This window comes from Herpailurus yagouaroundi, unplaced genomic scaffold (assembly GCF_014898765.1).
Source record: "Herpailurus yagouaroundi ecotype Mexico unplaced genomic scaffold, PumYag 253, whole genome shotgun sequence".
In the NCBI taxonomy this organism is placed as follows: Eukaryota; Metazoa; Chordata; class Mammalia; order Carnivora; family Felidae; genus Herpailurus; species Herpailurus yagouaroundi.
This window is the reverse complement of record NW_024412470.1, coordinates 7,500,156-7,572,244: the sequence shown is the minus strand read 5'-3', so window position 1 is coordinate 7,572,244 and position 72,089 is coordinate 7,500,156.

The following is a 72,089-nucleotide window of genomic DNA, read 5'->3' as shown; positions in this document are numbered from 1 at the left end:
GCGCTCACCCACACACGTCTTCTATGAACATATTTACAGATATACACACACTCACACATATTCTCACTCACATGTGTGTTCACCCACACCTACACTCATGGTCACGCACACACATATAGACCCAAACACTCTCATCCAAACATCCACAAGCCCTCACATGCCCTTCCGTGTGCATATACTAACCCTACACCTGTGCACACACACTCACATGCATGGACACACACTTATCACTCACACTTACGTACGCATCCCAAGTAGGAAAACAGGAAATACGAGAACATTTTTCTGCATCCCCAGTCATACCTGGCATTGCACTGGTTATCAAGTAAAAGGAAAAGCAAAAAAAAACAAAGAAACGCAACACATTTGAAGCCAGAAGAAAAAAATGTTTAAATGATTGACTCCTTTCTGGATAAAGTAATTTTTGAAAGAGCACACACTGGTTCATTTATTGTCCACCAAAACTTTGTTAGAAATTTCCAAAACTGGACAACATCGATCCAAAGCAAATATCAGAAGTCAAAATGAAATGCACGCCAGCCTGGCTGTTGCTCTAGGTAAACTGTCCAAAACAGAAACGGCATGACCTTGAGACTGGCCTTCCCATTCCTACATCCTGAAGGAAGACATCCATGCCTAGAGAAATCCAACAGCACTGGGGCAGGGAGCATGTCTGGACTATCCCTCTGTATCCCTAGTCCTAGCAGAGCACCTGACTCTCTGTGTTCTTAGTTGGGATATAAATGTAGGAGTGGATATGAGTGCACGAGCAAGTGTGTGCTCGAGAAGCACTAGCCAAAGAAGAGAATGTGGCCCAAAGTCACTCCAGCCAAGAGGGCACACTTGAACTCAATCCTAGCCTGTCGTTAACGTATATCTTCTCTGCAGTACAACCATTGCCATTTGACGCTGACAACCAAAGGTAGACTATAGACAAGTCCCAGGGTCAAATGTCCCTGCAGTACGGTCCAGAACTCTGCTGTTGTCCTCACAAACACCAGCTCTAACTCCACCCCCCACCCCACGTACATAATTCCGGGTTGGGGTCACTCTCGGTTCGGGCAATCTGGGGAGTGCACCAGCCATTCCTGTAGGCGTGGTTGTGTTTTCTTAATATAAGTACTTTTTTTTTTTTACACATTTAAGCTACAAATTCCAGTTTCTGACATCTTAAAGTATCACTTATTAGACTTTTAAACCATCTTTTTAACTCTTTTTATATACTTTACTTAGATTTTTCTTTAGAAACACAGAGATACTTTTTTTGGGGGGGTATCCCAAGACCTAAACATTTGGGTAGAGATTTCTTGAAGGCATATTCTCTTTTTGAAGAATATATTCTCCTTTCAGAGCCAGAGACTACTCAGTGTCTTTATCAGGAAGTGAATGATTGCGCAGAATCGGCTGTTATTTCAGTGACCGTTGACAGAGAGGCTGGAAACTCCCTCGCTTGTTTGTTCTAGAGTCTTCCTTCCACTCAGCCCGACGAAAAACGGGACGAACTGTTTTGTAACCGTCCAGCGCCGTTCCTACCTGCTCACGATGGCTCTTGTCGTGGAACAGGAGGGATCTGACCTTGCGGAACGATTTCTCTCCCATTCGCACTGAGGAAGAGTTTGGGCTTGATTCCGCACACGCAAATGGCTCCCGGCTCTTAAAATTAGAAAGGAACCTTGAATGATCTATATCCCAATGGAGGCCCAGAACACGCCCCTGCTGTGTTTTGTGTCCCCTGAAGCAAGCGGCCTTGCCTGTGTTCAGTCTGTGAGTGACCAGGATAAGCTTTATCCCAAAGGAGGACTTTTGCCCACAAATAAGCCCTACAGTGACTGCCCTGACCGCTCTGGCCATTATTTCGAGCTTTTGGTAGAAATGGAGTGGACTCCACCCAAGAGTTCCACAAAAGCGGCTGTCAACAACACAAGGTCCCTTGCGCGCTTTGTGGCTGGAGGTGGGGCTGGCGTTTCTCTTGTCTGCCCTCGCCTGTCCCCACCCCGAACCCTGCCACGGGACACCACAGGCTTTGCCTGGCTGCCGTGCAGTTACCTGGTCTGTGTCTATACCCCCGCGGACCTTGAGCTCATGAAGGTGAGATGAGGCCTTATCCGGGGAGTCGTTCCACAAATGTTGCTGAGTACAAAGCTGGGACCAGACACTATGGCAGAGACTGCACTAAGACCAGAGCTGCTCAGACGGGCCTTTGCCTTCAGCAAATAGCCCGTCAGAGTTCAGGGTCTCGAGTGCCAGGACGCAGGGTGCAGGGTACTCTCGGGATGGCCGAGGATGTACCCACAGTGGGTGCTTCCTGGAGGTGGTGACATCTAATTCAAGTCTTCCAAGACGTGCATGAGCTAGGCCCGGCTCCCTGCATGCCTGAGGAAGGAAGGGTAGGACAAAGGGGGAAGGAGAAGCCAGTGGAAAGAAGGAAAGACAACCCTGAAGATGCAGGGCCGCCTGGTCCCAGGCCCATGCCCCCCCGCGAATCCCTGAGCACCTGCGAACGAGGCCAAGTCACCAGCCCCAGAGAGGGGGCCCTGCCCTGGCTGGCTCCCGGCCAGTTCCGTCTCTGCGCCCAGCTCTGTCTCCACCAATCGGCATTCCGTGTCATTATTGATGGCTTTTAGAAAGTGTCCTCTCTCTTTTCCACCCTTTCTTTTAACCCCAACAGCTTCCAGAAGACTTGCCAGAAGCAGGCTTTGCAGGGCCAGCTGAGACAGGGGCGGCTGGCGGCCGGGAGCGTGGCCGGCGCCGCGGTCCCCGCAGGTGCGGTCCTGCCTCCACGTGATCTTGGCGCCGCGCGCAAAGCGCTGTCACGACTCGGTGGCCGAGGTGATTAATTAGCGGCGTGGCTGTGCGGGGACGCGTGCTGGCCTCCGCCCCGGCCCCCACGACAGCAGGGGTCAATACGTGGTGTCACTCCTTTCCCTCTCGCTCCCTCCAAAGCCTAATTGGCTGTGACACGTGGGCCAGCTGTTGTGAGAGGCGGCGCGCGGCGGGCGTCTCGAGGACAGAGGCAGGTGACGCGCTTGGGCCGAACGTGCGCGCTCGCAGCCGGCGACCACAGCTTTGTTCCTCCGCGGCTGGGCCCGCTGGAGGCTGTGGGCGTTAGCATCCTGCTTCTTCCTCGTCGCCTTCCTCCTCCTGGTCGCAGCCGGGAGGCCGGCGCTGAGAAGAGGGGTTCATGGGGGACATCAGGAATCGCCCTTGGCCCCAGCAACGGGAACTGTCCTCCTGGACTGAAGCTATTGTGGGAGGAGGGGGAAGAAGGAAGAGACAGTTTGGGAGATCGGGAGGGGGAGACACTGGGGTTGGGAGGGGGTCTGTACCTCCAGGAAGCCACTTGAGCACGAGAGAGAGAGAGAGAGAGAGAGAGAGAGAGAGAGAGGCGCTCCAGGACAGGGGCACAGCCCAGCTTGTGGGGAAGGTGCAAAGGGCTCTGCAGGTTGTGGGACACACGTCATTCCAGAAGGAACACACTTTTCTTTAAAGAACGGCTTCCTCCCTGCCCCCAGGGGTGTCCCCACACCCACTGTGACGGTGACTTTCTAACGAAAGGATCAGGGCGGCTGCCTGTCCCTGAGGAGGGAGCGGAGGGGAGAGACCTCGCCTGTAGGGCACCCTACGGGGTGCCAGGAAGGGGGTGACACTTGCCCCTGGAGTGGGGGCGAGCTCCTGGGCCTCTCTGGATCCTGCTCCTCGGAGCTGAGCTAGCTGGGGAATCCGAATGGTTGGTTCGCTTGTCTTATTCACTCAACAACCTTCACGGAACCCGCCTCTGCTGGGCACCCGGGGCAGAGCCGGGGCAACGCGGCGAGGCTGGAAACAAGACAGGGGTAGCCTGTCCCAACCAGGTGGGGAGGTGGCAGGGAGAGCCAGGCACAGGTGGCCTCCGGGCTCCCGTCCCAGGCTGGAGGCAGGAGAAACCCAGGGGGACTTCCCGGACTGAGTGTTGGAGGCCACAGGCGTTAGGCGCTTTCCCAAGCTTACGCCTGGGCAGGCCCGTGTCGCCAGTGCTGGGGCACCCCAGCAATCCTCTGCCCCCCACTTCTCATCTGCAGCAAGGCCAGAAGCAGAAAGCCCCGCTGGTCAGACGGAGGAGGCTTTTCCCCTGCAAGTAAACGGGCTGAACCCTTTTCCAGGCCGAGGGCCGCCTGCACCCACAAGGGGGAGGTCGGAGGGGGTGAGTGAAGGGGCCCGAGGTGTCCCGGCCGTGGGCACTAAGAGCCTCCTTTGGGAGGGAGGGCAGCGCAGCCCCTGTGCCTGCACAGTCTGAGCAGCTGTGACCCCCCTGCAGTCCCTGCCTGTCACCCTGCTGCTCGTTAGCCCCCCGCCAGGCTGCCGCTCGGGCAGATGAGGAAGTGTGGCTGTGTCCTTGGCTCCAGGACCACCCCAGAGTCACCTTGTCCATTCGTCCTGAGTCTTCCGGCCGTCGGGGGAAGACACAGGGGTGGAGAAAGTAGGACCTCGGCCTGATCCTCGGCTCCCGGGCGCCCAGCATTCTGACTTCCCCGCGGTAGGAGCACACATCACCAGGCCCTGCTGTGCCCAGCACCTGTCCCTGCGTGCCTGGCTCAGGGAGGGTCATTGCCTGCGTGCGGGGTGGGGGGGGGGGCAGGAGGGGCGTGTCTCCTTGATGAGGAGCAAGGGTGCTCCTTCCGTTAAGCGGGACGGACGAGATCAGTGTGACAAGGAACAGAGCTGCGCAGCCAGACATTCGCTCAGCCTCCCGTGTGCTCCTAAGCAGAGCCGCCCGGACCACCGGGAGGGGGGTCCCTACAGCCTGCTGGACTGTGACATTGCAGAAGAGCACGCGGTGGGAACAGGACAGAGGGCCAGAGGAGGGGGGCTGGAGTCCGTGTGGGAGGGGCTGTGACAGGGAGGGTGCCCCGGATGGTGGGACCGGGGGATCCAGGACAGCCGGCTGCTCAGGGGGGGCTTTTCCTGACCTGCCGCGCCTCCACTCCCAGTGCTCTTCTGTTCTCACTAACCAGGGCCACCCAGGGCTTCGCAGGGCTGGGACTGGCCTCACTACGCCTCCGTGTGACCGTCACAGGGACTTTCCTCCACTCCCTCGGCCGCAACCGGCTCTCTTATAGAAGGAGTTTTCATTTCACCACAGAACAAGTGTTTTTTTCTTTTAAGGCTTGTGGTCAACCTGTTTGTCTTGGGAACGTTGCATCCAGACAGCCCAGGTTGCTTCTGAAACACCGAGGGGAAATAGTCAGTCATGGTCTGTGTCCAAGTCTGCATGATCAGGAAATAGGCTTTACCGATTTCCCGTCACCCCAGCCCTGGTATCGACACCACCCCAGACTGACGTTTTGACATAACGAGCTAAGCGGTAGTTTTGGTCTCCGAAGGGCTTGGGCATCTCACGTCCCGGGCTCAGGATGCTCGTGGCTTCCCCCTGTCCTGCCAAGTGCAGAGCCCAGCATCCTGCGAAGGTGCCGGTGGAATAGCACAGCTTTCTCTGAGCCCTCAAGGTCACCCAGTGAAAGTGTGAGGACAGCGCATCAAAGGGGCATCAGGTGCCACTTTGTGAAAGAGAAGGCGGTACCTGGCGCTCGGGTGGAGTCGGGGTCTCCCACTACCTGGCAAGGTCAGCGCCTCGCCTTGCCGCTCCGAGCCGTGCTGGTCGCTGGAGGCAGCGGTCTGTCTGGGTACATCTTTTTATTCACTCCAGTTTGCCTGCCTGCCTTTCCGAATTTGGCACTTGGCTGGCTCTTGTGGCCCTCCGAGGCAGATTTTTCTAGAATGTGTTCGGTGAAAATCTAGATCCTTAGGACCCTTAATGTAAAATAATAATAACAATAATAGTAGTAGTATATAGCCGAGCGGGTTCTAATTCTACAGTCGTGCGAGTTTGGGAAATGGGACTACCGTATTCGTCTCCCACATTGACCCATTCGACGTTCTGAGAAGTCCTGCCACGAGGAAAACCTGTTTAATTTTACTTGATGTATGTAACTGCCCCAATTTATTTTATCACAGAAGCCCCCTTTGTACCTAACACCTATTAGCGTCTCACGGAACTTGGGTTTTCTAGAATGCACTTGAAGTAAATGTTGCTGGATTAAAGGATCCTCAGTGATAGCGTGAGGTGTATGACTTCCGCAGGCGACTCGTGGAGAAGCAAAGCCTTCTTGAACCAGAGGAATAATTCCTTCATGACAACCAGTGGGGAGGCAGATGGTGCCTCTGAAATCACATCACATGGGTGACCTCCTACTCTATGTGGCCAACCAACACAGAGAGCTCCGGGAAGCACGGGGTTGTATAACATTGGGCATCTCTTCAAAACTCAAAAGCATACCTCTTTAGTGACAGGAGGCAGAAGGTCGAAGCACATCCCCTCGAATAATACTTACCTCATGCAGTTTATTTAGGGGGAAAAAATCCATGTGCACACAGGAAAAGGCAATCAAGCAGAGGGAGACAGGAGAGACCCCTTCCTTTTAATCCAGATTGCTCTCCAGCATGTACCTTTTTAACCAAAGCGAACGCTGTGCGTGAACAAAAAGAGGTAGGAAATAGTTGTTAAATGAACGGTGCACATCAGTTCTTCCATCTCGCTGCTGAAAATGAAATAGTGAGATCACATTGCATCAAAAGATTGTTTTGCATCCGTTCTTTCATTTAACAAGGACTTACTGGGTACGTCCGAGTGCAAGATACTCACGCACCAAGAAGAAAGAGGGTCGAGGCGGAGAAGGGGTCCGTTTTGCCCTCAAGGAGTTAGTACATTGCAGGGGAGTTAACACACAGACTCTGAAAGCAGAGTCATGGGATCACTGGGCTTTAAACAGAAGGCCCCTTCCAGGCTGTACAGTCCCAACCCATCATGTGGACACCTGAGGAAACTGAGGCTGAAAGAGATTGAGGGATGCAATTAGGGCCACACACCTTTGTGGTGGCAGCTAAAGCGAATGCGTTGTCCTCCTGAGCTCAGCGAGACTCTTCCTTCTGTTCCAGCAAGAGCTTGGCAGAGCCCCAAAGAGCAGTGAAAGTGCTAGGGGTGGGGGTGCAGAGGACAGGCCCCTGAGAAAGGAAGCATTTAGGCCAGGACTTTAAAAATGTGTAGGATTGCAACAGCCTGGGGACGGCGTTGAGGATGGGAAGGGGTTCCAGGGGGATGGAACAGCCAACAAAGATTTAGAAATGAAAAGGTACAGAGTGGGTTTGGATAAAAGAGTCCGGTTCTTGGTCAGATGCTCGGTAGAGAGAGAATATTGCCACAGAATCGACCCTGAAAAACAGGGGAGAGTCAAGACCGTGGACGGCCCAAAGACTCAGACCACGGGCCGGCTTGGGTCAGCGTGATGTGGTCTGAGCCAAGCACGGGAGCTTTGGAGGCCGTTACGTTGTCCAGGCCGCAGGCGGAAGGTGAGGGTGAGAGCAGCGTAGCCAGGAACAGGGATAGATGGCAGAGCTATAGGATATATATCAGGGGAAGCATCTGGAGTGAGAGCACCCTGAAGGAAGCACGTCCAGACCAGGAGTGATAATCACCAGGGGGTGGTCCCCGGAGTAGAGGACCCGGGTGATGATGTCTGCTTTCCATCAAAACTTTTATCAGGGGGGCGCTGGGGTGGCTCAGTGGGTTAAGCGACTGACTTGGGCTCAGGTCATGATCTCATGGTTAGTGATTTTGAGCCCCGTGTTGGGCTCTGTGCTGACAGCTCGGAGCCTGGAGCCCGCTTCGGATTCTGTGCCTCCCTCTCTCTCTGCCCCTCTCCAGCTCACATTCTGTCACTCTGTCTCTCTCAAAAGTAAATAATAAAAACATTAAAAAAAAAACCCTTTTATTAGTAAGTTAGATTTCACCACTGTGTCTCTCATAATGGCTATAGTCTTGTGCTCAGTAAGGGACGATTGTTATTAACCACATGGAAAGGAACACTGGGTATTGACTTGCTCTGCCCATGGGAAGCATCACAGTGAGGGCTTCACGTTTTCTCTCTTGAATTCATATTCTTTCTCTTCAAATCGAACAGGTGTCTATGCACACACACTAAGCTGCTGAGAAATGTTTCATACTGTGGAACATCTTGGTGCTCAAACCACATCTGATCAATACTTCCATTTTATGCAACTTTTTTTTTTGGCATATTTTACAACACCGTTTTGCCCGGAAGCAGGGAGATTTGCAAATGAATGTTGCAGTCGTCCAAACTGAGCGTTTGGATCATCTCGTGTTTGAATATAAACAAATAACCTGAGTTGAATGAGCTGAATCTCGACGCTCCCAAATATTCAGCCATTTGTCACTGTAAGGTCCAGGTGTTCATGTATTTTTACCTGGCGTACGAAACAGATATCTGGTATTATGATGACCCGGGCTCAGAACTGGGGGTCGCGGTTTAGGTCCTGAGCTGGGTGCTCCCCACCGCATCCCTTCTTGTGATGCCCGCCTTTCCTGCGCTGTGCTGTTCCAGACGAGCACACACACTCTCTCCCAGAGAGGTCTTCATCCGAATGCCAGCAAGGCTGTGAAAACACCTTCCTTCCCCGGGACCACGGGGTCCGCCGCCACGTCTGGGACTGGGAAGGAGAGCTGAAGGACCCAGCCTTATGTTCAAAGCAGAAAATCAACAAGCTCGTTCTCACAAATTAAGGATAAATGAAAGGAGGGCGAAAGCAAAGCAGGGGGAAAGAAGGAAATAAGGAGACAAGGAGAAAAGAAGGAGAGGGGTGCGGAATCTGTCCGCTCTGTGCTGCAAAGAACCGGGGAAACACATACCCTGTCCCGGCTGTTTGCGGGAATAAAGCGATCACGTGTGTATATCACAGTAGTAATTAAAACCTCTCAGTCAGATGCTATAGAGAGATTAGTTGTCACATTGTGTTAAAGGAATCCTTGCCTTATTCCCTAGAAGGGGACGGACTGCCTGCCGTCCTGTCATCTGTTCCTGTGCTAGAGTAACCCTCAGCCAGAATGCCTCACTGGCAGATTCTGTGCGCAGAGCCTTTGCAGTGGGGAGGGTTCTGTCTGCTAAAGAAGAGAAAAAATGGGCCTCATCTAGGTGCCCAGCGACCCCAACCTTGAGCCCCAACAGCCGTGCAGTTGACTTCAGCTAAGACCCTACAAGCTACTTAGAGACACTCACTTTTCCAGTCTTCCTTTTCAAGAAGGTGAGGCAGAAAGTTCAAGAGGTGACCAGGAAGGACACGCAATGGGGTGACGGGGTGACATCGCAGGAGACACTGCGTCCGGGACTCTGGACACTGGGCTTCCAGCCCTCCGCTCTGCCAGGCGCTGTGAGACCTTGGCGGAGTCCCTTCACTTCCCGGGCTACAAATGGGACCCAACGGTTCCAAGACAGCTCTAGTTCCATTCTTCTAACTGAGCAGAATCGATTGTGTGGTCACTAAGTTGCGAGAAGAGCAGTGAGGTCCTTGGACAGGTGCTCATTGCCAAATAACCAGTTGCTTCCTTCGATATTCTGTCGGCCCAACAAAAAAGAAAGCCCAGCCAAACCGGCTTTTGGACTGATCTGATTGCTTTTTTGGCTGAATTTATGAGCCAAATAGTTGGTCACTAAAGAATGCACACGGACTACCTGAATCATCTCCCTGGCACCTGTCCTAATCGTGCACATCTTCCACTGGGGGTGATTCTTTAACATTCATTGTGAGCACATCCTCCGTGTATCGTATTTGTACAGTGCCTTTATCGGAAAGCCGACCGGGGGGCAAGAAACTTGCCTGCAGTACCATTAAGAGAGCAAAAAGACAGCTCACACAATGGGAGAACATGTTTGCAAATCATGTACCTGATAAGGGGTTTCTATCTGAAATATAGGTGAGGAACTTGAACAACTCAGCAATCAGAAGGCAAGTAATCTAAGTTTAAAAATGGGCAGAGCGTCTAAATGGAGATTACTCCAAAGACAGACACATGAAAACGTGCCTTAAACATCGGGAGCTGCCAGGGAAATGCACATATCAAAACCACAAGGAATTACCTTTACGCCCACTCGGATGGCTATAATCAAAAAGACAAGACACTAGCAAGACTTGATGAGGACATGGAGAATAAGGACCCGGAGGACTGGAGCCCTTGGACACTGCTGCAGGGGTGGGAAATGCTGTGGTTGCTCTGGAAAATACTCCAGCAACACCCCAAAAGGTCCAACAGGGTTACCCTATGACCCAGTGATTCTGCTCCTTGCTATATTTCTGTTAGAAAGAAGAACATGTGTCCACATACAGACAGGTGCAGGCATGTCCAGAGCATTATGATTCATAATATGCAAAAAGTGAAAACAGTCCACGTGTGCACCAATATTGAATGGATAAAGAGAATGGGGCGTATCCATGCCATGGATATTATTCAGTAATAAAAAGGAATAAAGTGCTGATACATAAGCAGCACAGATGATCCTTCAAAGTCCTATGCTGAGCAAAAGGTGCCAGACATAAAAGGGCATATATTGTATGACTCCATATATGTGAAATGTCCAGAACAGGCAAGTTCATAGAGGCAGGGAGTAGGCTAGTGGGTGCCTGTGGCTGGGGGGCAGGAACAGGGGACGGAGGAGTGGCTGCTGGAGGGCATGGGTCTTTGAGGAGCAGCGATGAAAATGCTTTAAAATGGATCGTAAGGGCGCCTGGGTGGCTCAGTAGGTTAAGCGTCCGACTTGGGATCAGGTCACAATCTCATGGTTCATGGACTCGAGCCCCACATCAGGTTCTGTGCCGACAGCACGGAGCCTGATTGGGATTCTCCCCTCCCTCTCTCTCTACCCCTGCCCTGCTCGTGCGCTCTTGCTCTCTCTCTCTCAATACAAATAAATAAACTTTAAAGAATAAATAAATAGATACATACCTACAATGGATTGTAGCAATGGTCGTACAACTCTGTGAGTACACTGAAAACCATTGAACTATACATTTTAAATCGGTGAATTGTGTGGTATGTTTATTTCAATAAAGCTGCTTTTTTTTTTTAACGTTTATTAATTTTTGAGACAGAGAGAGACAGAGCATGAATGAGGGAGGGTCAGAGAGAGGGAGACACAGAATCTGAAACAAGCTCCAGGCTCTGAGCTGTCAGCACAGAGCCTGACGCGGGGCTCGAACTCACGGACCGTGAGATCATGACCTGAGCCGAAGTCGGCCGCTCAACCGACTGAGCCACCCAGGCGCCCCAAAAGCTGCTTTTTAAAAAAGAAAAGAAAAGAAAAGAAAATTGTTCTCTTTACCTTCTCATGCCTCAGAACCTCACCCAGCACCTTGCCCCTCAAAAATGCTAATCTGTACAAATTGGATTGATGATGGCAATAACAATAAAAATTCTACTTCCTTTAGGTTCGAACTTCGCTTCCAGGAAGTGGCTACCCCGTAGGAGAAAAATAAAAAGTTGAGTCCAACCGCTGAGGTGTTATAGGTGCACATGATACGAGTAGTCTCCGTCTACACAGTTCAGTACAAATCCCACAACCCTGTGGTGATGCAGGCTGGCTCAGCGTGCACACTTCACGGTGGGAAGGTGGACTGTGGTGTCCCTCCAGGATCAGTGGTTTTCTTGACCCTTCACTGTCCTCCTGCCAACTCATCACCTGTAAAACTGACTTCCCTGTAATTCAAGGTGTGATCCTAACACATGTTCAGAAACTAGATCCCATCTGGTGACTAGATGTGATTAGACTCCATAGCTACAAATTATGGCTGGGGGCGGGGGGCGGGGGCGGGGGAAGAGGGCTAACGGTTCCAAACCATCTGGTTTTCCTTTCTTCGACAGGAATCAAGCTTCAGAGGGCTGCCTAGCAGCTAGGTGTGGCCGTACGATTAAGTTCCAGCCAGTCGAAGGGAAGTGATGTATGCCACTTCCGGGGAACCTTAAAAAGATTGGGCACATGCTGTCCTGCCCCTCCTTTTTAAAATTCTGTTTGAGAGAGGTGAGCCCTGGAACAAACATCTTTGCCCACAGAGAAATGACAGCTTTTAAGGGGGCATTGCTATCTATCTCATTTCTATCTAATTGAAGCCAGTGGGCTTTTCGGGTCTCTTTGTTGTAACCACTCAGACCGTACTCTAACTAGCAGAATTAGAATAATAAATGTGCACATGACCGATGAGTAAACCGAATGCTAGTTTGTCATTCCCGCTATGCATACCTCCCCAAATGGGAATATATAATTCGTTCTACCAAGCATACTCTTCTGATTGAATATCATGGGAAACTGAATCAGAAGCTCTGTTATCAGACACATTAGGACTGGTAGTTGTTTGTTAATCTAAATGAGTTGGTTAAAGTGGGAGATCATTGTAAATGATACAAACGTGTAGTAAACATTGTATTTTAATATATATGGAATACTTCCTGGAAGTCTCCTAAAAAGAAAAGGGTGGGCTCTTCATCATGAGGCTGGATGGTTGGAGCTCCAGGAGCTATATTGAACCTTGAGGATATGGTCACTTTCCAAGGACAGTGGAGCAGAAAACTGGAAGGAGCCTGGATCTCCAGCAATCTCTTGAAATTATCGTTGGAATCTGGACTGCTCGTCCCCAGACTTCTGTTCCATGAATGATACCGTGGGCATCAGTCTACACGTTTTATGGAAGGAATGGAAAGTATTGGTCAACCCCATACGTCGATTAAGGGGTAATCAATTAAGAGCATTTACAAAGTAATCAGAGTCTGGAATGAGCAGAGGTTTAGAACAAAGCTACTTAGACATCGTTACAAGACACATCATTTGAGTTACAGAAAGGCATTAGTGTCTTTATCCCACGGCGAGTATATCTCTTTTGTGACTAGAACCACTGGCTGTATCATTTCCTAATTCCTCTGGTGGTACTAAAAATTGTTGACAATTTTTAAATTTCCAATTCCCCTTTTTTAAGGTACTCAAAGTCCAATGTAGACTATGAGGTAACGTACAATAAAATGGAAGAGTTTGAAGTTTAACTAGTTTTTTTAGTCTCAAATAATTCTGGGGACATTTCCTATATACTGGCTATAGCCGTAGCCTTGGTTTCAACAGCCAATACCCAAAACTGGCTGAAATAGAGTTATTGCAAAAGAATATGCCATCGACTCTGCTTGCCCATGGTCATTGCCAAAGTGGAGTGTATGTAGCTTACACAGGGTCATGTTGGAAGGGATCTGAAGTGCATTATCGGACCCCCGCATTACTTTTCAAGGAAAGTTCCACCCGAGCTACTCTGGGACATCGTATAGAATCATTTTGAAAGATGTGCCAGGAAAGGTGAGCAAATGATTAAATAGCTAAATGAGTGCTTATCTGCATTATCCTTTAAAATAATGTAAAATAAGAAATGAAACTGAAGTCATGGAAATAATACAATAATTTTGAAGTAAAATAGTCTCTATTATTTACACGTATCCCTTCGTAAACTCAGAAGATACTTACCAAGGGCTTCTGATTTACTATATTAAGAGCAGGATGTGGCCGTGACCACTACCTGATCACCGGAGGGTGGTGTCCCCTTTCCGTGGTTTACATTTGTTGCCGGGAAGTGGCTCCCAGCCGGGACTCCGTGCCCCAGCTCCCGTGCATCTGATTGACCGGTCCCAGCCCCTGCGATGTAAGTGATGTGTTGCTTCCGAGCCAAGGTTGTTAATATCCAGAGTGCCTTCTCCACCTCTCTTCCCTTCCACGTTGACTTTGGACACTCACTTGGAGATGGTGGCATCACAGGATGCAAAGAGCCTGAGTCCCCAGGTCACCACTTGGAAAACCTCCCAACAAGAACTACCCAGCCGGGAACACTGGGATGGATTTTTCATGTTGTTAACTCACTGAGTTTTGGGGGTGTTTTGCCACAGCAATTAAACTGCCTTGACTAATACTGAACACATAGGATTGGGAATTAGAAAATCCTCCTTCATAGAGGCAACCAGTCCCCTTATTATGATCTTATTCTATTGTTATGTAACTTGGTTAGTTTTTTGTTTTTTTTTTTTTTCAATGTTTTATTTATTTTTGGGACAGAGAGAGACAGAGCATGAATGGGGGAGGGGCAGAGAGAGAGGGAGACACAGAATCGGAAACAGGCTCCAGGCTCCGAGCCATCAGCCCAGAGCCCGACGCGGGGCTCGAACTCACGGAGCGCGAGATCGTGACCTGGCTGAAGTCGGACGCTTAACCGACTGCGCCACCCAGGCGCCCCATGTAACTTGGTTAGAAGACGTTGGGGGGTTGTGAGAACTTCTCATGGGGATTCTTTTTTGCTTTTTAAATAAATTTTTTTAAGTTTATTATTTATTTTGGAAAGAGAGAGAGAACATGCAAGGGGAGGGAGGGGAAGACAGAGATCTGAAGCAGGCTCTGCACTAACAGCACAAAACTCGATGCAGGGCTTGAACCCACAAACTGTGAGATCATGACCTGAGCCAAAGTCAGACTCTCCGCTGACTGAGCCACCCGGGCGCCCCTCCCTGGAGGTTCTAAGAACCTTTGTCACTACAACACACTCTCACCAAAGATGAGAACAACCCCAAATTAAGTGCATTTTGGCAAGCATTTCGTGCATATATTTGCAATGAAAGTCTCTTATAGGCAATCGCCTGGTTGACTGAGTGGTATATTGGGGAGGAGAGCCAATGAGACAATGGTGCCCATAACCGTCTTTACTAAGAACGCTCCGCAAGATCTGGAAAATTTAATGCCGATGGTTTGGGTATCCAGGCCTTCGGATACGTCTGATCCATAAAAAGCTGTGCCACCAGGCCGGGTGTAACACGGTCCACAGCCCCAGAAGCAGTGAAGGTCCAGCAGTCAAGGAACGTGGACTGAGGGTTGGGTGCCTGGAATACAGGCACCACCTGTCATGCCCGCCTCTCTCTGGAATTTCTGACGGTCTTGAACCCCCGCAGATTCGTGACCTGGAACAAAAGTTTCACAGAACCTTCACGAAGACCCCATGCAACTCAGGAAAGTATTTTCTGTTCTATTTCCTTTTATAAAAGGCTGATGGGGAGCCAATAAACTATTTTCACAACCCACTAAGGAATTGGAACTCTCAGTTTCAAAACTGTCCCGTCTCATCTGTTACCCCTCTGCCTTCAAGCACCCTCTCCCATTCTGATTTCTCCTTAAAGAAAGCCTGCACTTAAGAAGGTCATATTCATTTCCCTCCTAGTGAGAGTTTGCGTCCAATTTTTACTTTCACAGGAAATACTTGAATCTTTAGCCTCCGAGTGGAGAGAAATCCCCTGATCTCTCTCTCTCTCTCTCTCTTTTTAATGGCTGAGTTGATAGATAAGTCCAGAAAGGCTAAGTTCTTGGCAAAGCTGGTTGCAGAGTGGGCCGCTTCTCTGAACGACCCACTGTGCCCTCTGGTAATCAGCTTTAAGATTAACAAGATGTGAGGTGAGAATTTGGTGGAGACAGGGTATCGAGTATCTAGAAGATCCTCAAACCGCACGGACGTATGCATGTATGAATGTACACCTGCATGCATTTTTGATGATCAAATAAGTTATTTCATTTACGAGAATCAATTCCTTCCTATAGTTCTCTGGATTTAGGTTGTGGTGGTGTCAAAATAAAAACAACGTAAAATTTACCATCTTAACCATTGTTGAGTGCACGGTTCAGTGCTGTTAGTTATATTTATGCTGCAGTACCATATATCCGCAGAACGCTTTGTATCTTACAAAACTGAAACTTTGTACCTGGTAAACGATAACTCTGAATCCCTCCCCCCTCCCCTCAGTCCTAGGCAGCCACCCTCTGCTTTCTGTCTCTACCTCAAATTGCATTTGCAGGTGACTTTTTACATCCAGGCCACCCAGCCACAGCCGTGGAGCCGGCTGGCAGGCTAGACGAGGTGGGGGGGGGGGGTTCCGTGGAGATGGGCACAGCCTTCCCATTAAATGTCACGTCTGAGCTCAGCAGGTGGCGCAGTCCGACGTCAGTTGCCACTGAAGCAGCCTCTGAGATGATGAGAACCGTTAACCTAGGAAAAGCCGGAGCGGGTGTGGAAGGTAGGAGAGGACGGCGAGCAGGCAGACGCTGATGTGACCACGGAAGCCACGTCTCTGCGGACAGGCAGAGGCAGACACCGTGACTGACAGCAATAAAGACAGAGCAGCTGGCACGCCATTAATAATCACGGGCTCCCGGGAATTCATCCCCCCCCCCCCCCACCACAGACGAGGACAAACAGTGCAGGCTGTCATCAGCGTGTGCTAGGAACACCCTTCAGTCACCCTGGAGGCGTGACTTCATGCCCCTCACCTTTTCAACTTGCTTTTCTAGGTGCCTGTGACATTTATTTCCTGACCTCAGGGTGACATCTCATAAAAGCAAAATTATCCCAACCCAGCACTTTCTAAGCCATCAGGCTTAATCCATGTAAATCATTACTGTAAATGACAACGGCCGTCATGGGCAGAGCCGGTGTTGTCCCACCTCTCCTATTTGCCCCAAGCAAAATTTGTTTCTTTTCTATCACGAGCTTAATCTCCTTTGTTAATGGTAAACTCACCTGTAGACAATGCAAGCAATCGACAAAGTCATTCTAGGAGCCAGAGAGAGCGGGGGACGATGGTGAACACAAAGGGAGAAAAGACAGCCCCGGTGATGGAATCATCAGCATAATAGTACTTGTAACAAGGGCCACATTTAAGCACTAATGAATGGCCAGGTGGATGTCTCCACCCAAGGAACCGACATGAAATGTACAAGAAAAAAAACCCCCAAAACCCAACAACAACAAGGTATCCTTCTCAGCACGTCTCACCAAGAAGAAACTCTCAAAGTGGCCAGTTCACAGAAGCAACAACCTCATTCTTGAGGAGCCTCTCGGGGCATGAACTGCCAGTTGCACCAACTAAGCAAGCCGGCTGCTGGATACAAAGAATCTGCAAACAGGAGCGAGGCATTCAGGCGCCTGCTCTCACCAGCAGTGAACTTTGAAAAAGACAGAAACTGTCTGGGCCTTTTCTTTTTTTTTTTTTTTTCACTTTGGCAAAAATGTATAGAATCCACCAGCCCCGCCCTTCCTCACAGGAGTTGAGGACAAAATGAAACACTGTAAATAACATTGCCTGAAACGTAGGTAGTAAAGGCAAAGTATATCTATGTGGGTGCCCATACATGTATGTGGTCACATGTGGCATACACGCACGTGCGCACACACACACACACACAGGCAAAGCATTTTTATTAGTTTCGTTATTAAGAATTCTTCCACAGTGCTTATGGGAACCTCCGTCCACCCTTCTGCCCCAGGGATATTCACTATAATGCTAGGAAATAAATGCAAGTTGCAGCAATTCCAGTGCTGTTTGTAGGACGTCGAGGCCACTGGAGCGAAGGACGATGCACGAGGAAGGTAACCACTTTGCAAGGCATGCGTTAGGGTGGGTATTTCTGAATCGGCAAAGTTATACAGAAAGGTTGTTCTGAAACGTGCAACGTGTGCTGTAAATTCCCAGAGTCCAGCAGAGGGTCCCGGAATCACGTTTGGCACAGCCACAGCGAAAAATGCCTCGTCGCTTGCCTGGGTGGTGGGGGCCAGGCGGTCTCGAGCAGTTGGCCGATTCTTCTGGATTTAAATATTTGAGATTACAAAGTGGGTCTAAGCTTCTGAAGGGATCATGAGCTCCATTTTTCTCTTAGGCTCTTAGCTAAGAAGCCCCCTTCAGAGACTGGAGCAGGTGCTGGGATGGGAGGAAGGAAGATGGTTTTAAAATTTAAGGTTAAAAAAACGATAAACAAGAAATAAGTAGCATAGAAAGAATTTAGAAAAGTAAATACCAGGAATCTCTTATAGTCGCCTGCAGAGGACAAATGGGAAATTTACCTTTAGCTTAAATTGTTCTGTACCCTAAGTTTTTCCACTTGACTCATTTAGGGAACAGGTGTTATGCCCAGAATTTGTGATTCCCAAAGACCACCAGGGAGCCAAAACCGATGCAAAAGCAAAGAGCCTTTATTCAAGCTAGCTCGAGCTCAATCCCCTACCTGCACCGACGCAGCGGGTGAGATGCCGGAGAGAGAAAGCGAGTTTCAAAAGCACAAAGGTTTTCTAGGGGTCTAGGGGCAGTTGGCGGGGTAATGGTCGTGGCCTTAGCCGATTGGCTGGGGAAGGGTCAGGGTCCCGTTGCGCAGGTTGCCGGGCATGGTTTGAACCGGAAGTTTGAATGGGTGAGCGGGAAGTTACTCAAGGGGAGGAGGCATGGTCTGAGGTTTGAACAGGAATTTCCCTCTGTGGTTTTCCCGGAAAGGGGGCCATGTTGGGGACGTAGTCACTCAAGATGGAGGACACAAAACAAAATGGAGTCGGCCGGCCTAGGTCCGCTCTTTCACAGGGTTATGCAAGATGTCACGAAGGAAGACACAGGTCATTGAGGAGGAGGGACTCTTAGTTGCAAGCAGAACAGGTAATAAGCCTTCCCAGGGTTCCCAGTAAGCAATAATTTACGGAGGAGAAATAATCTAGAGCGAGACGTAGATTGGTCCTATATTTGTGCTACAGACCCACCGAATTCAGTAAAATGTAAGTATCCAATTACTCAGTCAATATTTATTGGATAATAAACTTTGTGAAGTTCTCTGTGAGGCAGTTGTGAGACTCAGATATGAATTTAACACGGTCCTCATGCTCCTGTAACTTACACCCCCCCCCCAATATCAATAACAGAATTTTGTAGGTCTTTAGAGATTACAAAGTTGTTCCTGATCTATCGGACCCCGGACATCTATATCTAACTGCCTATTCTGCATCGACATTAGATATATATTAGGCCTCACTGTCTTCACATATCCAAAATTAAACTGCTTACGTTTCCCCCAAAACGGTTCCACTTTAGTCTTCCACATCTTCGTTAATGACAACTTTGCCCTTCTGATTGGTCAGGTCAAAACCCTGGAGTCATTCTTGACTCCCTTCTTATTAGCAACATAAGCAATTCCTACTGGATTTACCTTCAAAATCTATGCACATTCTGACCTCCATTGCTACCACGTTGGTACAGACCACGATCCTCTCTCACCTGAACAACTACATAGTCTCCATGCTTCGCTCTTAAGCTTATGTGATCTATTCTCAACAGCTAGCTTGAGTAGACAGAGTGCTTCCTTTAAAAGGTAAGCCAAATCATGTCCGTCTTCTGCTTGCTCTCCTCCAATGGCTTCCGTTTTGCTCAGAGTAAAAGCCTAATCCTTTGATTGTCCCCTTTTCTCCTTCCTGTATCCTCATTTACCCTTCCCTTTGCTTCCAGGACCATGTCTCTGTTCCAGATACACAGATCTTGCTACTCTTCAAACACACTAGAAATATTCCTGCCCAAGCCCTTTGCACTCCCTTCTCTCCATGCCTTAAACGTGCTCCCCTAGGTATCCGCACAACTAATTTCCCCTATGGCTTCGCGTGCTTCTTCAAATCTCATTCTATTTAAAATTTCAACCTGCAACCCTCCACACATACTCTCAATGCCCCTTACTCTGCTTTGTTTTTTTCCCTAGCTCTTATCTTCCAACATGGTATGTAATTTCCATATTTGCTAAGTTTGCTATTTATTATTTTCTGCTCCCTAGTAGAATGGAAGCGCCATGAGGCCTGAGACTTTTTGTCTGTTGGCGGGGTATCCAGGCAGATATCCAGGCACCCGACACATAGGACGGACTCCATAAACGGTCACAGAATACACTCTGTATGAGTGACCATACTTCATTGAGAGCTTCCTTTAACATGGACATCTTATAATTCTCACTACAAACTACAAGAAAGGTCATGTTATCATCCATGATTTACAAATAAGAGAACTCAATGTTAGAGAGGCTGAGTCCTCAGCTCTATGCCATTAGATGCTAGGGCCTGTCCTCTGGGCCATTATGATAGAGCTGGGTTGGGTCACAGGATGCTAAAAAGGACTAGATTGTAATCTTGCCTCCATCCTCTCACAGGCCTTTCTTCCCTCTGTGTGTGTATGTGTCTTCTCTTCTTATAAGGACACCAGTCACTAGATTCAAGGCCCGCCCTCATGCACTATGACCCCCTCTCACCTGGTTGCATCTGCAAAGACCCCATTTTGAGGTTCTGAGTAGACATGAATCTTGGAGGGACGTTATTCAACTCACTCAGAATGCCTTGACACAAAATCCTATGTCTCAGGGTTGGATCAACCTCATAAAAACATTTCATCAACTGGGGCGCCTGGGTGGCGCAGTCGGTTAAGCGTCCAACTTCAGCCAGGTCACGATCTCGCGGTCTGTGAGTTCGAGCCCCGCGTCAGGCTCTGGGCTGATGGCTCGGAGCCTGGAGCCTGTTTCCGATTCTGTGTCTCCCTCTCTCTCTGCCCCTCCCCCGTTCATGCTCTGTCTCTCTCTGTCGCAAAAATAAATAAACGTTGAAAAAAAAAATTAAAAAAAAATTTCATCAACTTCTCATCACGTACTTGAACCTTTCCTACAGCATCGCCATCAAAACTTGGTCTGTTCTCTATTGGATTATTTCTAGGAGCAGGGTGGCAAACTGCCCTGTGTTGGCCATAAAGCTCTATTAGCGATCTGTTTACATAATTCTGTCTATGCCAAATAGAAGAATGGCCCACCAAATATGTGCCCATCCCAATTTCTGGAAACCAGGAATATATATGGCAAAAAGGACTTTGCAGAGGTGATTACGTTTAAAATAAGCTTTAGGAATCATCTCTCTTGGCACAGGGAGATTGTACTTGATTAGGCAGCGGGGCACAGCCTAATAATCACCAAGGTACTTTTCTGTCGGCATCAGGGGGACCACAGAATGGTCAGAGAGATGTAACATTGTTGGCTTTACAGATGGAAGGAGGCAGCCATGAGCCAAGAAATGCAGCTGTCCTCTTGAAGCTGGAAAAGGCAAGGAAATAGATTCTCCCCTGGAGCCTCCAGAAGGAACCCGGCCCTGTCAACACCTCAATTTTAGCCCAGTGGCCGAATGAAACTATAAGATAATAAACTTGTATTGCTTAAGCCACTAGGTTCGGGGTAATTTGTTACAGCAGCGATAGGAGACTGATACAGAGGGGGAACCAACATTCCTACAACTTCCTCCGTCGGCTCTAGATGTGCTTCCAGAGGAACCAAAACACCTCTGCCTCTTCCTTCCCTGTGGCAGATATTCAGCTATCTGAAGACACATCTCAAATCCACCCTAAATCTTTGCCAGTTGAATAGTGTCAGCGTCTCCTCGTATGACAATTTGCAGACCCCCTCATCGTTGTATCTACTCTATCGTTGTTTCTACTCTATATTCTTGCGCTCACCCTCACCCAAAAACAGTTGGTGCCTTGACCACACACTGGACTCCAGCACAGAATACAGCCTCTAAAAATGCTCTACTGAGGGTTGGTGGAGGGGAGGTGGGTGGGGGGATGGGTTAAATGGGCGATGGGCGTTCAGGAGGGCACTTGCTGGGATGAGCACTGCGTGTCGTACGTAACAGATGAGTCACCGGGTTCTACTCCTGAAGCCGAGACGACACTGTATGTTAACTGATTTGAATTTAAAAACAATTTTTTAATGTTTATTTATATTTGAGAGAGAGAGAGAGAGAGAGAAACAGAGCAGGAGTGGGGGAGTGGCAGAGAGAGAGGGAGACACAGAATCCGAAGCAGGCTCCAGGCTCCGAGCGCTCAGCACGGAGCCCGACACGGGGCTCAACCCAGGAACCACAGGATGATAACCTGAGCCGAAGTCGGGCGCTTAACCAACTGAGCCACCCAGGCGCCCCGTAACTAATTTGAACTTAAATTTTAAAAAAACCATTAAAATCTTATATAAGACATGAAAATAAATACAAAGAAAAATGTTCTGGAGTACTGAGGCCTCTCCCAGAACACAGCCCTCCCCACCTGGCCCAGCCCCACACAGCGGTGTAAGCAGCCCCACGTGGTTTGGTGGGAGCCTGACTGTTGGGAGGGTGAGAAGAACGGAGCTTTGCAATCAAACTGACCCGAGTCTGAAGTCTGACATTTCCACTTGCTGGCTACACGGTCTCCCAAAAATTAATTAGCTTTTCAGTGTCTTGGTTTTGCAACTCAGGTATAAAAAATAAATATATATATATATTTTTTTATAAAATAAATAAATAAATAAATAAATACAATGTGAAATAAATAAATAAAAGGAGATAATACTACTGAAAATACTTTGCAGAAGGAAGGCATTAAAATACGTCGGTTTCCTTTTTTTGCCGAGTCCTGAACATTGTGTTCCCATCCATGCAGATCAAGTTTGAATTAGCTTTTGGGGTAACAATATCATATTCCAGGCTCATGGTCAAGAAGTTTACAATCCCCTAAAAGCCTTCATTCCTTTTAAGGCTATGCCTGGCGAGCCACCTTTATCCTAGGTTATTTTTATCTTGCGAGGTTTGCTTTTTTGGGGATTCGCATTCTCTCACTCAGCATCTTAGCATGCCAAGCTCAAACCATATATGTTTGTTAAATGCATCGTTAAATGCCTGCAGCACAGCCCTAAGAAGAAAGGAGACGAGCCTGTTTTGTTACCACTAGTCCTTCATACTTTTATCCCTGATCTGCGGCCTCACTTCTTTCTTGCCCGAGTACCCACAAGCCAGCTTTTCAAAGACCACTGAGTCCGGGATTCCTCAAAAATTACCGCGGTCTTTCCAGCCCACGCTCGTGTGCACATTCTCTGCACTCTGAGAACGCACGCTTCCTCCCACGAGACTCGCTCGCGTGTAGAGCTTAGTTTCTCCTTTGTCACCTCCAGCGTCTCCAAGGCTAAAATCCCCTCCCATCCATGCTGATGTTGACCTTCAGATCTTCCCCGCCGTACGAGTCTTCTTAAAAAAGTATAGAACCTAAATAGGTCTCGAGGAGTTCTCCTTTCTCTGTGGCCTGTGACCATTTCAATATTGGCCTTCAGCAGAGGAGGCCATCTTTCATCTTTCATCATATGATGCCTTTTGCTTTACTTACAAATTGCCTCCCCTGCCCCCGGGGGCCAAGAGCATGGCGATCTGTCCACCGTGGCTTCTAGGCGCTTATCCCTGGGCCTCATTTATGCCTGAACTTGCAGATACGTTCCCTGAGGACCCGTCAGTGTTTCCTAACATCCTTTTCCTCTTTTCTTCTATCTGAGAGTTTTGTTTTTTTTTTTTTAAACTTCTGTGTAAATGAATCTTCTGCCTTCTGTCTTAGCCTTTGGAACTTTTTCCTATCTTTCCTCTGAGCTTCTGTTTTCGGGAACTTTTCCAAATCAGACTCCCCAAGTACAAAGTCTAACGCTTCCCTACGCCCTTGGGTGCCGTGAACAGTTAAGTGCCCACAATTTGGGGCATGTAGAGTCAAGACTGGTCCTAGCTCTTCAGACATGACCTTGGCCTAACACCTCCCCACTCCCCACCACCTAGGTAACAAGGCAACCTGCTCCCTTCCCACAGAAAGGGCTCTCCATCGCTCCAGAGGGAAGACAGACCCTGGGGGGCGGAAAGCCCAAAAGTGATGCTCCCCTCGCCTTCTGCTCTTATAGAGTTCTTTCTTTGAAGCTCAGGGGAGAATATTCCCTGGTCAAAAGCCATGGTCCTCTTCTTTCTCCTCTGCACTTCCTTTAGCTCGGATGCCACTCATCTGTAAAACGCAGTGAATAACAGAACTTGCCACCAAGGAACAGTGGGAGAATTAATTGAGAGAATGCCTGGAAACCACTTAGCTCGGTGTCTAGAAAATAACACCCGCGATTAATGTGCGCTGTTATCTTTCACTGGGAACACGTCCCTCCCGTGTAAAGACTCAAGCGCGTGTCTGGCAATTCAGCCAACCTCCAGTCAGGTCAAGCCTCCGCAAGGCCCCAGGCAGCCCATGAGAAAACGTTCAGCCGTTAACGTGACAACGGAAGGAAACAAAGAAAGGAACGGACCACAACGTGGTAAATTCTGTGGTCCGTTTACGGACATGGCCTCCAACGAAAGCTGAGCCTGTAAGACCTGAAGGCTAGAACTCCACTTGGCTTTCTCCGCGGAACTCGTAGTTAAGCCATCCAAAACACTCAGCGATTCAGTTACTGACTCAACTGCCCAGTGGCTCCTGGGGTAATATATTGCAGATCCTGGTGGGAAAGGTCCCAGGAGAGCTGGCACGCACGGAGAGGAGGGGACGGCGGGGGGTGTTTTCTGTTTTCTAAATCTCAGCACGCGGGTGGACTCGAGACAAGAGTCCGGTCGAGGAGGACAGCAAACACAGCTTCCCTTTGTCCATCTGTCAGAACTGGCACCAAGTCCTTGGCAACCTTTTGGGACCGTCTGTGCCTGGGGCTGGGTTGACTCGGCCCCGTCCATTTAAGAATGTTCGATTTGATTGCACAGCAAAATGCTTTTGAAAAGCTGCGCTATTATCCCTGAAATAGAAAAATTAAAAAAATCTGAAAAGCACCTTTGAAGTCAGCCGTCCAGATGAAACCCGTGACCTCCGAGTGACGGCCGCTAGGGGGGGGGGGGGTGCAGAACAAGGCAGCCATTGACCGCGGGGCAGGCCAGGCCGATGCCACACTTTACACCCCACCAATATAAGTCAAAGATGAAAGATGTTCTGGGCAGCTCGCCTGACCCCTGTGCCTCTGTTATCTCCAGTTGATTGCACAGTGTTTCGCTCTGAACAATTCCTCACTGTCTACCTGGTGCAGGTGAATCTTAGCAGAACGGGGGCTTGGGCGGCTTGGCCGGGTTACGGGCATGCCATGCATAGCACAGGGGGCCAGAGGAGGGCTTGCTCGAATCAAGCACCGTCTTTATTACTCTTCTTATCCTCTGGATGCTGGGGACAGGGCAGCTAAGTGCAAATCGAGGGCAGCAAAGAAAGCCCAGGGCGCGTGTTGGTGACAGACAGGCAGCCCCCTCTCGGCTGATAGAACATCAGAGACTGAGCACAAGCCCCAGCCTCCACACCCTGCGTGTTGACGCGCGACGTCCCGGAACCACGTTAGAGCATGACGGATCTGTACGGACCTGGACGGTGTTCTGGTGTCTCTTAACATACGGCAACTACCCACTGAAAAAGTTCCCCTGCTAAGGACTGTCCGTCAGTTCTCAAACTTGAGCTGCGTCAGACTCAGCTGGGGCACATGTTAAAACACCGATTGCTGGGCCCAGCCCAGAGCATCTGGGTCAGTGAATCTGCGTCCCTCACAAGTCCCCAGGTGCTGCTGGTGCTGTTGATCCAGGGTCCGTACCCCGAGGACCACTGATGTTTGTGGTAAATATCAGCCCGATGTTCAATACGACCATGACGAACGAGAGTCACTTATTAGTACCCTCCAACGGAAGTCAGGTGCTACACCAAGGGCCGGGGGCACCAAAATGAGTAACAGACTGTAGCTGAATAGCTCAGTCCACTCCAAGCTCTCTCTAGAACCAAATGGGATCGAAGAAAGCCTGCTGTTAAATACCTCCTACATCGAATCTCCTTTGCCAATAGAGTATTCGGGGAATCAGCAAGGTGGGTTTGCGGTGTTAACAAAAAAGGAGTAAAGGCACCTTGCGGGCGTCATCAAGAAGAGGTGGAACATGCGGTTTAGGAGGACAAGTTGGCAGAAAAATGGCTTACTCTTTAAAAAAAAAAAATAGCATCTGGGGACAGAGGAAGCAGAGGGCTGCATGCCTAGAAGATACGCTGCGGAAAGAAAACCCGTGAGACTGAGGGCGAGGCCGTGTGGACAAAGCTGAAGGCACAGAGAGAAAGGAGAGTCCTTGTCGATGACACCGTTAGGCGGGAGAAATGGAGAATTCTGATTCCATCTTCCGCTGGAGTCTGGCTTAGGCACCCACGGAAGAGAAGAGTCTCTGGGACCTGCAGGCCTTCCTCACTGGCATCATTTCGCCCTTCTCCTACTGTCTCAGATACTCCACACGTCCCTGCGGCTGCTCTCAGGTATCTAGGGCAGTTGAAGCAGGAGAGAAAATCCACCCTCAAAGAGCCAACGGCTTGGCTGCTTGGCGTCTTCCTTGCCTGCACTGGCCCCCACTCATTCCTCGAGAAACGGCCTTGAGCAGCTCCTGTGTTCCCAGCAATGCTCTGGGCTTGGGGGGGGGGGGGGGGCGGCGGGCGAGCTCTGCATTCACACGCGTGGGACATCACCTCTGTCTTCAGGGAACTTAAAGAAGACAAGGGCGCGCTCTTAAGAAGTTATTTGCCACTGAGTGACAACTTCAAAAGAGCTGTAAGAGACGCTGCAAGGTATAAATGACTAAATGTCCTGTGAGAAATTCAGCGACGGACAGTCCAGCTGCAGAAGACAGGACAGTCTTCACAGAGAAGCAAGAGGGAAACTCAGAGTGAGGCATGAGGAGATATCTATTATACATTGGGGAGGATAAGGAGACGGTGAAGAAAGAAAGAGGGGGAGGGAAGAAATAAGGGAGGGAGGGAAGGAGGGAGAGAGGAAGGAAGGAAAGAAGGAAGGAAGGAGAGGGAGGGAGGGGAGGAAGGAGGGAAGGAAGAAGTGATAATGTATGTAGTATATTGGGGCGCAGTACATAGCTGATCTTGGTTGAGTCAGAGGGTCTGAACCGCATAGGACATGATGAGAACACACCGAATAAGCACTGAAGGCTGTCCTAAGGAATTCTGACGATGATTTTCCAGATAACGGGAAATCAATCATGCATTTCATTCATCCATTTCCCTAATCCGCACTCATGGAACGCATACTGTGTGTGGGCCAAGAACAGGGCTCAACCTCAGGCTCAGAGATCAGGAAGACTGATCCTTGCGCTTTACGCATTCACTGTCCAGTAGGGAGACTCCGTGGAGTTGGATGACAACACAAAGCAGCAAATGCGACAAAGGGAGTTTGAACGAGGACAGTGGAGACCAAAGGGGGAAGCAGTTGGCTCTCCTTGGGGACACGTAGGAGAAACATCACAAAGTTGAACTCCTTGAACTGGGACTTGAAAACGGGTAGACAGCAGGAACAAAGGCAGCGAAAGCCCTGCTCGTTCTCTCTGGTCCCCCAAGGCTGCCTCCCACTTCTCCTCTGCCACCGATCACGTGTCACCAGCAAATGACAGAATAACGAAGGGAGGAAAGGTAGGAGGCAGGAAGGGAGAGAAGGGCAGCCAAGGCTACAGGAGGGGAAGACAGCGGAAGGATATTTAGAAGGGGTGACAGAGGGTCTGCAGAACCTCACGGCATGCACATGATGGTTCTAGAATGAGTGTGCATGCGTGCCCAGCATCGCAGCTCTCAGGTAACATCAGAAAGACATTCTTCCAGAAGACGGTAGATTTCCTTCTTCTTTCCAAGCACACTGTGTGTGACTGAACACCTCCTTGGTTCTCTCTCTACTCAGGGACAGATGTCCCCCAGTCAGAAGAGACACTAGTTGCTTGGTCTTTGCTCTGGCTTGAGGGACACCAAAAGTCCCCTCATCCACGCTGCCCTCACCCTCCCAGGCTGGGGTGCTCCCCTCGGGCCTGGCTTCACAATCCCAAACAACAGTCACTCACAGGTCAGGGAAAGATCAGGGCTCGTGGTTTCCACGGGGCCACAGGTAAAAGGCGCGTCCGTCAGCCCAGAAGCTCTGTCAGCCTTCCTCCTTGGCACATTCGCCAGTGCCCACAAGGCGAAGGGAATGAGCTTTAAAACGCGAGTCCATGAGAAAACGTGTCTTGCTGTGAAAGCCAGCTTGGGACCACCCTGCTCGTGAGTAATGAGAAGACTAATTTTTTCAAAGTCACTAACGTCTCAATGCCCGGCAAACGATCTGCCTGAATAGATCATTTCTCTGAAAAGAAAACTTTCAACGGCCAGAAGATCAAAGGAGTGATTCCAGTTCAGAAGTAGATTTCAACTTTCTTCCCTCACTGGTGTGTTCCACGAAGCATCACTCGGCAGTCTCTTACCACCCGCTCCCTCCCCACCCCCTCGCTTCCCCCAAGTGAATAATTCCACCTAAGAGATGAACTGCCCTGGCCTGGGACTTTGAATGAAGGTGACTCGGGGGTTACGTGGCCGAAGCACCCTCCACGAGCCATTTTTCCCGTCATTCCGTTTCTGCCTATTAGCGAGGGGGACCCCCAACATGGCTGCTCCTGCGGTTCTGTGGTTGGATTCCAGGTCACCGTCGTGCCCTGTGTAATTTAGGAACCCCTTTGATTATGCAGGTGAATAGCCCCACTTGTTTCCCCGGCAGATGTTTGGTTGAAGTTCCTTCCCTGTGATTAGGATTTGCTCGGGTCAAAAGCAGAGTAACTTGAGAAAGCTGGTGTGCGACTGAAGGGCAGGATGGCGGCCGCAGGATGAATTTTTGAACTCTCCAGACCGCATTTTTGACTATCCAATCCCTGAACCAACCTTATTATTAAGTGTAATTACCAGCCCCAGGCATGAGCTACAGGTCCCCTACCGCAGGTGCCACCAAGTTTAACGCTACTTTTTAATGCCAGTTGGGGGTTAGGAACCACTGGGTGATCATTGCATCAGGGAGGCTCCAGAGGCCAAAAGACCTACTACGATCCTGAAGAATGTAAAACATCCATTATTAGGACCGTGACAGCTGAGTAGACCCCGCTTCGGAATACTAAAGATGTGCTGAACGCAACACATTCTGTCCAATATTCATTACAGGAAAGTAACGAAGGCTCCGCCTCACCAAACATAAGACCCGTATCGGCCCCAGACTGGGAAATTCCATGGTCCTCTCTGGAGGGAGAAGCGGGTGTTGGTTTAGGATGAGTAGACCTTGTTGCATATCAACCACACTCATCGGATAAATTGTTGGCAATAGGCCGCTCGTTCAACGGAAGTGTGAAAAGTCTAGCAATTTCTGCAGTAGCACATTTTCCCTCAGTAATGCACCTCAGGTTTTTCCTTGGGAGCATTCAAAGGTCAGGGGAGAGTGAGAATTTGTGCATGGCGGGGGTGGCGGGGGGGGGGGTTGGGGGTTGGTGGTGAAAAGAATGCAAGGAGCCTGAGAGTGTAGACGGAGCCAGCACTCCACAAGCAAGACATTTCCTTGAAGATTCATATTTTAGCTTGAACATTCATGGGGCTGTTAGAGCCTACTTCGTATCTGCGTTCCACCTCAAACAATGACTTGTGTCACCGGTAACCCTATAACTGATGCCCTGGAGGGTCTGCTGTGTTTGTCCTGGAGGCAAATGTGTGTCCCCCAGAGGACCGGCATGCCAGCTGAGAAGTATGGTCACAACGGACACAATGTCTCGCTCAGGAGACAGGCCGCCAGCTCCGTTCTTACTCAGTGAGAGAGACCAGCTCAGAAAAGTTTGACGTATGGAGACCACCGTCCCCTAGCAGATATCTTAGGTGGTCTTAGGTGTTTTGAGTCTTGGTCACAGGTCACCTAGCTCCATTTTGACTGCCCGGAGGTCCAGATGTAAGAAAGTGATGTTAGCCCTTCATCTTGTTATATCAACCAGAGATTCAAAGGTTCCAGAGGGTGCTGAGAAGTTCAGAAGTGTGTGTGTGTGTGTGTGTGTGTGTGTGTGTGCACGCACCTGCACGTGTATGCACGCATCCTAAATATGAAATCTGTCACAGCAGTGAACTGGTGGACCACATGGTGAGAAATCAGCCGAGCACTTGGAGGAACTATGAACCCTGAGCCCAGCAGGGAAGAAAGGAGGCCTGGGTAACCCAGGAGGAATGGAAAGCGCCATCTAGAGGCGGGAAATGGCAGTTGGAACATGAAGCTGGGGAGAATGAGGGGGACGAAAGGAGGGTCAACAATCATCTTCCAGGGGCGCCTGGTCGGCTCAGTTGGTTGAGTGTCCCACTCTTGATATCAGCTCAGGTCATGATTTCACAGTTCGTGGGGTGGAGCCCCGCATGGGGCACTGCACTAGTGGCCCGGAGCCTGCCTGGGACTCCCTGTCTCCCTCTGCCCCTCCCCTGCTCGCACTCACTCCCTGCTTCAAAATAAATAAATAAGCATTTGTAAAATATATATATATATTTTTTTTCCAGAATGTTGCAGAGATTGTGTACAGAGTCTAGGCAATGAAGGCACAACCTCCTAAGGAGAAGTTACAACAAAAGAATGTGGGGAAATTTCGGAAAAATTGTATCTCCTGAGTACTTACTTATGAAGTGCAGCATTGGACTAAGCACCTGGAGAGCCATTACAGGGCCCAACCACCCCAGGAGGTAGATACGATTCTTAATCCCATTTTTTGAGATAAAGCAACCGAGATTTAAGACAAATTAGCTCATTAGCCAAGATTATCCTCCTTCCTTTTTTCTTCCTTCCTTCCTTTCTTCCTTCTCTCCTTCCTCCTTTTCTTTACCTTTCAGGCACCAGTCACTGTCAGAGGCACAAGACAGAACGAAAGAGACAAAGTCGCCAGCCCCTTTAAGAGCTCACATTCTGGCCGGGGGATACCATAGTTTTGTATAGAATATAATACACAGAGGATAATGCCCGGTAAGGAGAGCTATGGATAATAAGTAAGCCTGGGACAGGACTGAGAAGCGATGATGCTGTGCTGGTAAAGGGGTCTCTTTATTACAGGTGCTCAGAGGTGGCCTCTCCAGTGAGTGGCATTTGAGCAGAGACCGGAATGAAGGGCGGGAGGGAGCCATTCAGATGTCTTTGGAAAGGGTTCCTAGACAGGGAGAACAAAGACAAAAATGTGCTTGTGAGTCTCAGGAAGACCGGGAAGGCTGTTGTCCCTGGAGCGGAGGACAAGAGGGACGCAGATAGGAGGTGAGGTTGGAGAGTAGCCAGGGCACGTATGCATGGGGGTCTCCTATGCCCTGGTAAGGACCTTGGCATTCAAGCGCGATGAGACTGCCTCGGGTTGCTGGGGCAGAGAAGACTGAAAATCAGCAAGAGTGGAAGGCAGTGGGGGTGGCTGGTGCTGGTGGGTCACGTGGAAAGCCGTGCAGTAGTCAAGGCATGGGCCCCGAGGGGGTCATGATGGAGGTAGTGAGAACGGGCCAGAGGCGGGTTATATCTGAAGGTGAAGCCAATCGGATTTGGCTTTAGGATACGAGGCAGTCCAGATTTAAACTGAGGCGGGGTAGCGCCTGCCACCCACCCCCCCCCCCCCCAGCCACTACCATAGACCTGGTCTGAGGGCATCACCCCCTCAGTTCTGCGTGTGCTCCAAGTACCCCGTGCTCTCTGCTGCCCCCCAGCGGTTACGGGCAGCCTCAGACTCTTTCCGGCCCTTGCCGTGAGCCATGTGCACACCAAGGGCTCATGAAGAAAATGTCACCCTATGGACCTCAGTTCCTTCATCTATTAAATGTCAGGGCTGGGATATTTATCCTCTAAGCTCGCTTTCACTTCTTATTTTCTTTGATCTGTGTTATATTTCCCTATAATGTAGGGGGAAAAACCCAGTAAGATTATGGATATCCATGAATTGTTTTCCCTACAGGAGTAGATTTTTTTAAGACGTTGCCTAGACAGTTCTTAAGCCCCCCGTTCTAGTGCACAGAAAGAATCAAGATGTTCCAGAATTGTTGCATCTTGTGGCAATGTTGGGATTAAAATTACGCATTACTTATTTAATGAAATTGTTCATTACAACCATACAAACCCAGCCCTTTAGAAAACAGTTTGGTGGTTTCTCTGAGAGCTAGACACAGAATGATCATATGACACAGAGTTCCTCCTTGAGGTATACATGGTGAAGAATTGAAAGCAGGAACCTGAGCAGAACTTTTACACAAATATTCACAGAAGCGCTATTCACACTCGCCAAAAGTTGGAGGAATCCAAATGTCCATCAGGGGATGAATGGATAAACCAAATGGGGTTGAAACATCCAATGGAATATTCCTCGGCCATAAAAAAGGTATCAAGTGCTGATAGGCGCTACAACACGGATAAGCTGGACGACATTATGCTAAGTGAAAGAAAGCAGTCACACAAGGTCGCACATTGGATGATTCCACTTATGTGGAATATCCCAAATAGATCATCCGTAGACACAGAGAGGAGATTGGTGGTTGCCAAGGACCGAGGGGAGGTGGAAATGGGAAGCCATGCTTAATAGATACTTGATTTTCGGAGTGCTTGGGCGGCCCAGTCGGTTCAGAGTCCAACTCTTTATCTCACCTCAGGTCATGATCTCCTGGTCGTGGGATTGAGTGCTGCCAGCACAGAGCCTGCTTGCGATTGCCTCTCTCCCTTCTCTCTGCCTCTCCCCTGCTCGTTCTCTCCCTCTCTCTCTCTCTCAATAAATAAATAAACTTTAAAGAAAGGGTACTGGATTTTCTTTCCAGGTGATGAAAACATTTCAGAACTGCACAGAGAGGCTGGTGTGGCCCAGCAGCATGAACGCACCCGAGGCGGCTGAACTGTGTAATTTAAAAATCATTCATTCTATGTTGCGTGAATTTCACCTCCATAAAAAAAAAAAAAATAAATAAATCAGTGCCTTAGTCTCGGGAGCCCCCTTTCAAGGGCCCGGTCGCGAGGGGCTACCGTGTTGGGCAACACGGCCAGATAACGTTTCCCCCACTGCAGGAAGTTCTGCGAGATGGCACTAATTTACACACGGCAAGGTTTCCGAGGCTCTCGCGGGGAGATTCCTTCGGCCCCCGGCTCTTTACAGCAGCTCCAAGCGCATCACCGTGTGTCCAGACGCCCACCAGAGGGCAGTCACGTACCCCAGAAAGCCGTACTGGAGGCCGCGTGTAAGGATGGAAATCTACTTTGAGCCTCCGGAACTGAATCAGTGGTCACACAAGTACCTGTTTGGGGTTAAAAATATAAAGTCTCGGTTTATATTTGCGATCATTACCTGAGATGACATAGAGTTGGACGCTTACCCGACTGAGCCACCCATTCTCCGAGGGGAAGAGCTGTTTCCCTCAGCCCCTCAGGACCGGGGTGTAAATGTTTATAGTGTTGATTGTTGCTCACGTGGGTCAGAGGGCGGGATCGGCTCCTCCCCTTCCTACCCTCTCTCCCTGTATCTGAGATTGATTTATCAAAATCGGAACATTCCCTCCTAATTCTCCACTCTCCTGATAAGGTGGACAAGGCCAGGCTTTGGCCTTGGGTTAATGGCTGCCAGGGGTATTGCAAAGAGAGAAAAAATTACTAGACCTTGTTCAGTGGAATACTTTTAAGTGAGGTATCTTGAATTTGTCCTTTTATCTAGAGCCTTATAATCTGTATATTTTTGTATGTATACAATGTTATATTTACACACTTACGTTGCTGGTATACCTTTCCTTCAGGTCCCTGACACTCAAGGCCGAAACGTCATTTAAATTCCAAAGGGCCGGGGCACCTGGGTGGCTCAGTTGGTTCAGCATCTGACGTCGGATCAGGTCATGATCTCACAGCTCGTAAGTGTGAGCCCCACTTCGGGCTCTCTGCTGTCATCATGGAGCCTGCTTCGGATGCTCTGTCTCCCTCTCCCTTTGCCCCTCCCCTGCTTGTGCTCTCTCTCTCTCTCAAAAATAAACATTTTAATTTTTTTTAACATTTATTTATTTTTGAGAGACAGAGCACGAGCAGGGAGGGGCAGGGAGAGAGGGAGACACAGAATCCGAAGCAGGCTCCAGGCTCTGAGCTGTTAGCACCGAACCCGACGTGGGGCTCGAACCCACAAACCGTGAGATCGTGACCTGAGCCAAAGTCGGACGCATAACCGACTGAGCCCCCCAGGTCCCCTCACAACTTTGTTCAAAGAACTGGTGGGTGCCCTGAGAGCCTGAGTTCACATTCTCCCAGAAGGCCACGGCCAGTAATGACTAGGGCAGGAATTTGGAAGCCTAGCCCCTTGCCTTGAGGTGGGACAAATTCTACCAAATAAGTAAATCCCTGGGGCTTCTTAGGGTGGGGGCAGGGGCCCGTGGCCTCACCTGAGAGGACACCCTGGCTCAGCTTCTTCCTTCCCTGCCTTATGTCCCGCCCCCTCTCCATCACTCAACCCCCCACCTGCCATCCCGCCTTACTGACTTCTCCAGGGACCACTTCCTTCATAAATCCCCAGCCACAGACCCTCACCTCCGGGTCGGCTTCTGGGGAACCTGACCCGCCACGCTACCAAGAACCCCACTTAACTTTGCTTAAGTCAGGATTTCATTTACTTATGCATTCATTCAACCACCCTTTACTGAGTTCCTATTAGGTACCAGCACGTCCTAAACGGACTTGACCACCGATGACTGACCGTTGGCTGGTTTGTCCCACCAAGCGTGAGCAGGAGGGTTTTCTCTCTCATGTCACATCTGTCAGATTTCTGGGAAACTAGAATGCCAAGGAGCCCGCTTCGAGAAGTGCTCACCCTCAGAACTGGATTTTGCCCCCATGATTCTCCCCCTCAAACCGCACCGTGGGGCGCATTTCCCTGTGTCCACATTATAACTGCTCCCAGGACACCGCGCCCTAAGTAGGAGCTCACACCGTCGTAGTAGGAAATGCTCTGGACGCGGGGTCAGAGGCTCTGAGTTCTCACTCATCCTTATGAAGTGAGAGAGAGCAGGACAGAGCAACCTGGTGCTTAAGATGGGACCTAGGTAAACATGGGTAGGGCTAGCATCAATTTTGTGGGATGATGACAATTTTGGCCATCTGGCCATTCTGGGAAAGATTTTCAAATGAGTGTTGGGCAGGGGCGCCTGGGTGGCTCAGTCGGTTAAGCGTCCAACTTCAGCTCAGGTCATGATCTCACTGTTCCTGGGTTCGAGCCCTGCATCGAGATCTGTGCTGACAGCCCAGAACTCGGAGCCTGCTTCAGATTCTGTGTCTCCCTCTCTCTCTCTGCCCCTCCCCAACTTACACACACACTCTCTCTCTCTCAAAAATACATAACCATTTAAAAAATAAAATAAAATAAAATGTATATTAAAACAAGAGGGTCGGGTACTAAGGTCTCCCAAGAAGCCTATAGTTGATTCCCAGATGCAGTGTAACCCGTCCCCAAACATGCCTGGGAGGCAGAAAGCATTTTAGAAGCTCACAGTGTTATTTGTAAAGGTACATCTGCCCGGTATCGGCACATTGGATCGACTCCTACAACTCAGCCATCAGTCCTGACGGTTGGCACCACAGGGAAAAATGACCCAGGTGTTTTCAGGTTGGACAGATGGGTTGAAAAGAGTCTGCAAGTGGGAGTCCAGGCAGGTGACGTGCTTTCTGCCCCCACCTTTTATCCGCCCACCGTTCTCAAGCATCCTTCGTAAACACGAATTTTGGGGATTGTGCGAAGACAGGGTCTGTCGAAAACCAAGCTTGGGCAGCGAGGGGCAGAGGAGAGAGGCCTGCTGGCTGCTTCTAGGGTAGATGCAACGCCCACAGTGCCCCGTGCTGCTTCCAGACATTTGGACTCTGTGTGCTTCATTAAGTAAGATGCTAAACAAAACAAAACAAAAAAAAACACAAAACACCTGTTTCTAATTCTCCTAATCGAGAGGACTAAGAAGAAGGAGGTGATCGGAGTCATAGGAATAGTGATGTATGTGTGCGTATCCACATTCTGGTCACATCCTCCAAGGTAAGAAGGTAAATGGAGGAGAATGAAGACGGGGAACAGGTCTTTGGACGTGGCCACAGGCCCCCGGTGGATAGCGGCTTCAGCGAAGTCGAAACCTAACTTCTGGGTCCAGGAGTGTAGGATGATTGTGTGTAAGGCCCCAAAGGACGCCAAATGGGGCAAAAAGTGATCAGCATCAAACGAAGGGCGCAGACGATCAGAGCCTCAGGGACCCAGGACAGGAAGAGGGTGGGAGCAGGAACAGGTGTGGCAGGGGCAGGTCTGTGGCTGTCTATGCGGAAAAATCAAGGCTTGCGGTGGGCCCTCGATTAAGTTGGAGTTTGGGTGCAGGTTTAAAAAGCCTTATCCCAGAACGTTGCCTGCCTCACTCGTCAGTGAGATCAAACCCTCCAAAATTCTAGCCTTGACTCTTTTTAGCGACAGAGCCTGGAACTGTCCTGTAGACACTTTCGAGACCTGCACCGCCACCCATCAGAAGGGCCTGTTGCTAACTCTCCTATGGCCTCATCTCCTGTCCATCCCATAATGCCTTGCACTCGCCTATGACCCTTCCTCAAAGGTAGAGTTTTATTTCTTGGGATTAAACTTGAAAGAAAGGAGCTATAGAATTGAAGATGCTGAATGTATCTTTCACTCCATCAACAGCCCAAAAGCGTGGGCACGTGTGAGGGGAAAGGGCCTGAATCTGTGTCATTAGAAAGGTCGGGCCCTGACATTGGCATGACCATCTACCACAGGACAATTAGGAAATAGCACAACGCATACGACGCTTGGCTAGACGAACAATCCATCGTGGGAAGCCTAATCCATGGCAGGCAGGGACGCAGGACAGGCACCGAGTATCCAACTATCTTCACAAGCTAATTGACCTCCTCCCCACTTGAGGGGTAGGGAGCCCACGTGTTGCAGAGGTCAAAGGTATGACCTTAGTGCAGTGAGGAGGCTCTGTACCAAAAGTTGGAATGCCCGAGGCCAAGTCCTGACCTTAGCACGTTTTACTTCTGTGGCTTTGAGAAACACAGGGCGTCTGACTTTGGGTTTCCCGTAAGATCAGGGCAGTGAAATACCTGCCTTGCTTCCGACAAAAGGCCGTTTGAGAATTAAATGAGATAAAAATGTGAAAGCAGGTTGGTCTAAACTAGTATAAGGTGGAATATTTTTTAAAATATAATTGGATTTTAATTTTCCGCCGAACAGTGCAAGAGGGGGCAAGAATAATCCTTATCAACAATTCCCATTTGTCTCTTCTACCTTGTAAACTTTGCATTTGGTACACTTTCAAACTGCAGACAAGTTCTGAGAAACCACAAAGAACACCCATATGTCATTAACCAAGGTACAGCAGAAGTAGCAAATGGTGGGGCGTCTGGGTGGCTCAGTAAGTTAAGCATCTGACTCTTGGTTGCAGCTCAGATCATGATCTCAGGGTTGTGAGATCAAGACCCCCATCAGGCTCCACACTGGGCATGGGGTCCACTTAAGATTCTCTTTCTCCCTCTGCCCCTTTCTCCCCTGCTCTCTCTCTCTCTCTCTCTCTCTCTCTCTCAAATTAAAAAACAAAAAATAGAAGTAGCCACTGGTAATAATTTGCCCTATTTGCTTTATCATTCTCTGTGTCTCCCTCGTCACAACATATTTCTTTAATCCTAAATACTTTAGTGCACATTTCCCAAGACCAAGAACCTTCTCTTACATCATCGTGGTACAATCACCAAAATCAGCAAATTTAACACTTATATAATGCTATAATTGGACCCACAGTCCCTATTGAAATATTGTCAATTGTTTCGATGCCGTCCTTTTTAGCTCTTTTTCCTAATTCCACAATCCAACCCCGGATGAAGCATTGCATTTATTGTCATGATACCTGACCCTCCTTTAATCTGAAAGTGCTCATCGGCTCTCCTTTTTCCTTCATGATTTTGATATTTCTGAGGAGTCCAGGCCAGTTATTTTGTAGAAGGTTCTTCATTTTGAATTTGATGCTTCCTCAGGCTTCGATTCAGGTTATGCAATTTTGAAAGAAATACCACAGAGGAAAATGTTGCGTCCTTCTCAGCGCATCACACCGGGAGGCCCATGAGGTGGGTTTGTCTTGATATTAGACATGAAATATTATTCAGCCGTGAGAAACGAAGGGATTCCTGCATTTGCAACCATATGGATGGGGCTTGAGGGCATTATGTTAAGTGAAATAAGCCAGAGAAAGACCCTTACTGCATTGCATCACTTATATGTGCAATCTTTTAAAAAAAAAATTTTTTTTTTCAACGTTTATTTATTTTTGGGACAGAGAGAGACACAGCATGAACGGGGGAGGGGCAGAGAGAGAGGGAGACACAGAATCGGAAACAGGCTCCAGGCTCCGAGCCATCAGCCCAGAGCCTGACGCGGGGCTCGAACTCACGGACCGCGAGATGGTGACCTGGCTGAAGTCGGACGCTTAACCGACTGCGCCACCCAGGCGCCCCTTATATGTGCAATCTTAAAGAAGGAGGAGGAGGAGGGGAAGGTGGAGGAAGAGGAGGAAGGGGTCATCAAACTCATGGAAGCAGAGAGTAGAGAAGTCATTGCCACAGACTTATTTCCTTATTTCCTTTCTACTATAAGATGTATAAGGTCTGGGATCTAAGGCATAACATGCTGACTATAGCTCATAACACTGCAAGGTGTAATGGAAATTTGTTAAGAGAATAAAACTTAAATGCTCTCACCAAAAAGAAGCAAATTAATCGATCAATCAATCAAACAATCAATCAATCAGTGAGGTGTTGGGTGTGTTCATTAACTAGACAGGGTAATCCTTTCACAATGGAAAAATAAAAGGTTTTGCAATAATGATTGATGGCTACAGAGATAAGTTCATTGTCCTAATACAGTTCATATATATGCATATATGTACATATATACATATATGTGTATATATGTATATATGTACATATATACATTGTGTGTATATATACATATATATATATATATATATATAACATGAAGTACATATAAAGAAAACTTGAGTTCCATTCAGACCAGTCGCATTCAGTCCCATTAGACCAGGGCTACTAGTCCATTCCAGCCCTCCCCCTTCCCATATTTGCATCTCCTTTTTCCGTCAGTGAGGTAGCTGGCTCCCACATACGAAATAGTCACGAATTTATGACTACAACACCCACACGGTAGTTTCACAATTGCTAATTCATGCCCCCATGAACAACAAACCTACTAAGCAAACCTCAACATTTGTTTATAGTTGTTTGGCGTTAGATTGAAGGTGTATCGTGAAAATCCTGAGGTCCAAAATTCCTTGGACTAGTTTTATTTCCTCCTTCGGTGTGATTGTGTTTTTCATAAGAAATGTAAATAGACCCATTCGTCTCTGTTTTCCATGTTATGATCTTTCCCCATCCTTACCGATCTGGCTTCTCGGAGTAACAAAATACTAACAGGGTTCCAAAAGTTAAGGTTGTTCCAAAAAGGTATTTTCTAAAAAAGGGTCACTTCCTGCACCCCCTTCCCACCAGCCTCGGTAAATAACCAGTCTCTCTAGTTTTTGGTCTCTCCTTCCTGTGTTTCTTTTGGCAAAAATGCAGATGCGTGTTTATTTCCTTATCAGGGTTAGTATTCGAATCATTACTGGCTTACAGAAAAGACACTGTCTGTACACAGCAGTCCATCCCACCAGGCTGCTTTTCCTACTGACTCCGAGGAGCCTGTAGGGGTCAGCAGGGGACACAGAGCCAGCTCTCCTGAGCTGAGTGGATATTACAAGTTCACTGCCGTCTGAACCCACATCCATCAACCGGCTGCTAATCCCTCTTGACAGACATCCCAGAAGAAACTTGATGTGCTAACTAGTTCCAGCGTTTAACGAGTATGAAAGCCAAGGTTTGAATTTTAGAGGCTGGAAGGAACGTGATTCATTTCTTCCTTTGACCGATCACGAGAATTCACCAAGAAGGTGGCTAGACTCAGTTGCCGGAATGTTCTTCCCCACCCCACTCCCAGAGGAAAAGCCCACATTTTTATGGTGTCTTCGTCTCTTCCCTGCTAAGTCTGTATTTCGGAGACTCAAGAGCCTCAAGCCCCAAGCCCTTCTTAAGATGCATTCGATATGCCACCCTGCGCAGGTGACAATGGCAGGTCTGTCTGCTCGGCCGTCAGTGGGGCCTCTCAGCCCTGCAGGTGAAGAAAAAGGACGCTGGCCCCACCTGAGTGCACCTGCGCTCACCTGAGCAGAGTCAAGAATGTGAACAATTCGAGTATTCTCCAGCCGAGAATCTCAGCTGCGCAGACCGAGAGAAGCTGGATGCACTTTGCTCCTTGGGTATTTCTCCTTTGTCTCGGCTGTTTTTCTTGGCAGAAGGGCAAGTCCGCGCTGGATGGCAGGCGGAGAGCCTCAGATGGCTGCTTTGGCTCAGGCCCGCAGGGCTACAGCAAAGGAGCCTGCTTCAGCTGTTCCGTACGGCCAGGAGCAGTGGGAGCCCACCCGGGGAACAGGGAAACCCTCAGGCTCTGCCAAGTGGGCAGAAGTGAGCAAAGCTTTCTTCCCCATCCCCAAATCTCTGTGTTTTCTCATTAAGTCGTTCTTACCTTCCCCTTTGGGGACCCTCGGTGGAGAAGTGTAGAGAGATATGTACCCTCAGGGCAAAGAAAAGATAAATTCCTCCCCTTCTTGATCCCAACTTAAACCCTCTTTGGGTTGACAGCAGCTTTCCTCCGCCCCGGGAGGCAGAGAATCGGACATAACGTGTTGAAAGACGGTAACATATACGCTAGTACAATAATGTCCCTCTACTGTGGCTCTTTCACAAAATCTTGGGTTCGGAAGGACTTGAGAGGTCGCCCAGGCCAGTCTCCCACCTCCCCAACAATCCCTCTGCAACTCTTCTGACAGGTGGCCATTGAGTCTCCGTCCGAACACTTCTAGTGATAAGGAACTCCGCACTGCTGAATGGCAGACTCCTACGCATCCTTCAAGACCCCGATCAAATGTCATCTGCTCAGTAAGGCTCCCCCCAACCTACCCAGGCAGATTAGTTACTCCTTAATTTGTGATCCCTCAGCACCTTTCCCCTACACCACTAGGGCATATGGCACTGGAGTGTATCTGTTTTCGTCCATATCTGTCTCTCCTAGGGGTCTCTCAGCTTTCCCAGGGAACAAGCTCTATATTGTTCACCTTTGTGTCCTGAACTCAGTCCAACACCTGACACTTAGACAATGTTCCGATCGTGATTGAACATTTAGATGAACGCGTTCTCCTACGACAGCTCAGACCATGTTTAAATAGCTGTAATTATTTAAAACTCCACCCTGACGTTGTTGACTTCAGGTCTCCTTTTCTGCGTGTTCCACACAATCATCTTTATTCTGCCTCCCAAGCAAAGTGACGAATGGAGAGTAGAACTTATCAAAGGTCCACTATTTGCTGGACGAGCTTGCACAAAGTCCATTTATTCCTCCATTAACTGTCTCCCAAGGGTTGTGGTCCTCAGGACCCCCATAATCTTCTTCTCCCCAGGCTAACTCTCCTGGTCCCTTCCATACTTCCTCAGTGGAGACGGCTGTAGGACCTCAGCTCTCCCTTCACCCTGTTCCATGTGGGTCTACCTTGGAGAAGCCAAGGAAACCCAGGACCATGCATTTACTTCCATGTCTGCCCTTGGGAGATCCCCTTGGGATGCAATGTCGCACAAGATAGTATGTGACAGTTGTTCAGTCGGGAAAGAGCAGACATGAAGGCTTAGGAAACAAGGGGAGCACTTCCCTGAGTGCCAGCCATAGCCCTTCAGTAGGACAGTATCTCATGATTTTCCTTCAAGTCAGTCTCAAGGGAAGTCCCCGCTAACGAAACAGGAACCCGATCCCAAAAGTCATCTACGCTCGGGAGACTACTGTCGCACCCTCAGGCCTAGGCTGTTTTGATCTGTGGGTCAATGAATAGCATTTATGTCTGGTCTTGCCTGGATCTATGATCTAGTATGATTTTAGTTATGTTCAAGCAGGAAATTTCTCTGCAAAATGCTTCTAGAACATGAATATATCTGTGTACTTAGCATAGCGGGTCTCATTTTTCTGGAGAACACCAAGAGTAGGTGGGGGGAGGTGGGTGGGAAAAGGAAATGACACAGAAAACAAAGGCAGGGGTCTGCAAATCAAACTTGATTGCCTGGACGCAGTCGTCTCTGTCCAACCCCACCGAAATGCACCCAGACAGTATAGACACCCTTTTGTTCCTATCTCCAAAGACTAATCTCTGAAGATGATATAATTTAGTCTCTGCCTCTTCACAGCTGAAACTATACTGCCCAGCCACCCCTTAATCAGGTAACCTGCTTTTCACCAAACCCCAGGATTCCCTCCTCATCAAGTTCTTGTTACTGACATTGGCTTTCAACACATACCCTGCTCACCTCTGTGTTAATAGCCCCTATGCCTTTCTATACCCCCCAAGTGACCCCTTCTGCCCTGGGGCGTGTGCTGAATCCTGTAGAAGCCTCCATCCCAACACTTGATCAAAATGAACCATGTCTGCAAATGTCTCCCCCAATAGTCGTCTCCAAGGATCTTGAGAGCAGGAACTTTATTGGTCTATCTTTGTATTTTCAGCATCCAGCATAACCTTTGGCATGTAGACAACATTTAAAATCAGCACCGATGAGCTTCCAGAAAACATTCAATCAGCACTGATGAACTTCTTTCGTAACAGACCCAAAGCTGCTGAGGCAAGTTTGTGACCTTCCCCACTCCTCACACCAGTTTCCATATATGTAAGACTCACTAGAGAATTTGCTAGAAATACAAACCACAGATCTATTGGCTTTATTGGACTGGTACGACCTAGACACTTGCATTTTGAGACAAGCACCCCAGAGGGTTCTGATGCTGGGGTTCTTCACAGCGCACTCTGTTAAGCAGTGACCAACCCAGAGCCTTCTTTCCCACCATGCTCTGGGTTTGGAGTAACTTGCCATCGTGCACTCAGAAAATTATTGGTTTGGTAGATCGGCGACAAATTGTAAAGATAGCTGGTATGTAGCAAGGCAAATGTCTTTTTATGAGATCAGCACAATTAAGTAAATTAATAGCTGGTTAGACGCTATCAGTCAGTATGGGACAGGATAGGCTACAGTAACAACCACAAAATCCTTGTGACTTAGTGTTACAAAAGTGTACTTTTCACTCAATGGACTTGTCAGGGGACTTGGTTCATTTGTAGAACAAGGTGGAAGGGTCACATCAGGGGCGCCTGGTTGGCTCAGTTGGTTAAGCATCTGACTTTGGCTCAGGTCATGGTCTCGCAATTTGTGGGTTTGTGCCCCACGTCGGGCTCTGTACTGACAGCTCAGAGCCTGGAGCCTGCTTCGGATTCTCTCTCTCTCTCTCTCTCTCTCTCTGCCCCTCTCCGCTCACGCTCTGTGTCTCTCTCTCAAAAATAAATAAACATTAAAAAAATTACAAAAAAAAAAAAGTGCCATATCAACATGTACTTCTGGGGTGTCACAGCAGGAAAAAGAAGATGGAAAATCTTGCACTGGTCCCAAGGCTTCTGCCTGAGACTGATACATGATCACATTTAATCAGCCAAAACAAGTCCTGTGACCCCACCCAAACTCCATGGGGAGCTGTGATCCTGCCACATGTCTGGAAGGAAAGGAAGAACTGGAACATTAATGAATGGCAGTAATGACTACCCAGATATTCACATCCAATATAAAACTGGACGGAGGGTGTCAGAGAGGCGGGCGCAAAGTAGACACTTACTAAATAATTTATTTATCAGATAAATAAATAATTTATTCATCAGATAAATAAAATGTGGCACCTGTGTGGGGAATCCAGTATCATTATCCCTCTGCTTGCAAAGCCAGTTGTATTCTAGTTTAACATATATTAAAATGCATGCTGTATGTTATTGAGTGGGGGAGAAGTAGATTACAGAACATCTGCTCGGTATGATTATGATCTCATTTAGGCAAAGTTATGGGTGTAATATACACAAGGCGTAGTTACATGTTACACAAAGAGAAATCAATGCCTGGGGGGGATTTCTGCCAAAAATTATTCGTGGGTTATTTCAGTCTGGCGGGTTTTATGTGACTTTTCAGAAGTTATTTTCCTGTTTTGCGTGATAAATTTTCAGGGAGCGTGACAATCAGAAACAAACGATAAAGCAACTTTTATTTTGAGAAAAGAATACACGGGTTCTTGTTATAAGGAAACAAGGCAGACAATACTAATAAAAACATGCATGGGAGAAAGTTAAAAGAAAATCATCTATGTTCTGAAATACGAGCAAATTTCAAAAGTGACCTTAGATGATCTAAAGATGTCTGTCCAAGGATGTTCAGGGGAGCACTTATGAGAGTAAAAAATTTGAAATGCCCGTTGGAAAATAAGTAAGTACACCAAGCGTGTTGTGGAAAGGACGTGGGGACCGGTTGGAAGGGGCTTCCAATGGCCAAATCTGGGACACTAGGAACATTAAAATGAATCATGATAGTAATGGGTTATCACCCAGCGAATAAAACAGAGAATCTTCTGAGTTGTATTCATGTCAATATTATCGCATATCACATACTAACACAGGTGGTCACTCCCTCCGCCTTTACTTACACTTGTCTTCTGACCTTCCGGAACACAACCCTCTCCTGGCATTTCTCCGCCTTCATTGGTTCCCCCTCAGGCTTCTTCGCTTTGTTTTCCGCCTCAAGCTCTTCACATTGGAGTCTCCAGGTCTCGGTCCTTCATCCGCTTCCCTATTCACACGCTCTGGTCGGGGGAATCTCAAAAAGCCTCACGCTCTAAATCCCATCTGTGTTACTAGCTCCCAAATCTGTATCACCAGAGCCTCACTCTCATTCCCAGACTGGAGGCTGTATATTCAGCACCTTCAGCGGGACGCCCGATGGACGGCTCAAGTCCAGGATGCCCAAAACTGATCATTGATCTTTGCCCCAAAACTCATTCCACCCTTGACCTTCGCCCGTTTCAGTTATGTCTTCTGAGTCCCCGTGGGTGGCATACACCCAAACCCCAGAGTCCTCCGTGATTCCTCTGCCCCCATCCAGTCTGCCAGAAAATCCCTTTCGTGTTGCTTTCTGACACACCCAGAAACCAGTCGCTTTCTGTCTTTCTTCATGCTGCCACGGGCTGTTTCCTCTGCCTGGAATGCTCAGAGCACCGCAGGACTGAGTCCCTCAACTTCAAGTCCTTGCTCAAGCGCCTTTTTCTCAGTGGATTCGTTGGTTACAAATGCAACCCCAACCTTATGCTTTATTCTTTGGCGGCACATAACCCCTCCTTAGGTCCCGTATGATTTTCTTCTTGTGGACTGCCTGGCACAGCACTGTGTAAGAAATGGGATATTAGGGGTGCCCGGGTGGCTCAGTCGGCTGGGCATCTGACTTCAGCTCAGGTCACGATCTCACAGCTCGTGAGTTCGAGCCCCACGTCGGGCTCTGTGCTGACGGCTCAGAGCCCGGAGCCTGCTTCTCATTCTGTGTCTCCCTCTCTCTCTGTGCCCCTGCCCCACTCACACTCTGTCTCTCTCTGTCTCTCAAAAATGAATAAATGTTAAAAAATATATTTTTAAATAAAGGAAGAAATGGGATTTTAATTTGTTTAGTCCCTGATTTATTACAAGTGGCACAAAGTAGACATTCAAGAAAATTTGCTGCATGAAAAACTGACATTAAAAGTTATCCATAATATATCGTTCTGGAGCAAGGCCAGCTACAAAACTGTAAAAGCAAAGTGATATTATTTTAGGCAAAAAAACAAAAACAAAAAACAAAAACCAGCATGTCTGCAGAGCAGAATATATGTAACTGTACAGAAAAACATATGGCCAAGTGTTTCCAATGGCTTTTCTGCGTGAAGGGATTCTAAGTAATTTCGATCTTATTCTTTTGACCTTCCAGGTTTGCCTTTTAAAAATGTAAGCTTATGATAAACTCCTAATGGGAAGGAGATTAGTCGGGGTGAAGTGGTGCTGTTGGGGTTTGGATCCAAACAGACCCAGGCACACCTTCCGGGTCCTACAGGTCGGTCTAACTTTAAAGGTTCCCTCACCCGTATTTATAAGTCACAGGTTAAATGAGAAACTCATGAAGAGAATTTAGCCCAGCCCCTTAATACTAGCTGTTAGTACACGTCTTATTTAATCCTCCCAAGGAGCTCACTAAGCAGGCCGCAGCATCATTCCCATTTTCCAGAGGAAAAGGCAAGTCGAAGGGAGTCAGGCTCACGTTCCCAATAACAAGTAAATCCTAGATTTTCACCGGACTCTGCCTGATACGAGAGCCCATGCTCACGATGTCGCACCACACTTGATCTCAAGCTCTGTACGAACTCTGCGACTGTCACGATTTGTTTCTTGGGCACGGAAGGGCGGATAAAAATAAGGACATTTCCTCCTGGCTTTTATCTGTAAGAGTAATGAAGGGAGTGTCTAGAATCATCAAGGACGTCGAGGTCCAGGGATGGTGATGGACGTTGCTAACGTGGGTGGCTGGAGTTAGGGCGGACAGCCCCTCCCCACCTCGCCCACCTGAGGCCAGACCTCACCACGCGCGTCCCCGCTGCCTGTGCGGTGGGTAGGATCGCGTCCCGCGGCTCCTCTGTCCCCGGGCCAAAGAGCACCGCTTCTAACAGTGTCTTCTAGGACCCTTACCTAAGCCTTCCATCATTTCCGCAGGACTTCCTCCGTTTCTTATTTAATCTTTAGCCTCCGAAGCCCAAGTAAGGAGCAATTTCATATAAAGAGTAAGTCTCGAATCAGGAAAGAAAGAAAAGCACACCTACTCATAGGCAGCTGTGGTGGGATAAGAGGGAGGTGCCTGCCAGCCGCCTCCCCGCAGGCCCTCTCTCCTGGGGAGGGTCGGTGGGCACCAGCCGGCCGGCCAGGGGGAGTGGGAGAAGAAACGAAATCTTAACTTCCAAAGAGCCTGGGGACTAAAGCTGCTGGGAAAAAATGTGATCCTTGCAAAGATAAGACAGGCAGAGAAGGTTCAGTAAAACTGCTAGCTTATCATGAAAACATTTGACTGTGTACTCTGCTTTCTATAACAGCTCGTCCCAACACACGTACACGTTCAAGTTCGTTCTCCCTCTCTCTGTCTCTCTCCTCTGTCTCTGTCTCTGTATCCCTCTCTCTCTTTCTCACTCTCTCTGTCTCTCTCTCTCTCTCCCCTCTCTGTCTCTCTTTCCTGTCTCTCTGTGTCTGTCTCCGTCTCTCTCTCCTCTCTCTGTCTCTTTCTCTGTCTCTCTCCTCTCTCTGTCTCTTTCCTCTCTCCCCCTCTTTCTCTGTCTCTCTGTATCTCTCTCTGCCTCTGCCTCTCTCCTCTCTTTCTCTGTCTCCTCTCTCTCTTTTTCCCCCTCTCTCGATCTCTCTCCCCTCTCTCTCTGTCTCTCTCTCTGTCACACACACACACACGCACACACATACATATACAATCAGCTGCTATTAATGTCATCGTAACAACACGCTCGACTCAAGGTATTGGAGAGCTGTCTTCCGTGCTCTTGGTTCAGCTGAGTACCCATCATGCCTGAGGAACTCTTCATCCACATTTCCCACTACCAGCCCCCACCCTGCTCCTGCCCCCCGTGGAAAACCACCTGATAATGAAGGCAGAGAGCCGGGTTGAAACCAAATAGAAATCGAGATAACAGGTCAATGGCTGGTACAAAGCTCCCTGAACTAGAAATCACAGACTCCGGCTCCTCATCTAGAGTGTTGTCCTCTCTCCGGGCCTCCCCGGTCTCTACCCTAAAATAAGGACGACCGTGAAGCTTTGCCAGCCTGAAGGCAGGTCGCTACATCAAGTGGGTGGTTTCGTGAATCCCTTCCAGTGTTACGGTTCACGTATCTGGTCAAAAATCTTTACCAAAGTCCTGTTCTTAAGACAGATGGTGAGTTTTGGAAGGAAAAAAAAAAACGGGGTCAACAAATAAGATAAAGGGTATGAGGGGATGCTCTCTTCTTGATAGGGTGGTCCGGGAAGCCTACCCTGATACAAGGTCCCTCTTGAGCCACGGAGATCCTGGAGGTGGGAGACATTCCAGGAAGCAGAACAAGTACCTCCCCTGAGTTTATGAACTCCCGTCGGCACACATTTCCAGAGGGGCCAGAGGTCCTCCTAAAGTCAGGAGAGTTTCTCTTAGAAACTCTAGAAGCATGAAGCCCTGGCCAGCTCGGTCGTGGAGAGGCCAAGCGTTGAGAACCGGAGAAAGGGAACCCCTCCTGCTCCTCCTCGCTCCTTCCAGGACCAGCTGGAAGGTAGCCACCTGTCTGTGGGCAGGGATTTTCCCAGAGTCGGCTTGAGAGGGGCCCCTTGGTTGCCTCACGTCTCTCACGCACTGAGCCGTGGGACCCGGCCCACCGCCCCCTGCCAGCTCTTCAGGGAACCAGCGCTCCTTCCAACGCAACTCAGGAAGGAGAACTCTGAGCTGGTGACTCACCACCTGCTTCAGGGACCACATTCTCGTACCTGTGGGGGACCGTGAAGCTTGTCTCCCTCAGGGGCACTTAAAAGAGCCCTTGGTGCGATCGGAAGGGAATAGACGAGCCAAAACTCGTGCTCCAAAATGCTGCACAGGACTTGCCTAAAGGCATGCCCCGAATTTCTACTAGGTTCTTTTAAATCAGGACGGGGAAGTTCCATGTTTAAAAATGCAAATATGGCACAGTGTTGATAACACATTCGAGTGTTCTCTGCTTTTAACACCTGCAGTGGGTGGGTGGAATCATGCCCCCCCTCCAAAAATATGTCTATAGCTGAACTCTAGAATTGGTAAATGAACCAAGTGCCTTTTTAAAATTTATTTATTTTGAGAGCGATAGAAATGGCGCTAATGAGGAGGGGCAGAGAGAAAGGCATTCAGAGAGTCCCAAGCAAGCCCTGAGCTGCCAGGACAGAACCCGCGAAACCGTGAGATCATGACCTGAACCGACCAAGAGTCGGACGCTTCACTGACTGAGCCCCCCCCCCGGCGCCCCAAAGCAAGTGTCTTTATCAGACAGAAGAGAAGACGACACACAGGAGAGGGCCGTGTTTCACAAGGGCAGAGATACAGTGAAGTGACCACAAACCAATGACGGCTGGAGCCACCAGGAGCCACCAGGGGCACAGAGGTGTCCTCCCCTAGCGCCCTCAGAATGTCAGCCCCCGCCAGCACCTGGATTTGGGGCTTCTGCCCCCCAGAGCTGAGAGAGGATCGATTTTGTTTTAAGCGGTCGAACTTGTGGTGATTTGTTTCGGCAATCCCAGGGAACTAATATCAGGCCTTAGAATTCCTCGATTATATTAGCGTCTGATGCTTTCCTGGCCCTCAGGGTTGTGGGACCCGGGACACTTCAGGTTCCATCCGGAAGGGGAAGGATCAGCCGGAAGCGTTGGTGAAGGGGTGAGACGAGCAGACCCGGGCAGGGCGCTCGACATGGCGGAGAGGTCACAGCAGAATATACGGAGGACCGGCGGAGGTGGCTGCCCCGGGACTAGGTGGGGCCACCGAGAGGGCACTTGAGGTGATGGCACCCAAGCCCATTGCCTACGCTTGATGTTTTAAGCCACCAGCTTCCAGCCCAAGGCTCAAAGGATCAGACTCATCCCCAGAAAGGCGCCCGGCTCCCCGCCAGAGAGCACTCATCCCCCCCAGCCTCTTGGGAAAAGGCCCTGGGCCGCGCAGGGCGATTTATGAGACGCCTTCTCAGGCTGCACTTCTCCGAAGCGAAAACCTAAAGAACCATCTGACTTGCGCCCAAAGGCAAACCAGGGCTGTTGGCCTCAGATGAAGAAGTCACCGGCGACCCTACCCCGGTTCGGAAGACAGTGGCCTGTGATTTGTCGCGGCGAAAAGGCTCCGGGGACTCCGGAGAAGTGTCTGTGCTAGTGAGCTGGCACACGTCCAGCTCTGAGGGGGAAACACGCACACCCAAGAACCCGGGGCAACCGTCTCGCCCGAATCCCTTTTCTGCGCTGCCCTCGACGGCGGTGATCAAGCAGCCTCCTTGGGAAGCACCTTGAGGACGCACGGGCAAGAACGCTTCCTTTGGGGTTTCCAAAACACTCCCCTTTCGTGCTTGTTTTTACCCAGTCGTTGCCTCCCTCGTGGCCTCCGGCACCGGAGCCTGCCTCCCGCCCGAGCCAGGTAACCAGAGCCCCGGGTGTGCACAAAGCGCCACTATGCCCGAGCGATGTTATCAGGCGGGCCTGGCCTGCTCCACGCGGGGAGACAGCGGCCGGGCCAGGGTGGCCGGGCCGGCGGCTGAAACAAGACTCCCGAGCTGCCGACCAAGGACAGAGCGGCCTTTGTGAGGGACAAATCACATTTAGGCTTGCTCCTGATTAACGTTGCGGTCATCGGAGCATTCTCTTTCCTGACTTCCAGCACCGAAAGCCTCTATCGGCTTCTGTGGGACGTGGATCGACCCCGGAGTTGACGTTGGCCAGAAAGGATGGGGTGGCTCTATTCGGCTTCGGTCGCGGGGCCGTCAGAACGCTGAGCACACCCGATGCTTGACGCAGAGCAAACCTGGTGGCCCAACCGTAAGACTTGATAGGAAGCTTGATAGAGCAGGGTCAGACCAGACAAGGCTTGGTCATCAGAGAGGGAAAGAGTGCCTTTTACAGGAGACACTGCGGATTGGGAACGCGATAACCTCGGACATATATTTGCACCCTTCCAAAGTCAGCTGTGTGGCTTTGGACAAGTGTCTTGACCTGTCTGAACCTCAGTTTTTCTCATCTGTAAAATGGAGATCATCATGCCGACTCGGTAGAGTTCCCGTGAAGATGGCAGACAGCGAACCAGACAAGCTGGTACATACTCAAACCGTAGTAGCTTCGGTACTAAAAGGATTCCCACCCCCGGCTTCCAGAACTATGAGAGTTGGTCTCAGTAGCCCTATCACACGGATGCATGCACATCTTAAGTTCCTAACAACGCACAGCATAGAATTTGGCACAAATTAGGAGATTAGCAAACAGCCAACAAGGGTATTAAAAGCCAGGCGTTGGATTATCATCACCTTTTTAATTACACTAACCCACCCCCATGTCCCATGAGCAGGTCCAAGGTTAGGTCAACACTGCCACTTGCTTTTACATAGCAAGGGGACCGGTCTCTTAACTTTCCAGTCTCCTGCCTCCAGCTCAGTCGATGAGCCACACTGGCTCCACACTTCCTCGGCCAGGCCCTCCTGGGGAGGATACGGGGACGCACATGTCACGCCCTCCTCCAGCCATCAGAGATCTCACTTTGTCTTGCAATGAAGACAGGGCAGGACAGCACCATGCGGAAGTGCTCAGCCTGGGGAGACAGTCCTGTTTCAACCCTGGTTCCCCTCCCCAGCTGTGTGACTTGGACCAAATTGGGCCACCTCTATCAACTGGAGTCCCCATCAGTTAAATGACGATAGCAAAGGTACTCACCTCATGAGCAGCTGTGACAATGCAAAGAGCCAGGCGCATAGAGCTCAACAAATGGTTGCTAGATACATGACTTCAGAGGCGGTACTTCAGGCTAGGAAGAAGAGAAAGGTCAAAGAAGGACATAAATGGGGGGCAAGAGACGTTTTGGGGCACAGTGCTCCCCTAAGCCAAACTTCTGCACATTCGGGGAGGAAGACAAGGCTACCTAGAAGCTTGACGAAGTAGTGAAAGCTTCATTATGTTGGAGAAGAGGAAATAGGAATGACATTTACTCAGTGACTCCGTACACAGGCGAGTCCTAGGGGCTTTCCCTCCACTTTAGTGCCTCATGTTCACAGCAACCCTGTTAAATCCATTTGAAAGATAGGAAAACCAAGTTGCAAAGATCCTAAGTAACAATAGCAAATAATCGTTGAGCATAAAATGGATGCCAAATGGGGATGTCATCACAAAGCCGGGGTTTTTGACATGGCGCCTGGGAGAGCCTGTTATCAGAGAACATGAAGCTCAGTGGTGGTTTGGGGTTGGGGTTCATCGCAGGTGAGTCTAAGGCCACCTCTCCCACCTAAGTCAGAACGGACGCTCCCACAACTTTAGCCTCAATTCTCCTGGTGAGGAAAGTGTCAACTTTCACCGCACGTGTGGACAGGAAACCCACGATCTACTGATGGCTGGGTTGGATCCTTATGGCTATGAGGACCCCCTGCTTGCAGCAGGATCCATTTATGACTCTAGGAAACGTTCTCCTGGCTAAAGCTCACTGGTAGATAACGGGTCAGGACTCTGAAGGGAAAATGTCACCCCTCATCAAAGCCCAGCTCAAACAGCACCTCCTCCTTCCAACCTTCAGCTCTCCCAGACCACGATAGCCCAGTGTGGCCAGAGCAGATCAGGGTATCTGAGAGGAAGTATACACCACCAAGGAGAGGTGGAGGAGAGGGAGGGCCTTTTTTAAAAGAAAAAACGGGCACCTGGGTGACTCAGTCAGTTAAGCGTCCGACTTCGGTCAAGGTCATGATCTGGCTGTCCGTGAGTTCGAGCCCCACATCGGGCTCTGTGCTGACGGCTCGGAGCCTGGAGCCTGCTTCCGATTCTGTGTCTCCCTCTCTCTCTGCCCCTCCCCTGCTCATGCTCTCTTTCTCTCTCTCTCTCTCTCAAAAATAAACATTTAAAAAATTTTTTAAAAAAGAAGGAACAAAACTTCTTCAAGTCTGATTGGAAAGTGAATATTGATTTAAAATGATTTGGAAGCAAATTATAAAATTTGAAAAGCCGGCAAGTATAACAAACAACACAAAATCCAGGAATAAAACCACATTTTTAATGAATTAACTGCCAGATACATCTTTATATCTCCCCTACTTTTTAGCTGCATGCTATTTTGCGTGCATCCGTATTTCGCATGTGTCCATCCACACATACTATTTTATATGCTTACGTCCATCCGCACTATTTTCTACCAGAAAGAATGAAAAGATGATTTAGTCTTCCTTTTAGCATGGTTAATTAAAATGTGTTTGTTGCTATTGATGGTTGGGACGCATAAAGCATTACAAACACACACGGTTGGACTTGTGTAGTACAGCCACAGATTTGTCCCCTACCAACACAGGAACTGGAATTCCGTAAGTCCTGCCTCGTGTAATTCCGTGATACAACATTCTGTGTACAGTGGTTGTGGGAGTCGGCTCGTAACTGCATACATTCCATCATTAAGTACATCTATGACCTGAGAAAAGTTCAGATCAGTCATTCTGATCAGCCATCCACAAATGCCAAATCCTCCACTTACGGTATAATATCTGGAAGAATTTTCCAAAGACTAACTTCTGGCTCCATACATGTCAAACCTTCTTTCTCTCCCATGATCTACGTGCTTCTGGTGCCAAGCATCAGGTGACCCCTGGCCCTGCATCTTTGTTTAATCAATGGATTGGAAGCGGGGTGGGAGATGTGCTCCTGGGAGCCATTTCTATACCAACTTGGCTAGTAACAGATTAACTCTGCACAGAAGTGACTATGAAAAGCATTAATCCCCCCAAATTTTAACCCCAGCTCAACAGCCCTTTAGCCAAATCTCAAAATTGCTCACAGCCTTTGTGGCCCTGCCCCATCCCAGGGGAAGGAGGATGGAGATAAAGGCAGAATGGAAGAGAAGGTCTTAGCCGATTGCTTCTGAAGTACCTTACGCAAGTCTCACAAAAGCCCACGACTGCACGCACACGTTGCTAGGACCTCTCCAAGGGTCTTCCAAGGCGGCCATGGAAGTGGGTGGTCCTGGGAGCTAAGATCAGTTTCTGCTTCTTTCTGTGACCTTTTCTGAGGCACTTATCCTATAGTCACTTACCATTTTCCTGCACCTGTGTCCCATCTTTACCTCTTACTCTCGAGGTGATTTCAGTCCAGTCTATTAGTCTAGCTGAGCTTCGAATTGAAAATCTGTGAAACGGGTCAAATAGAGAATGCCTTGTCTATTCCTGGGGCTCTTGGGAGGAAGGTGTGAGGCACTGCATAGGAAGGTTCTCGAAAGTCAGCCAACAGTTCCTGTGCCCATGGGAGATGTGGTGACAGAAGTGGTGATGGAGGTGTCCTTTACACTCGTTGGTTAGGACAAAGGGGACGAACAATCCAGTGAGTCCTTGAACTGACCTTGGATTGCCCTCAGAAGAATAATCCAGCTTTAACCAAGCTTATGTATTCTGGTTCTGCTCACATCTCCCACGTTGAACACTCCGTCTTGCCCCCCACACCCTTCCATCCTTGCTGCTGGACTGCTAGGGAGTTCTCCGTCATGCGATCTTTCTCTGGCCTCTGGGTCTCATGCTGTCCCTGTGTCTGGGAGATTCAGCCTCACACCCCCACCCTTCACTTCCCCAACTTCTGATAGTCCTTCAGGGTGTCGCTTAGCTGACACTCCCTCCAGAACATGGTCTCTGAAGCCCTAGTCTGGACAAGGTCCAACCCTATCGTCATGTGTCCCCACAGCATCCTGCCTCTGTCTCCATACTTACACTGGATTCTAATGTACCTGTCTCCTCCACCAGCCTTTGGGCTCCTGAAGACTCACAGCATTTAGCTCAGTGACTGGCAAACATAGGTGTTCAATAGCTATTTGTCAATGAATACGTCCGTGAATATGGGGGTAAGAGCAGACCCTTCAATCCCTTAGTGGCTTCTGGAAGAGGCAGTGCAAAATCGCAGGGAGGATGGGAGCTTTCTGGGATTGGTCTCTGGGCAGTTGGCTGGCTCAAGAGCAAAGCAAACTTTCTCCTATCAGATGACAGAGGGTGAAAGAAAGCCTCACCCCCTGAAGGCACGTCTTCCAGGAGCTTGGGCAGCATTTACTGGAGCCATTGACCCCAGACCCCAAAGGGTTTGCAGAGGTTGTTGGACTAAATGAAGGCATCTCATACAGGTCAGGGACAGCTGCTCTGATAACACAGGACTCTCGAGTGCTGGGTGGCCGCACATAAGGGAGTTGCAGGTGGCTGTAAAGGTGTGTTGTTCACTCAATGGCCTGTCCTGGGGCTACTCTGATCAGGAAGGACTCTTTCTGCTGTGTGAGCACAAGGATGGACATAGAGGAAAGAAATGGGTCATTAATCAGAAGACCACGGCCTGAGGCTAGTCTTCTTTCAGCCTCAAAATACATCTTTAAGATTCAGGATGTAGCCCACGAATCAACTTTTTTTCTGGAAATCTAACCTGTGCTTGAATAATGTTCTGCTCTCCTCTGTAGCCAGAAACAGAGCAGGGAGTCTCTTCTATTACGGATTTGGGTTTTTTAATTTTTTTTGTTTTGTTTTGTTTTCTTAGATACAATGGGGAGGCCACTTTACTCACTCCTAACCATCAATTGTAGTCTGAAATTCCACATGCATTCCTTTAACTTAATTTTCCCTCCCTGTTAAAATACAAACATCCCTGGCAACCTGTGCTGTGAGTCGCATCAGTCACTTACACTTTATATCAGTTGATATAATCTGTTCCTGACCTTATGATTTGCCACCTGAATCAGAAGAGTTGGGAGTACTCTAATGATGATTTCGAACCCCAAAGTCATCATCCATTCCATCTTGACTTTTCCAAGTGCCCCAAGCCCTACCTATGTTAAACATTACTCATCCTGTGATACTTTTCAGCATGGATACTATTTTTTTTTTCTCTACATTTTCTACCTCCTTATTTCTCTTCTTTCATTCAATGTCTTCTCTGTTTTTCTCTCTGGTCCATCTACTCCAAGCCTGACAAAACGTCCTTTAACACAGGAGCAGTGTGGTGTATGGTAAACAGCACAAATGCTTTGAAGCTAGAAGGTCTGGCTTAAAATCGAGCTCCTGTTGCCTAGTAGCTATGTGACTTTGGACAGGTCATTAGTCTTTTTTTGCCCTCCTTTGGAAAATAATGTTATATCAACCTAGAAGGGAGTTGTGAAAATTAAGTGTGGTCTCACCAATATGGTTGGATTGTACCAACACCTTTCTCCTCCCCACCCCACCCCCCCCCCCATCTCCTTCCGGACCCATGGGCATTGCTTAAATATTCAGACTGGAGACATTAACCTGTTTTATGAACCAATCTTATTTTTTTTTCATCTTCATTTTCCTTGGCTTTAATCTTCCTCTGCTACTGTTGTTCTCAATTAAGTTGTAATAAGACTGCAACATGGCATCCTGGTCTTGAACATACAGATGCTTTTTCTGATCAATTTGCCAAAGTTGAATGGAAATCCCATAATTTCAGAGCAACGCTTCCAAGAACGGTGTGTTCGGTCTGGCTGTATGCATCAGAATCTCCAGGAATGTATGCTACAACTGCAGATTCTTGGGCCCTCTCCCAGACTCCTAAATAGGGATCTCTGGGAGTGTGGCCCGAAATTCAATGTCTGCCAAAGCACTCCAGGTGCTTCTCACGTCCTCCAAGGTTTGAGAGCAATTGTCCTACGGGGTAAGCTTAGTACATAGACTGACGATTGCAACAAAAAAAAGGAAAGCGCTCATCAGCCCTTATTAACTATTCACAGCAGGAAGACCTTTTTCCACCAACCATTGAGACCCAAGGAAATGACTTGCCTCTTTCCACTGCACATGCTGTCTGACCCTCCAACAGTCTTCATTCCTTCCAAAAAGTTCTCACCACCTAATAATGGACCCACAAAAGTCCCAGAATCTACAGGCAAAAGGAGTAAAACAATTGTGTGTCTGGGTATGTTATGAGAGAAAAAGAATCAGAAACAGACAGAGCCAGAGACACAGAAAGAAAGAGGGTTCTCTCTCATTTCCTTCCGGCCCTCAGTGTATTTTCTCCTATTTTCAAATTCATCTAGATGTTAGATGTCTGATATGTTCTTTTCAAATTCCTGAAAATATAACTTCAAGAGATGATCATCATAATTAAATTCCATTATGGGGAAGAAATTTAGATGACTAATGGCATTTTTTTTTAGCACTGAGATTTGATCTATATGTCCATTTAAGTCTCTTGTGTGCTTTCTTATAGTTGGGAACTGTTCTATCAAGTTTCAGGCTTCTACCTGATAAAAGATTGTTGGACCAAGGTAATCATTTAAAACTTTAGCCATTATGTGGCAGAGAAATGAATTTAATGATGCCTCAGGAAGTATTCAGTTGAAAGAGCAGTGGTCTGAATGTCAGCAGATGTGAGGTTCCAGCCCAAAGAATGAGCTATGGAACCCTGGCTAAGTCAGTCACCTCCTTGGGTCTCAGGATCCTCACTGAAAAAATAAGATAGAAAATTTGAGTGCTTCATGCACTGTGCCCTGCAGAGCAGTGTTCTTTGATCTGTTGGTCATTATGCAGGAGAAATGCTGCAGGATAGCACGTCTCATCTTGGAGGATCTTGACATACACTCTTACAATAACGGCCACGAGGGATTCTAAAGGGAAGAATCCAACTGAACATCTCTCAACCCAGCTTTCCCCGAATCCATTTCATTCACCATTGAGAAGGTATCTATGGAGCACCAACTTTGTCCCAGGCACTGCTCCAGCAGCTGGGGATTTGACAGGGAACAACATGCAGAGAACTGTCTTCTCACGGGGAGCCTACATCCTAATGGGGGAGACGCTGCAAGCAAAATGAAAAATTAAACTATGTGGTATATTAGATGATGAAAAGAATTATGGAATATAATAAATCAGTGAAGACAGTTGGGGTAGAAGGAAAGTGTGAGTGACCAAAATTCTTTAAGAAACATTATTATCAACATCTCCGGACCTGACATTGCACAAGAACATAACCCGGACAACCTTATTTGGGAAGGTGACTGAGGGTTTATCTACTGTTAAACCCATCTGCTTCCTTATGAATGATCACAGTGGGCATCATGCTTGTAAGTAGGGAGGGGCAGAGATAACCTTCGGCACCATAGCTGTTTGTGTAGTTGCTGGCCTGAATGATGTTGCATAGAGTATAATATAATCCCCCCACACTTTGTGTGCCCAGCACCACCACTCTGCCACCACCAAGAGATACTCCCTAGAAACCATTGCCCTTGCCCTGAAACAGCTGGACAAAACAACTAAGATAGTTCCAGGTCACTGTCTGCAGCACAGTGGAATACAGTGAGAGACTAGACAGAGACTCTGGAGGTCTGTAATCTGGTGGCCATTCTGTCTCTAGCTGGTGATCTTTGTCGTCATTCCCTCAATCTGGGTCTCCACTTTGTTAAAAATGTGGACGTGGGACTCGAGGACCTCCAAAGCTGCTTATTTGGGTGAAATGTTATTTTGTATATCTGTATGGGATAGATTTATGCATTCACTTAACAAACATCTATTGAGTTCCCAGTGATTCTTGGCTCTGGAGCCAAGGTAAATAATCCAAGAACGCTTTTTTGGAAAAAAAAAAAAAAAAAAAAAAAACCCTCTCATTTAGTAATGTTTTTGGCTAACGTTTGCTGAGCACTTACTATGTGCCAAGAACTGTTTTGAATGCTTTTCGTATAGAACTTACAAACTTTCGAGGTCAATGCTGTTATTAGCCCCTCTGTGGGAAACAGAACTCCAAGGCGATCCCCAGTGACTCTTGCCTTGTGTATTACCCTTGGGTCAAATGTGGGTGGGGACCTGAATTTGATGAGATGTCACTTCCATGATTACATTATATGATGAAGGGATTTTTGCTGAGGGAGTCAAAGTCCCTAATCAGGAGGAGTGATGTCAGCAAGATGGAGATATAGGGATTTCCAGTACTTGTCTCTTCATAGAAACATCAATTTGAGCACCATCCATACAGGAAAATCCCTTCACAAGAGCTGAGGATTCCAGGTGAGAGATTACAGCACCTGAGTGGAGCACAGGAATGAGAAAAGACACATTCAAGAGATTAGGAAGACAGTATAGAATTACCTCCATCACTCCTCCCCCAAACCCTGAGAGACAGAGAGACACCCACAGAGAGAGACCCTCCTCATGGGGGAAGGAGAGCGAAATGATCATGCAACTTCACTGTGGTCCATGGGGTCAACTAGGAAACAGTGACCCCTGGGTGGGTCTTGTGACTGGGTCATGGAGGCTCTAGGTTGGTCCTGAAACCAGGCAGGCTCCTCGGCCCCAGGCTCCTGACCCACCCCAGCGCTAGACCTGTCTGTCCCTGCAGCCACCAGTTTCAGACCAGCCTTGGGCTCCAGAGGAATCGTGGTCCAGTACTGCCCATGTATACCTTGCGCCAGGCTGGCTCCCACAGACTCTGGCTCCAGGACTGTTCCAGCACCAGGCCAACCCTTCCAGACTCAGGCTCAAGTTTCCCTCAAGCCTAGGTTGGCTGCTGTGCTTTCAGACTCAGGCCAGCTCACATAAACTTAGGATCCAGGATCCAGGCCTCGCCTCTATGACCCAGTTGCCAGGCCCACCCCAGTGGTCACTGGTGCGCAATTGGCCTCATGGACCCAGGAACCAGAATGGCCCATTCGAGAGCTCCATCAGGAAGCCTGCCTATATGTGCAAGTATAAAATTCACTCTAAAGGTAAGAATATAACAAAATTCAGACTACTCCAATACTTGAATCATGGTATATAAGGCACTTTTAATACTGGTATAAAAGTTAAAGACAAAAACATTAAAAATAACTCTAGATCCAAACATTTGTTAACAGATACAACATGTATAAAACATTTACATCGTACAGCATCTTTCAGAGAACTAGAAAAAATGATCTTAAAATTTGTATGGAACCACAGAAGACCCTGAACAACCAAAGCAATCCTGAAAAAGAAAAACGAAACGGGTGGTATCACAATTCTAGTTTTTGAGTTATATTACAAAGTGGTAGTAATTAAAACAGTATGGTGCTGGCACAAAACTAGACACATAGATCAACAGAAGAGAACAGAAAAGCCAAAAAGAAGCCCACAACTACACGATTAATTCATCTCCAACACAGCAGGAAAAAATATGCAATGGGAGATAGACAATCTCTTCAATAAATGGTGTTGGGAAAACTGGACAGCAGCAGCACATAAAAGAATGAAACTGGACCAGTTTCTTACACCACACACACACACACGCACACACACACACACACACACACACACACACAAATTCAAAATGGATCAAAGATGTAAATGTGACGCCTGAAACCATAAAAATGCTAGAAGAGAGCACAGGCAGTAATTTCTCTGACATCGGCTGTAGTGACATTTTTCTAGATATGTCTCCTGAGGCAAGGGAAACAAAAACAAAAATAAACCATTGGGACTATGTCAAAATAAAAAGCTTTGGCACAGCAAAGACAACAATCAACAAAACAAAAAGACAACCTACTGAATGGGAGAAGATATTTGCAAATGACACATCCAATAAGGGGTTAGTATCCCAAATATATAAAGAACTTATACAACTCAACACACACACACACACACACACACACACACAAGCCAAATAATCCAATTAAAAAATGGGCAGAAGACATGAACAGGAATCTCTCAAAGAAGACATCCAGATGGCCAACAGACACATGAAAAGATGCTCAACATCACTCATCATCAGGGAAATGCAAATCAAAACTATAATGATATATAACATCACACCTGTCCAAATGGCTAAAATCAAAAACACAAGAAACAACAAGTGTTGGCAAAGATGTGGGAAGGAGGAACCTTTGGGCACTGTTGGTGGGAAGTCAAACTGATGTGGCCACTGTGGAAAACAGTATAGAGATTCCTCAAAAACTTAAAAACAGAATTTCCATATGATCCAGCAATTCCCCTCCCAGGTATTTACCCAAGGAATACAAAAATATCTTAAATCAAAAGGATATATGCACCCCTCTCTGTTACAGAATTAATTATAATAGCCAAATTGTGGAAGCAGTCCAAGTGTCCATCAATAGATGAATGAATAAAAAAAGTGGTGTGTGTGTGTGTGTGTGTGTGTGTACACACACACACACACACACACACACACACACACACAATGGAATATCATTCAGCCATAAAAAAAAGAATGAAATCTTGTCATTTGCAACAACATGGATGGACCTATAGGGTATCATGTTAAGTGAAATAAGCCAATCAAAGAAAGACAAATGCCAGATGATTTCAGTCCCACGTGGAATTTAAGAAACAAAACAAATGAGCAAAGAAGGAAAGAAGAGAGAGAGAGAGAAACCAAGAAACAGAATCTTACCCATAGAGAACAAACTGAGGGCTACCAGAGGGGAGTGTGTGTGGAGGATGGGCAAAAGGGGGGAGAATGAAGGATGCATTTGTGAGGAGCACTGGGTGACATATGGAAGTCCTGAAATACCCTGTTGTCCACCTGAAACTAACATTACACTAGACGTTAACCAACTGGAATTAAATTTTTTTTTAAAGCACACCTATCATGAGGAACACTGAGCAATGTATAGACCTGTCGAATCACTATATTGTACACCTGAAAGTAACATAACACTGTACATTAATTATACTGGAATTTCAAAAAAAAATTAAAAATAAACATCTAAACTGTGACATTAGTAACAAAATATACAAGGAGTAGAAGTTAAAGTGTAGAGTGTTTGTATGCAGTTGAAGTGAAGTTGTTATCAACTTAAAATTGACTATTATAACTATAGCATGTTTCATGTAAAACTCATGGTAACTGCAAATCAAATACCTATAGGATATACACAAAAGGTAGAGAAAGGAATCAAAGGAAGACAACAAAAGTTGAGGAAAGGAACAAAGGAACTACGAAAGAGGCAGAAAAAAAATTTAACAAAATGGCAAGAGGGAATCCTTCCCCATTGATAATGACTTCAAATGTTAATGGATTAAATTCTCCAGCCAAAAGAACAGAGTGGCTGAATGGATTAAAAATAAATAAATAAAGCCAAAGCCCAGCCATCGCTGCCTACAAAAAGGCTCACTTCAGCAGTAAGGACGCTCACAGGCTGAAAACGAAGGGATAGAAAAAGATTCCATGCAAATCGCAGTTAAAAGAGAACAGTGGTAAATATCCTTGCAACAGACAAAATGGACGTAAAGTCAAAAGCTGGGACAAGAGACAAAAAAAGTCACAAATAACGATAAAGGGGTCAACTCATCAAGAGAGCATGTGTGGACCCAACATCAGAGTATCTAAATATATGAAAGAAATATTAACAGAACTGAAGGAAGAAATAGATACACTAGAGACCGAATGGACCTAACAGACATATACATAGGATCTTTAAATCAATCAATCAATCAATCAAACTTACAGAAGCAGAGAGTAGAACAGGAGATACCAGGGACAGGGAGGAGGGGGAATTTGAGCAGATGTTGGTCAAAGAATGCAGAGTTGGAATTACATAGGATGCATAAGTGTGAAGATCTAAGGTACAGCCATGACCATAGTTAATAATACTTATGGAACACTGGAAACACAATGAGGGTAGATTTCAGGTGCTCTCATCACACACTTGTAAAATGGTAACTATGTGAGGAGATGATCTATTAGCTTGACAGAAGTGATCATTTATATTTACATTACGTATTTATATTACACAATTATGTACATGTATATCAAATCACCATGCTGCATACCTCAAACACAGGCGCGTTTTAAAGGTCGTTACTTCAGAAAAAATGCGCTGAAAAGTGTGCAATAGACCATCTTCCAACATGCATGTTTGTTGTGTCAAGGGACAGGAAGGGTCCAGTGCCAGCAAGTTCCCACCATGTGAAACTTAGCTATTGTTTAGCTTAGCTATTGTCATTTTTGCATGACTGAACAGGCATCTGAAACCACAGAATAAAACCATTTTATTCTGCCTCGCTCAACTACATTTAGTGAAATTTGGAACACAATTGTTCTCAGACTAAAATAAGCTTATGTCAAATATCAAACAAAACAAAACAAGGTCCCTAATCAGTTGACCTCAAGAAAGAGATATTATACTGGATGAGTTGACCCAGTCAGGTGGGACCTTAAAAGAGACAAGGTACCTCCTGAGGAGATACAAAGCATCGAAGATTTGACGACAGGGAGGTTCTCCATTTCTGCCTTTATGGGTGGACAAGACTCCTTGGTGAGGAATGGTGAACAGCATCTAGAAACTGAGAATAATTTCTGATCAGCAGCCAGTAGGAAGGCAAGGATCTCAGCCCCACAGCGTCAAGAATTTGGATTCTTCCCACAACCTGAATGAATCTGGAAGCAGATTTGTCCCTAGGCAAGCCTCCAGATGAGAACACAGCCCAGCCAATCCTTGATTTCAGCCTTATGCGACCATGAGCAGAGAAGACAGTCATACTTTGTTTGGGCTTCTGACCTATAGGACTATGAGCTAATAAATTGGTGTTGTTTTAAGCTGCTAAGTTTGTGCTGATCTGTTGCGCAGCAATGGAAAATGAATATACCCATTTACAGATTGGAACACTGAGACAGAAAGGTAAAGGTCAGGGATCATACAGCCAGCAAGTACCAGGGCCAGGATTATGAACCACAGCTACCTGGCTCCAGACCCTGTGCTCTTCCTTTATGCTCTGGCATTCAGCAGGGAACTATGCCAGTAATCAAGTGCCGACAGCACAGTTTACTAAGTACAACAACTGGAATGAACGGTTAAAAAAATAGTAGCATTCGGCTCTATCAGAGGCATACATCAGCGATGTCCTCTGTGGAGAGCCCGTGGTGAGATAGTCATGAATTTTGCTAGCTGGTGGCTAGACTGTTAGCGGCTTGAAATAGACCATGATGGGAGATATTTACCGCGTGGAAATTGGCAAACACTACAGATCAGGAATGGGTCAGCACGTTAACCAGCACACCACCGGATCGGTGACTCCTCAGACGAAGTATAAATGAAGACGGAACATATATCGGGTGCTGCTAGAATCCAGAGGCAAGGAAGAACCGTCGTGTGATGGGTCGGCGTAGGACAGCATCGTGACAAGCAAGAGTGTGTGGCTGGTTCATGAAATGCAGCCGAGAGTATGGGCAGAGCGTCTCAGACCAAGGGCAGCGCCGTTTGTAGAGTGGCACAGAGGTGGGAAGGCACGTCCTGTGTGTAAGCTCCCGGAGCAGAGGCCGTGCTGGGCACATCATTCTCCATCATGAGGGGCTGGCATAGCACGGTGTCGTGAGAGCAGAGTGTGCTCTGCGTGGGGGGGGGCCTGGATGGATCCCAGCAACCTCCCCGGGGGGGCGGGGGGGGGAGGGGGGGGTGGCGCACTCACAACTGTCCATCAAGCGTGACCCAGAGGCCCAGGGCACAGTATACTGGAATGGGAAGGGGGAGATCAGGGCCCCTTCACAAAAGAGAGTGCTAATATGAACCCAGCTGGGCGCAAAGCTGAAATCAGCTGGTGCTGGGCGAGATAAAGCTACTTAATATAACAGACGTATTTACTGGACAATGGAGGCAAGAACTGCCTTAAGGAGTTTGGTTGAGTTTCAGCATTTAGGCCATTCATAAAAAAAAAAAAAATGTACAAATTTATCAACATTCCCTTGCATACCTTTTCTCAGAGTCCTATATGGTGTCCAAGCAACTGTTTGAAAAGAAAGTATCTCGGCCTTTTAACACAGGCATATCGTGTCCTGGGTACAATACAAACGTTTATTGGCATGTGTGTTCCGTGTCCTCTTTGGACCCCATTTTTGTGTCTCTTTGGGGACGTCACATGGGTATGAATGGACCGTCCGTCACCTCAGACCTTCACCCTCACCTCCCACCTCTGGCCTTCTCTGTTGACACTGACCGCAGAAACCCACCTGGAGTTCTAACCTACCCAGCCCAGAGACACAAGAGAGTTGATACACCACGAGCCAGGCTTTGGCCAACAGCAGAGAGAATATGGTGGGGCCATGTTTCCCTTTACTCTCCACACCCCGCACGGACGGTCTTGAGGGGCACCTCATAAAGCTCCTCAGGGACTGCCCGGTGGGGTCAAGCAAGCTGTCACCTGCAGGGGCGACCCGCTCACACCTCCTGGGCTTTGCTCTGCCCGTGCTTCACCCCTGCACCCCAGGCCCTTCTCCTCTGTTAAATCTTTGACTCACTTCTGCTTTCAGATGTGTACTAACCGAATGGGCTGTTCTCTTGTGTGTGTAAAGAAGGACACCAACCAGGAACAGACTGGTGAGAAGACTAGGAACCTTTCGTAGTGAAAAGTTTTCTTCTGACCCTCGGACGTCCCAGTTCCCCTAACCCACATAATTGCTAAAGTTTAGCTAGCACGTAATACACTCCCCATGGTCCGGAAGAGGTAAAATGTCAGAGTTTGTTCAATCTGGATTTGCCTTTTGTTTTAGTGGGTATAAGACATACTTCGTACGGGAACTGAGGCACCAATACCAGTGGGAAAAGAGTTACATCACCGATAACAACGCCCGGAAATCTCTAATATAACCAATCTAAGTGAGTCTAAGAATTAGCTGTTTTCTTTCGACTGTTGTGGATAACTCATTTTTCTCACTGCCTCAGACGTATACGCATTTAACGTTAACGAGCTTTCCTGGTGGGCGTTTTTTTCTTTCCTTATGTTCCCTGCACCGTTCTCAGTGCTCTACGTGGATTGTCACTTTTAACGTTCACAAAAACTCTGAGGTGAGCACCGTAGTGTCATCATTACCCATTTTACAGACAAGAAAACTGGGACCCAGAGACATAGAGTAACTCCCTCAAGGCCACACAGCCCATTAACACTACAGGATAGAGGCGGGATTTGGACCCAGCGGAGACCGTCTACAACACCTGTACCCTTAACCCAGTCCGTGCCTGTGCCCCATCTCTGCCGGGTCACGTTCGGATGGAAAAGTGAAAGACCGTACAAATATCTGGCGAGTCGGGAGTGTGGTAAAACACCAGTGAATAGAGCTCAGAGCCTTGCTACGGGGAAATAAAACCAGAGCGGCACTGCTTGGTACCCAGATGTTTGATGATCTTCCTACTGAGTTCATGGAAATCAGTTTGACTTCGTTTTGTTTCTTATTGGCTGCAACAATCAACCAGTTGTCTGTGGCTGCATCAGTACCAATCAAGCCAATTTGAAAAGGCACTAACTGATACGATAAGCCCATTTAGGAATGTTCCTGACCAACCTTTTGGCATTTCAGCCAACTACTTGGCTCAAATAGGATGCAGACAGAGACCAATTACTGTGTATAATCTACTCCAGCTTCTGGTCTAACCTGCTCTCGGGCGATTACTGGAGGGCATAAGTTACACAGAACTGAGAAAGGAATCCATCGTCTTATGCGTAAGTCACACAAATCCGAGCATGCCTACTCTGGGAAATCGTGGTTTTCTTTCTTGAGAAACAATAGCCTTTAGAAAATTGATTTCCAGAGCAAATCATGTTCTACTTGTGCAACTCAACTCCCTCTACCCAGGACCATGTTACATGTGGGAAGGTCAAGGATCAGATCTTGAGGACATTGGGGAAAACGGACTCTCTCCTATGTGCCAGAGGAAGAGAAGTAAGCCATCTTACGATCACTTGTTCTTAATCTTTCCAAAGAGCTGAGATCCAAGGGCCTGGGACTTTTCTTAGTTCTGAGAATCCCCAATATTTGATCGCTGAGCCCATCACACCACGGATCTAGCGTGAGAGAGGGCCTCGGCTGTAAACCTATTTGCTCACTAAAGTATAAAGGAAAGAGTCTAGACTCAGCTACAGGATTCCTGGCTTAGTCATGTGACAATGAGCAAGCCATGTGTGAGCCAGCTTCTCCGCACGTATGAAGTGACAGGGGTGGCAATGAGATAGTACATGTGGACACCGTGCCCAGAAGATGACACACCAAGGTAGGCGGCACTTTGGAGGGTATGGTAGCCTGAATAGTGACCCCCAATTGGGACGCCCATATCCCAATACCCGGAACCTGTGAACATTACCGTATATGACAAAAGGGACTTTGATGAAGCTTAGGATATTGAGCCGGGACGTTATCCTGTGTAACCACGTGGGTCCTAAACGTAATTGCAAGTGTCCTTACGAGGGGGGAGCAAAGAGAAGTTTGATTATCCAAGCCGACGTGATGACCAAAGCCGGGGACGGCGGTGATGTGATAAGCCAAGAAATTCCGGCAGCTTTTAGAAGGTGGGTTGAGGCAAGGGTCAGACTGTCTCCTGGAGCCTCCAGAAGAAACCCTCCCTGTCGACCCCTTGATTTTAGCCCCATAAGACTCATTTCAGATTTCTGACATCCGGAACTGTCGCAAAATAAGCTTTTTCTAAGCCACTACATTCGTGGGAATTTGTTACAGCAGCAACAGGAAACAAACACGGAGCGCTTGTGATCTGGTTCTCTGTTCAAATTCTCAAAAGGAATTCACAACGAGAGTTAAGGGGAGAGAAAGTTAAGAAAAGCCCTAAGTGCTGCCTGTAATACAGGTGGCCAGACCCAACAACCAACCAGTTAGTCATCCGTTGGCCAGCGTGTTTGAGCAGTTGTACGTGTAGACGGTCACTGCGTGAGCGGACAGAGGGACGCATGACTGTTCTAAAGAAGGAGCCGGTGTGGGTGGGTGTGAGTGAACAGTAACAACAACATAGGAAGCAAAATCTGGCTTCTGACCCATCCCATGGCTTTGGGCGCGTCATAACCTCTCAGGATCCCGGTTGCATCTTCTTTTAAAAGTAAGGGCTGCACTGTAGAGGATGTTTGTATTTTTAAATGTCTGGCTTGCTGCGGGGACTTTGCTGAATACTCATGAGAACACTGTGTGTGTTATTTCCACTTCGGAAGCGAGGAGCCATGTCCTAAGTCCACCACACCTGCCGGCACAGGTGCTGGTCTGACGGCAGCTGCCCGGCCCGTGCCACTGCTCTGCAGGGCACCTCGTACTCAGTCCCCACACCCCCCTCACCTTGAACGTCCCATAGCTCTCCCGGCTTTTGCCCAAACTGTTGGTTCCTCTGCCCAAAATGCACTTCCTCAACCCCTGCTTGCTGAAGTCTATCATTTAAAACCCAGTTGAGGGGCACCTGGGTGGCTCAGTTGGTTAAGTGGCCGACTCTTAATTACCGCGCGGGTCATGATCTCACAGTCTGTGAGTTCATGCCCCGCACCAGGCTCTGCGCCCACAGCGCGGACCCTGCTTCGGACCCTCTGTCTCCTTTCCTCTGCCCCTCCCCGACTGGTGCTGTCACTCTCTTTCTCAAAAATAAATAAATGTTAAAAAAAACTTAAATAAATAAATAAATAAATAAATAAATAAAACCCAGTCGAGATGCCATGCTCTCGATCGGGATTAATTCTCCCCATCACATCTCATAACAACTTGCTTAAATCTCTTTTACAGAACTTACTTAAGTCTGTTTTGTGGAGAAACACTGTCACTACGAGGTCAGAGGGCGAGTCGCCTTGTACCCTCCCCGCACCGAGCATGGTAGCCCCCGCAGCCCGTGTTCATCACCTCTTGAATTACACGAGCAGCCGTCAGGCCCGGGAATCAGGGCGCCTAACGTCTAGACCACCAAATCGCACGACTTCTTCTTTGGATCTTATGCTGCTCAGTGTATTCATGGTCTTTGCCAGTCCCTCCCCTGATCCCAAGGCCCATGTGTTATTGATTTCCTTTGGAGGGGTGTGTGTGTGTGTGTGTGTGTGTGTGTGTGTGATGACTAGGTCAGGGGAGAGTCAAGGGCAGCTTATGGTAAACGGGACTAGAATATATTTATGGGAATGTAAGGGGATAGCCAATTAAAGACTTATTTTTATACCATTCCAGTTGTGAAACCAAGAACCAGTTCTGCTCCAAATGAGTGTTTTCTGCAGAAGGAATATGGACTCACTGGAAATGCGTGAAACAAGAGCACGCGTTACAATTTCCCACCTCTCCCGTCAGAGTACTGTATACACAGACAGTGGAAAGGGGTGGAGAGGGAGGTGTGTGTCCTTCCAGTAGCCAGAGCATCCCAGGCAACTATCTCCTCCAGTCGGACGAGGAAGAAAATCCCACAGGGGATTCCAGGTGGTAAAATCGTAAGGATTGGGCACAGGTCCTGGGGGCGCCATGGAGTTCCTTCCTTCATGGGGATCACTAAGACTTCTACTAAAGAGGGTGCAGGGCACCTCCATCTCTGATCGCATGGACTAAATACCTGGACCTCCCTTCTCATGGAAAATAACCAAAAACTGGCAAGTTATTTTTTAAACACCTTGAAATCCACTCAAGAACGTACAGTAGGGATGTCTCCGAGGTGGAAATCCACGGGGACAATGCAAAGAAAGACCAGCAGAGCCCCGAAGCTGATTTCAGTCTGGAAACATCTACCTCACGACACAGGGAGAAGAGCAGATGACCTTACAGTCCACGGGTTGGTAAGACTAACAGAAGACCCTGAGTGAAGCTGGAAACCCAGACGGTCGTAGCCTCAACAAAGAGGAAATGAGAAATCCCCCCCACCTGGGAAGAGGAAGGAAAATTAATGGTCTCAACCCCGGGATGTGGGTAAAGGGAAAATTCTCCCCTGAAAATGTGCAACCATTAGCCAACCCTTGTGAGTGTTTGAAGTCCAGAGCCATATTACCAGAATTGTCTAAAAAATCTTAAAACAAAAATTCATTTAGAAAATAAGCCCAGGATGGGATTGTACCCTATCCCCCAGCAAAATATTTATATCCTCTCTGAAGTTACTCATCTCCAACCCAGGTCTCAAATAACCCCCACATACATTCTTTATGCTCTAAAAAATATAAGCTCAGAGTTAAAAAAAAAAAATGCACAAAACAAAGTACTGTGAGTGAGAGCCCGTAAGAACAATAATAGATCAATCAAACCTGTCAAGATTTCAGCGGCAGGAATTATCAGGCACGGATTATAAAATAACTATGCTAAATGTGTTTAAAGACATAAAGTAGGAACTGCAAATGTGAACAAAGCATAAGAAACACTTAAAATTACCAAGCAGACCGGAAAAGGAATAAAATTGAATTTCTGGACATAAAATATAATAACTGAGCATTTTAAGTGGCTTTCATTTCCAACAGCATGCTGGGTTACATACCTGAACCAATGCTCCCATTAAATACAACCAATAATGCTAAAAAAATATTTTTAATCCTCTTAAATTGGTCCATGAAATGGTAAAAATGTAAGGCATAGTCCAGTCAATATCTCAGTGAAGGAATGAGCCCAGATCAGCGAGCGGAGGCCAAGCCAGTCTCGGGAATTTGAACATCAGTCTTCTCCGCTCTTTTAGGGACTGAGAAAAGTTGAATTTCAAGGCCTTCCCAAGTCAGGTAATCTAACAGAAGATGTCTGAATAAAGTGGGGACCCCAGAGAGCTACACATCAATAAAGTATAAACTCAACGGCCTCAAACTCTGGATTTGAATAAAGGTGGGGGAAATTATTGCTATGAGCTATCAGAGCTCAAGCTGGCCCTCCTACGACAGAGATGGTTCAAAAAACCTCAAGCTCCAAACTCAAAATGGTTCCAGAGTGACATAGGCAAATGCAAATCCACTCCAAAGAGACCCACCTCTATCTCAGGCATCGAACTTTCAAACACACAGTACCGAAGAAGAGAGCTTTTACATTAAAATTATTAAACCGGGGAGCCTGGGTGGCTCAGTCGGTTAAGCGTCTGACTTCAGCTCAGGTCATGGTCTCGAGGTTCGTGGGTTCGAGCTCTGCGTCGGGCTCTGTGCTGACAGCTCAGAGCCCGGAGCCTGCTTTGGATTCTGTGTCTCCCCCTTTCTCTGCCCCTCACCTGCTCATGCTCTGTCTCTGTCTCAAAAAAAAAAAAAAAAAAAAAAAAAAAGCAGCAGCAAAAAACAGAATGGTGGTTATCAGGGAATCAGGGGAAGGAGAAGTGAGGAGTTCTTGTTCAATGGGCATAAAATCACAGTTACGTGAAATGAATAAGTTCTAGAGATCTGCGGTATACCATAGCGCCTCTAGTTAACAATACAGTGGTGTGCACATAAAAACGTGTTAAAAGGATAGATCTCACGTTAAATTGTTCGGACCACACACGTGTGCATGTGTACACGCGCATCCACAGAGATAAGGAAACTCTTGAAGGTGATAGATACCGCTTTGATTGTGGTGACGATGTGATAGTGTTTATGTGTATCCAAAGTCATCAGACTCATATACACGAAATACGTGCTGCTTTTTGGATAGCGGTTATGGCTCAAGAAAGCTGTAAAATAATTCAGAGTTTCCGTTCACTGATAGAATTGAAAAAGCGAAAGAAAATCACAAGCTGAGAGAAGATATTTGAAACTGACACAAACAAAAGATTATATCCAGATTAGTAACAGTGCTCTTTAAATCAACAGAAAACAATAACACAATGACTCAACACCCTGCCCAGACCCTTCGCAGAACGAGAAATGGCGGACGAACCCATGAAAATGATGTTTATTATATCAGTAATCAGAGAAATGCCAATTAAAATCACAAGAAGCCTTTTCACCGATCGCCAGTTGTAAAAGGATAAAAGAAAATAGCACTCTGAATGAGATCAATGTAAATTATAAAACGTAGATGGCATGCGTAACCGCGTTGGAATGTAAGTTTGCATTAGGAAAACTGAAGCTACGTATTCCCCATATCTTAAGGTTATCGAGCTCTTTGAGTTTCAACCATCGTAAAAAAAATCCACAGTGCGTTGGGACCCAGCAGGTGTGCACATTCACACATATGCACTCATGCACACCCATTTGAATACAACCCGCTGTCAAGCCATGCCATTAAAAGAGACACCGCTCATATCACAGTAACAGCCCTGAAACATAAGTAACCTTCAGAGTGGGGTGCGTTCGCCCATGGGTGTGTCCAGACAGGTAAAGATAACTCAACAAGTTTGTGTAGATAAACAAGTGTCTCAGAAAACAAAAACTTGTACTTAAAAAGAAACACAATACTCATCTTTCCTAGGCAGGGTATGTTCTACGACAGTCAACTTTATTTTATCCCAGACCCCGATCAGGAAGTGAGCCACCATCACCGTTGGCCAAACACTCTTGCACACGCGCACCAAGAAACACACAAAAATGTTCGTGGTAGCGTTGCTTTGTAAGAGCCCCAAACAGACACCAGCTAAATGTGCCTCAAGAGAACGGATGAAAATATCGTGCTGTGTTTTTCTAGCACAGTCCTCTTCGGTGGAAATGTGTCACACGGCTACATGTGACAACAGGGACGACTCCCAGGAGGACGGATGTTGAGGGGCAAAGTCTGAGAAGAAAGCACGCAGTGTCGTATCTCACTGCCTACGCTGAACCATCTCCGGGTAAGCTGTCAATGTCGTCATATCGCCTGTGTTTAATTTAAAGCTCATTGGCCTCAACTACTTTAGGTAGTTGAGTTACCGGGAGGTAACTAACCGCAGACAGTGCTACTTACAAAGCTGTAGATGGAGGAACTAAGGTCCCCGATGCAATTCTCAAGGAGATCCCTGCCAACTCAGAGAACCTCTGTGGCTCCAATCCTTTCGAGCAGTGGTCTTCCTCCCCACTATATCCTCAGCGCCCGCGGTGCCTGGCCCTTAGCATAGGCTCATTAAATATTCGGTGGAAGAGAGAAAGAAAGGACAGGAGGAAAGAAGGAAAGACAGACAGTACAGATCTGTCCCAGCCTTTTGTATATTTAGGGCCTTAAATCTCTATGCAAAGTCTACAGGGATGCAAATCCTGAGACCAGACCGAGTCCGGCTGCAAGCTTCAGAATCAGGCAAATCGACCCAGCGCTGGGAATCTACTTTCTCCGCTGGAAAGGAGAACAGGCCAGGTCAGGGGGTGGTGGTGGGGACCAGGCGCCTCAATGCTTGGCAAGCGGCTGGTCACCAACTAAAGCTTCATG